Raw genomic sequence first — 72,089 nt, forward strand, 5'->3', positions numbered from 1 at the left:
TTCAATGGTAATTTTTCTTTGGGCTAAATCTAGTTCTAACTCGAAAATTTTAGCATTTAACTCAATTACATGTTTTTAATGATGTTCAGCTAATTTTTCAGCTATAAAAACTTTTTCACTAAGTTTAGCCATGTCATTACCATGAGTTTTAATCCTAGTAGCATATATCTTTTCAGCTTTCTTAAGTTCATCATTATGACATTTAATGCTATGGATTTGATCTAAAATTTTAGCATTATGATTTCTATAGTGCAAAACTTTATCAATGCAAGCTTGTGAGCAAAGTTTGTATACCTCGGGAATGAGAGAGGCAGGTGTAGGTATTCCATCAACAGTGCTTGATGAGGTGCTTGCTTGATCAGTGAAAGCCATCCCAGCAAAGGTCAGCGGATTCTTCAACTCCTCAAATTGTTTATCCTCCCAATCTGGTTGAGTTGACTCAGCAGTTCTTGTGATCATGGCCTTTGAGCTCGACTCGAAGTTTCCCTTGGATCCACTTCCTTGACCAATTCTTGGGACTCTTGACTTCAAGGAGTAATTAGGAACGTGCTTCTCGTCAGATCTTTTAGCACCTTTATTATCAGAAATCCCGGTGATCTTGATGTCATTCACATCCATCGGTCGATTTGTGCATTCTCGAGCAAAGTGACCTGGGTCGTTGCAGTTGTAACATCTTAGCTTGTCCTTCTCAAACCCAATGTTCTTCCCATCAGCATCCTTGAAAATTTTCTTCCCATACTTCTTCATAAAGTTTGTATCTCTGTGAACAGCCATGGCCATCTGGTACTTGATGTCCATTTTCTTGAGATCTTTCTTGTTGATCTTGTGAAGATCTCCTTGCTCAAAGGAAGGAGGAAGAAATTTTCCTTGCAATAACTCCTCGTGTCTTGCCATAAAGGATGAAACAGTGCCATGTTGGAGTCATCAGGTGAGATGGTCTGAGGGGCAGAGTAGGCTGGAGTGATGGTTGATGTCTTGATCCCATGAGTTCTTAAGGCTTGTTCAATGGCCTTGTCAACTGTACTTTGAAATTAACTTGAGCTTGATGATGCTTGAGGTACGGCAGTGGTCTTGAAATCAGAGTTAGTAGTGTGAGCAACATGATGAGCTTGACTTATGAATGTTGTGCTTACACCTGACCCAGTAGCCATGCCAGCTTGAGAAAGAGAACTGATGTGATTTCCCATCCTTAATTTTTCATCCATTTCAAATGACTTTATGATGGAGGATAGGTCAGCAAGGGTGGTAATTTGAAGATTTGTAGTTCTCTTGATTGTTATCACACTACTGCTCCAGGCATAAGGAATGGAATTGAGCAACTTGTCATTGATTTTAACTTGATCATATTCAATTCCGGCACTTTTGATTTTGGTAATCAATGTTTCAACACTACGTGAATATTGACCTTCGGCCACACATGTGGTCTGGGCGATTTGCCACACTTCAGCTTAAATGTGTGGCTATAAGGTCTTTGACCATGTTTGAAAACCTTCCAGAATGTTTTGGCCACACATATTATTCTTCATGTGACCATTCTATACCTACTCAGGTACTTTTCGCCACACTTTGAAAAAAACTGTGACAAAAACTAGCCACATTATAAAAACATGTGGCGAAATGTGACCTGCAGTCATAGTTTGTTTGATCTTTGATACATGTGACCAAAAACACATGCATTAGCCACAACTGTGACATTTAACTAGCCACATGTTTTAAGAGTGTGGCCAAATGTGACAAACGGCTACTGTATTAATAAGAGATGTGTCTAAAAGGTAAAAGATATAGCCACTTATATTACGTTGTGTGACCTAATGTCACATTTTCTAGCCACATTTTTAATAAAGTGGCGAAATATGACGAACAACCATTGTATTTATTAGTAATGTGGCTAAAACGCTTAAAATATATGGCCACTTATACGAGGTTGTGTGACCAAAGAGTAGTTTACTTTTATTTTTCCTAAGTTTTTTATTGTCACGGATACACTTATTATGTGTGGCTATAGGTGATAAATTGTCACACTTAAATATTTTTAAGTGTGTCCAAATGTAATTAATTGCCACTTATAGGAGGTTGTGTGACCAAAGAGTAGTTTACTTTTATTTTTCCTAAGTTTTTTATTGTCACGGCTACACTTACTATGTGTGGCTATAAGTGATAAGTTGTCACACTTAAATATTTTTAAGTGTGTCCAAATGTAATTAATGGCCACTTATAAGAGGTTGTGTGACCAAAGAGTATGTTAGTTTTATTTTTTCTAAGTTTTTTATTGTCATATATACACTTACTATGTGTGGCTATAATTGATAAATGGTCACACTAAAATATGTTTAAGCGTGTCAAAAACGTAATTAATGGCCACACGTTGATTTGAAGAGTGGCGACGTCATCATTGCCTTTACAGTTTCTTGTGCCGCCAAATTCAAATTGTTAGGGAGATGTACCGGCGGTTTCCGATGGTGTTTAAATACCAGTCACAATCACAATCCACAATCACAATCACAATCCATAATCAGAATCCACTATCACACTCACAATCCACCTTTCTTCCGATTATAATTTCTGATAATGGCTGCAGCTTGGCTCGAACGTGCACCGGGTGCTCAAGCCCTCATCTACTACAACCCCACATTTTTCACGATACGATTCCACTTTTTTTCTGGCGCCTTCCGGAGGAATCAAAGGGTGAGGTATATTGACTATGTCAACCCACAAACCTTCTCGTACCAACAACTTAACCGAATGGTTAGGTGGCTTGGGTACACGACTGTTGATTATTTCAGCACTGAAATGGTAGTGCCAGGAATTGAGGTGGCCTACATCGAGTTGAACGACTTGGAGCACTTCAAGGCGGTGTTCGTTTATAGGGCATTCCATTCTCAGGTGAACCTTCACCTCCGTAGGCTTAGGGACTCCACCTACACCTCCGATGGCATGTACGAGAGGATCATGCCCTCTCATACTCCAGAGGAGAATCCGGATGTAGATTCGGATACGGAATCTACAGGGAGGTCTACGATGGATGTCGATTCTGAGACGGAGTCGGATGCTAGGAGCTAGTTATAGTTTTATGTAATTTTTGGTTTTCTATATTAATTTAATTAAATGTTATTATTGTAATTTTTATATTTTGGTATTAATATGTTTATGTTATGTGAATTGATTAATCGTATTAATATTTTTTTTAATATGTACATTTTAATTTTAACATGAGAACGTAGGAAATAATACTAATTTATAAAAAACCGAGAACGTAAGAAATAATACCAACTACAATACCAATCTACATAAACAATAACTTATAATTACAAAGAAAAACCCTAAAAATTACAACAAAAGAATAAAAAATCAAGAACACAATAATAACAGCAAATACCAACAATACTTATAACAGCAAAAGAAAAAAATCTAATAATAACAACAAAATATAAATCAACAAATAGTTATAGCGTCTCATAATCGAAAATTAGCAAATACGAACAAAGAATAGCACAAACAACTATAAAACTAAACCTAATGATAATAGCAAGTTGGTTCTCACTGTTTTCATGTTAACAATAAAATGTATTTGATCTTGTTTTCTTAATACATAATCACTTATATTATGTGAATGTTATTATTGTAAATGTTATTATTAACTGTAAAGCGTGGAGCGTTTCCAAAGCGTGATATATATAACTGGTGGCTAAAATTTAGTGACTGTTTTTTTTAATACCTAATCACTTATATTATGTGAATGTTATTATTGTAAATGTTATTATTAACTGTAGAGCGTTGAGCGTTTCCAAAGCGTGATATTATTAACTAGGAGTTATTATTGTAAATGTTATTAATTATTAACTGTAAATGTTATTATTATATTTTGGTTTATGCGTATGTATAGCGTATTGGATGTAGTTTATTTAATTAACTTTAAAATAGATTTTAGTGTGATTGAATAACAAAATAGACCTAAAATTTAATTTTTTGTAGTTGAGACAGTAATTTATTGTAGTTTAGTTGATTTGTAGCGTATCTAGTAAGATATACTAGTTTTTTTATTTTAATTAACTTGAATGTAGGCTATTATTACATAAATATATTTCAAAGATTTTTGACAGGTATTAAAAGCGTACAAAGCGTGTGATTTACTAGTTTTTTTTATTTTAATTAATTTGAATGTAGGCTATCATTACATAAATATATTTCCAAGATTTTGGACAGGTAGTTGATATAAATGTAGTTAATTTCCAAAAACAATTAGCTTCTGTGCGTTTCCAAAGCGTGCGGAAACCATTTTGACAGATAGTATGCAGTTATAGTGTGTTATACACTCAACAACCAACTATATAACAACAGAGACTTTAATGACTGCAATAAAATTGGTGACTGAAATTTATTACACTTCTATATATGTTATGTGAATTCCAAACTTGGCCAAGCAGAAAAAATCTAAGGTTTCCACAGATCTTAAACTTCCCAAAGATCTTAGATTTTGATAAAATCCTTTCCAAAACTCAATGCCATCACCAAATCTTAAATCTAAGGTTACTGGTGATGGCATTGAGTTTGGAAGCGGTTTTTCAAAACTGAATTTTATTTGTTCAAAGGCTTCTTCAAAGTCTGGAGGGTACAATTTTGGAATGCAGGTTAGTGAAAAGAAGGGCATAATGGTCTTTTTTTTATAAAATGAGTTGATAATGTTTTGCAGGAAACCAACTGTTGAAAAGTATGTTGAAACATAACCAAATAGAGGTTGTGCAAGAAACAAAACCATCATACGAGAAATGATGACTGTCACCGAACACCCTAGACAACATGATGCATTTTTGGGCTTTCTTTGTATTAATGTAACTTTGATATCGCACGAGTTAGTTATGAGTGTAATGACTTTATTGATCTTACTATGGTACACTACAAGTCAATTGTGACTTTTATCGATGTAACATGATGTATGTTCGAACTTGACACCAATTGACCAAAATAGCCAGAAGATGAAATGAATTCAACAAACCGGCCTGTACGTATAAGTAGTAATAGTATTAAAAACAACCAATATTTCTTTAGTTTGAATTAATAAGTACAAAGTAAAGAATGGTGATATCATGTATCACAACTATATTTAAACATTATTTACATCTAAGTAGCCGAACGAACACAACTGCTGGGTCGAAAACCCCGACATCGGTGTCAATCTCCATTACGAATAGTTGTAGGCTTTTTCCCGGGCCTCCAGTAATCATCCGAGGACTCATTACGAAGCAGTTGATTTGGTTGTACAAGTGGCAATGTATTACCCTCATGAGGGAAAGTTACCGTACTAAATTCCTCATTGACCTCGTCATACGAATGCCTATAATTCTTGGGTGGAGTCATGAGGACAACATGCTTTTTTCTGTCCAGCTATCTTGAACATAAAACACCTGGCGTGCTTGCGAGGCCAATATGAACGGATCATCCTTGTGGCCAAATTTGTTTAGGTCAACCGACGTGTAACCAAGAATATCATGTTTGACATGTTTACGGTCAACCCATTGGCACATGAAGACCGGAATTCTCTTAGTATGATAATCTAGGACCCATATCTCTTGCAAAACCCCAAAATAAAAGTTTTGTCCATACGTCACCACGTCTTTTTTGATGTGCATGTCATACGCCTCTACACCAACCCCGCTGTTCTGGTAAACTCTACCATCATGAGATTTTGTACGAAATTCAAAACCGTTGATGTCGTACGAGTCGTATATGTAAACGTTGCGGTTTGCTCCGTGTGCAATCCACTTTACGGTTTCCGATACAGAACTCGGGGAGCCCGCTAGCTCTCTTTCAACCTGAATTTCAATACAAGGATTAGATTCTTCACCGACATTGCAGAAACTATAAAATAATTTTAAAAATTATAGAAGACTTAATAAATTGATCTACCTTGTCGTGTAACCAGTCACCAAACTTTAAAGTATGCTCCTTCTCCAGCAATGCTTGTCGGTTACCAGGCATTTGTTTTTTCAAAGAGGTCTTGTGTTGTCTGCAAGTAGGAGTATAATATATTATGAATTAATATATATATATATATATATATATATATATATATATATATATATATATATATATATATATATATATATATATATATATATATATATATGGGTGCAGTTACTGTACGCTAATGCCTTAACGTACAGTATATTCTGATTTAATACGTGGGTGCGTTTGCTGAGCGTTTAAGTTTTCTATATACAATAACTGCACCCTATATATATATATATAATTTAGAGTATATATGTTAGTAATACTTACTCGATATACGGCGCTATTTCAGGCGTATTCTGCAGCACATAGAAATGTGCTCTCTTGAAAAGATCAGTAGAAACTTCAACTGATTTAACGCCTGTGACAGGAATTGTCTCCCCATTATCATCATGCTTATCATGTGGAATACCAACAGTACTCATGATGTTTTTTGGTATTCGCTCAGAAACTCGATTGTTTCTTCCGCAATGTTCTCCTCAGCAATGCACCCTTCTGGATAAGTTTTGTTTCGCACATGCCCTTTGATAACCTTCATACACCTTTCAAAGGGATACATCCAACGAAAGCATGGTGGCCCACATAATTTTATCTCTCTTACAAGGTGCACGGTTAAGTGAACCATGACATCCAAAAATGATGGCGGAAAGTACTTTTCCAGCAGGCACAGTGTAACTATTTGCTCTTCCTACATCTTATCAAGCTCTTCTACAATGATTTCTTTGCTACATATTGACTTGAAAAAAAAACAAAGTCTGATTATAGCATTTCTCATTGGTTCTGGCATGATGGACCGTATTGCAAGGGGCAGAAACTGTTGCATAAGCATGTGATAATCATGTGATTTAAGGCCTTGTAGCTTCCTTTCTTTAAGATTCACCAAACTAGAGAAGTTAGAACAATACCCTAGTGGAGCCTTCAGTTTCTACAGTGTTTCAAGAAACATGTCCTTTTCTTGCGCTGATAATGTGAAGCATGCTGCAGGCAGTTCTGTATTGTTGCCTTTTGCTTTCGGTTGCAACTCCTTTTTAATCCCTAAAAACTCCAAATCCTTTCTAGCTGCAAATCCGTCTTTTGTCCTACCGGGAATGTTCAGCAACGTCCCGACAATACTTTCCGTCACATTCTTTTCAACATGCATCAAATCAATACAATGTTGGACAGGTAAATACTTCCAATAGCTGAGCCGTTGGTACAATATGTTGAACTTCTTCCAATATTGGTGCGGCGTTGTGTTATCCCTTTTCCTCTTACTCCCACTTAGGGATTCAGATCCCTTTCCCCATTCATTGTTAATGTTTTTTACCTCGTCGTATATCTCTTCCCCTGTCAAAGGCTCTTTAGCGGTTCTCATCTCCTCTTTTCCGTTGAACGTATTTGTTTGTTTTCTGAAAGGGTGGTCATGTGATAAATACCTTCTGTGGGCAGCATAACTCTGCTTCTTTGTGTGATAAAGTCGAACACACTAAGTGTCGCCCGACACACCACACAACCTTTGAATCCACTGTAAGGGCAACCACATAGTGTACCAAGAGCAGGGTAATCATTAATCGTCCATAACACAACTGCACGTAGTGTAAACATTTCTTGTTTATATGCATCATATGTTGGCTCCCCGACCTCAAATAAAGATGCTAGATCGTCAATTAAAGGCTGTAAAAACACATCAATATTGTTTCCTGGCACTCCGGATATTAATAAGGAAAGCATGATGAAATTTCTTTTCATACACATCCAAGGTAGAAGGTTGTAAATGACTGCTAAAACAGGCCAGACACTGTGGTTTCTGTTGCCTCTATGTATGTCGACCCCATCAGTGCAAATCCCTAGACGAAGATTTCTTGGATCGCTTCCGATGGTATCGGAGTACCTGTCATCTATGGCTTTCCATGCTGGTGAATCTGATGGGTGGCGTAAAACACCGGGTTTATTGGTACTCGTGGCGTGCCATGTTAAATTCTCTGCTGTGATCTTTGATTGAAAGAGGCGCTTGAATTGTGGAATAATGGGAAAGTACCACAGTACCTTAGCGGACGTGTTTATGTAAGTTTTGTTAGTCTTCTCATCCACCTTCCACCTTAAACTGGACATGCTTCCAAATCCTTGTAATCCTTATAGTAAATAATGCAGTCATTGATACACACATGTATCTTTTCGTATCCTGAGCCCATTGCCTTCATCATCCTTTTGCCCTCATACATATTATTTACCATTTCGTTATCTGCAGGTAGCATCTTTTTCAACAATTTCAGAAGTTCATCAACGAACTTATGAGATACCCCGTGCTTGCTCTTCAAGTTGAGTAGTTGTACTAATGCAGACAACTTGGTGAAGTCAAGACATCCTTTATATAGGGGCTTCTCAGCGTCAACAAGTAGTTGTAGAAACTGTTGATACTTCTTGTCGCCTTTGAAATTGTATTTTGTAGCATTTACCATTTCTATAGTTTCACAGGCATCTGTTTGAATGTTGGTGTCAACAAACCCAATATTATTATCATAATTAGTTGGAATGCAGGTGCAGGCAAACCCAGTATTATTATCATAATTAGTTGGAATGCAGGTGCAGGCAAACCCAGTATTATCAACATAATTAGTTGGAATGATGGTGTCGGCTTCTCCATGTTTTATCCAAGTAGTATAATTCTTATCAATTCCAAACCTGTACAAGTGATGTTCTACCTCGTCTACACTAAGAGATACGTGGTTCAAACACCGAACACATGGACATGAAACATAAATTGGTGGTGATGTCTCCTTGCAATTACGAACTGCAAAAATGTAGAAATGCCTTAACACCATCTTTATATGCTTTACTGCACCTGTCGCCTAATGACATCCAAAACTTATCCATCTTCCAAGAATTTTTTTATTAACTGTGTCATCAACGATATATATATATATATACTAATTAACGCCAATAAATGTAACTGACTAATTAAAAGCAAAAATATTTGGTACTCACCTGAGATTAATGAGAGTTCAATAAATACACTAGCAGATCATTTATTAGGGTTTGGTGAGATTTTATTTGGTTCAATAAATACTAATTGATTTGGGAGTCTTCCAGAAGATAACTCGATTAATTGGCGGGTAAAAATGAAAATTTTAAACTTCTAAATGTTGGTATATAAATATTAGAAGAGTTTCTATTACGTTCTCAGGGTGTTGCTCAAACGGTTGAGGCGCTTGTGATTAAATATAGATTGCAAATACCGCGGGTTCGAAGCTCCGGAGGGAACATATTTTTATTAATTTTTTATAATAACCTCTTTTTAATGAAATAAATACACTGTGATTTTGAAAACACTCAAACTAAACTACTCATTAAAAGCCTTTAAATCCGTTCAGAAACATAAAAATACATCATAATAGCTGGTCTAAAATCATAACAAAGTTTCTTAGCTTTTAATTACAAAACTAATTAAAAGCCCTAAAAATAACAAGAAGCAAATAAAATACAATATCTTCACTTTTTTTTTCTGATTCAATCAGTGAAGCTACGCTCCTTGCAAGTTGATCCTCTAATGACTTATTTGCCCTTATCAAGATAGGAATTATGTCTGTACATCTTCTGCACACATCAGATCTTGTGGACGAAACACAATCAGACCATGTGAAGAAATCACATTTTTTGCCCTAAGTTAAAAAATATAGAGTTTAGGGTCAACAATTGTAGATGAATTCCAACTTTATTTGCAATTTAACTAACCTGAGATGCACAATTTTAGAACCTCCAACCTGGATTTTTGGTGGTCCTTGATGTTCTTAGAATGGCTTCTTGATCACAAAAACAATAAACCTGAGATCGATTGTTACTGGATGTTGTGGTCCGCGATGAGGTTTCTTCCATGGTGAAAAAGGAGTTTTTATTGAAAACAAAACTAGATATATAAGTATATATATATATAGGAGGGTTTAGAAAGGAGTTGTTGTACACATGCGTGTTGCCAGCGTTTTAGGATATTAATTATATATGTCTTTGTACAGTAGCGTGTTGCAAGCGATAGACTCTTTTGAACAAATATATAACATATTTTAAGCTAATTGATTACACGCATTTTTAACAAAGAAAGATGAGAACCATTAATCCATATTTAGCATTCATCAAAAGATGCTTCACAAAAAGTACCATTAATTACAATACATAAAGCATCACAAAAAAACCAAAAAGAGAGAAGCTAACATCACCATCACTCCGCCTTGTCCACAGTCTCCACCCCCATATCCTTAAAACTCATGTTGGTTGACACCATAGTTATGGTGTCAACCAGGGTCTCACACACTGAGTCGTAGCATTCAGACTGTTGTTGCTGATAATCAGCAACCATTGCTCGAAACTCAATGTCGTCTTCCCACAATATGAGGTTACAGGATTGGAAGGTGTTTGTTTTTTCCTAAGCGAGTGTAGCCCTAATCGCTTCGACTTTCTTCAACAAAGAGTCGTCTTTCTCTTTCAGAAAATCCATCGTTTTTTTCACTATGGCCTTCACGGTTTTCTCAGAAGAATTCATTTTTATTATCTTTTTGAAACTGTTAGTGTGATTGAATAACCAAACTTAATGTAGTTAAGTTTGATTTGTAGTAAGATCTAGTAAGATATAACTTAAGTTTAATGTAGGCTATCATTACCCTAATATTTTTCCCGGCATTTTTGACAGGTGACGTATAATTGTGATCAATTAATTCAGACAGGTGATATAAATGCAAGTAATCTCTAGATTAAACAAAAACACATGAGACAAGTTGTTGCGTTTCCCAAGCGTGGGACACCCTTTTTTTTTTAATACAGTTACTATTCGTCCGGTGCGTTTCGCAAGCTTGGGACACCCTTTTGTTTTTTTATTATAGAGTTACTATTCATCCGTGTGCGTTTCCCATGCGTGGGACACCCTTTTGTTTTCTCTGTTAGCCTTTTGGTTATATATACCTACACCACATTTGTGAAACTCATATACCTACATAATTTTAAATTATTATTTTTAGTTAATAATGGATTGCTCGTCATCATCATCATCCAGATCCTACAAGGCTGCCCTTAGAAGGCATATTGAGGCTCAAATCGAGATAGATAAAGCTTGTCGGGAAACTCGAACTAAAGAATTTGTAAAGACTAGCAACAGCTTGGATGCCAGGGATGTCATTGCAAAAGTTCTTACTCGAATGCCCGCTAGTACTATCCGAGATCTTGCTGTTTTGTTTATGGTTGATGTAGGACAGAGAGAGCTTGACGAGTTAAAACTTTTGGGCAAGGCAATTCATGAACTGAATTGCTCAATGGAATTGAAGTTGAAGTTTCTTATGTCACTCAGAGATTAGTATGTGATGGTGTTTCATGGTGTGTTTTTATGTGTGTCACCCAGAGATTAGTAGTAATAAAATTTGTATGTTTGTGATGGTGTGTTTTGGTAATAATAAAATTTTTATGTTTGTGTTAAAACATTGATTCAACATGTAACTATTATCTTAAAGTGCATTACAAACTGTTAACAGAAGACTAGAAATCTCCATAACAAGTATTTTAAAGTACATAGCAGTCAGTTTTGAAATCATTCAAATTTTTTGTTGCCTTATCTTAAGTTCAGCAATCAACTCTTCTCCGGTTAAACGAGTGTCGTCATTTTTATGGAATAGCAGTGCATTCTGGATAAGAGTAATTCTGTGTTTGTTTGTATCCGAGAGGAGGATTTTGCACAAATACTTTAACCTCAACCCTTTTAGCTGTCTTTATTGTTCAGGGCCTTCCGTTTGGAGATTACACCCCCATTGTCCCTTCCCATCATATTTCTCCATGTGTCTCATAGAAAAAATACCACAATCTATTCCATTACGTTTTGTTCTCCATCTCATCTTCAATCTATTGATTGTTGCTACTTGGATTTGCTGAGTAATGGGGTGTTTGATTGTTTTAAGATACATGCAAAAAACGTTTCTCTACACAAAATAGAAAGCAATTTAAGTATTTTGACAATTTTTATAACAGGTATGTATGTTTTTCGGGTTAAAGGTATATATGTTTACCAGTATATCAGGAGTCTTTCCGTATCTTTCTTCAAAATTCTCTCTAATTGCTTTTGATTTGTCTTCTAAGCTTTTAAACTTTGTATTAGCTGGTATTTCTTGATTTGCACTGTTGTCAAGTAATTTTATCACTCCTGTTTGAAGATTGAAGGTAACCACAAAGAAATGATCGCGTTGTAGAATTGGCACGAGCACTATAGCAACCTCCTTGAGTGATATAATTCCACTCCTTGCCATTTCTCTTTCGATGTTGTCTTTCAACACATCCAGTCTTTCTTTGTCTGTGAAACCCTTTGACTCAGAATAATGGTCACTTGTCTGTATAATAATTAAAATGCAGATGATTAAAGCGTTTATTGTGCGTTTTCTAATAGTACAAACAAAATAAATTAATTTGTACCAGCACAGTGCTTGAAGCAAAGAATCTAAACGGTGATGCTGCAGATTTTTTCTTTTCTTCATAGTTCATTATATAGCTGAATGCATCCATTGCATTGGCGGCTATATAAATGCCAGGACAGAAGCTTTCACAGACCACCTTGAACGATTCTATGTGAGTGGACTTGTAGACCTCCTCCCACATGTCTCCAAGACAAAAAAATATACACTCTGAAATTATATCTTCATCTTGCGTGACACCAGCGGATTCGCCAACCTCTCTCAGAAGATATGGAGAGCTCAGTGCATCTGGGCTATCACTTGTTGACAATCCGGTGTCAACTGTTAAACATAAAACAACTCACATTAAATTTGACTGATAATAATTGTAACTATAATTAAATACCTTCAACCCCTTTTGGTTTTTATTTATAATTAAATACCCTCTTTTAATTTCTCAAGCACTGTATTAACAACTTCATCAACATCTGAATCAACTGCATCACACAAATGTAATAAGTTTAAAATAACAGCATAAGTGTTTTAAGAGCGTTTTAATTATACTAATAATTAGTTTAGCCCAAATACCTTTCTGAGCAGCCACTGGACCACCAACACCAACATCTGAATTAACTGCATCACACAGATGTAATAAGTTTAAAATAACAGCATAAGTGTTTTAAGAGCATTTTAATTATACTAATGATTAATTTTGCCCAAATACCTTTCTGAGCAGCCACTGGACCACCAACACCAACATCTGAATCAACTGCATCACATAAATGTAATAAGTTTAAAAATAACAGCATAAGTGTTTTAAGAGCGTTTTAATTATACTAATAATTAATTTAGCCCAAATACCTTTCTGAGCAGCCACTGGAACACCAACACCAACATCTGAATCAACAGCATCACACAGATGTAATAAGTTTAAAATAACAGCATAAGTGTTTTAAGAGCGTTTTAATTTATACTAATAATTAATTTAGCCCAAATACCTTTCTGAGCAGCCACTGGACCACCAACACCAACATCCGAATCTTGTGTTTTAGGGACCACATTATTAGTGAATCTGTTTTCCCATTCACAACATCTAGCAAAGATATTCTCATTTGATGGATGTCTATCCTTTCCTTGACGGACCAACTCGTTGATCTCGGAGCAAATTTTATCAAATTTCTTCAACTTGTTATCCATTGCCTTATTCCAAGACTGTAAAAAGAAAATATAGTTATTGTTAATTCAAAAACATTTTCAATTTATCCCAGCTAGTTGTAATGGAGTTAAAAAATAGTCAACAAGCACGATAGGCATTTGCAAACTTAAAGGTGAATAATCTCTTACATAATCATCCAAATCTTGTTCAGCTGTTTGATCGGCATTATCTGTTTCAGATGCACTTTGACCATCTATTTTTTAATTACATATAATGTTGTATTACATAAAATGCATGTAGAGATAAGAGATATGAGAGTTTTTTAGAAGAAAATAACAAGTTTAATACCATGTTCTTGTTTCTCCTCAGCTGCAGTGTTTTCTTCAACTCCAGGCTTACCGGCAGCAATAACCGTCACAGCAGCGGTAGCAGCAGCAGTCTCATCAAGTCTCTTCCCGGCAGCACTAACTGTCACAGCAGCAGTATCAGCAACAGCAGCATCAACAGTCTCATCAAGTCCCTTCCTGGCAGCACTAACGGTCACAGCAGCAGCAGCCGCATCAATCCCTTTCCCGTCAACACTAAACGTCACAGCAGCAGCAGCAGCAACCTCAGTAGCATCTTATTCTAAGGGAGGACCATTATTCTCCAAGTATTTTTCCATATTATTAAGAGTAGTTGTTGTTATGTAGTTGAATGCAGGCGTTGTGACGGGAGTCCCAAATGGACCATATTTTTTCTGGCATTCATGCGTGTAAAGCATCACAAGGAAGGTCATCGGACCATTGTATTGATCGTTAATACCTCTCCATTCTTCCTTTGTCATTTTCAAGTTTTCAATAAGATAGCTGCACCAGTCCATATTTGGAATATCCGAGGTTTTATCAATTGCGGAGATGAATCGTTGATTGATTGTTGTTGATTTTGTCACAAATCCTATAGAGGTGTTGAACAACACAAGGAAATTAATCTTAAACAGTTCACCAACTCCTTGATCCGCGGCCAGTTTGTCTTTCACATGCTTTACATATATTCTTGAATTTGTCGGGAATTGATTTTTGAACAAATCTGTAGTAACATCTGTCACACCCTCAAAATCCACTAACGGAGTTTTACCGTCAAAGGGTGTGAACTAACAGGATCAGATTCATTAGTTATAATCAAACCATAAAAACGTTTACGAGTAATTATATGCGGAAGCGTAAAACCATAGAAAACAATGTTACGTCACGCAGGACGACTTAAAACCCAATGATAACAGTTAAAAATAAGTTTGCATAATTAAAATGTTTCAAGCAATGCATGTTCCTAAACAGCGCGCCCGCCTCGGCTACCTGAGAATAACATACTAAAAGTGTCAACACAAGGTTGGTGAGTTCACAATTTATATAAAATAAAGCGTTTAGCGTTTGCGTTCAGCGTTTTGCGTTACAGCGTTTTGCGTTAAGCGTTTTGCGTTACAGCGTTTTGCGTTACCAGATAGTGTTATGTCAATTATATATCTATAGGTAGCTAGCCTATAAAACAAGTATCACTAAGTGTTCGACACCGAAGCTGACTGTTTATCATTTGCCTTGCCACCAGGTCATCCAGACCATGGTATGTGTTTAGCCAAGATTACACCCACTCGACCTCCAGTCGAGTTTAGCGTTGGGTGGGGTTTGTCAAACCCAGTAGTACTACTCAACAATGACTCGCTATTATCCAATATTAAACGGTTCGATGTGAATGAAGGACTTTAGTTAACGCGTTTGCCACTTAGTCTTTACAAGTGATATATAATCTATATTAACAAAATCTTAAATGCGTTTCAGAGTATGTTATCTCCCCCAAGTGAAAAGCGTTTAAAAAGTTTAAAAAGGGGAAAGTGAAACTCACTGTTTGCGAAGTATTCCCAAAATAATTCACCAAGATGCGCGTCACAGAAAAAACTCTCTCTAGCGTTCTAAAACAACAAAGAGATTTTTCTAAGTGTCGGAATATTATCGAGTCTCTAGACCCGGCACATAATACCTATGCACATAACATGTTTCGTGTTTCGTTTGTGAATCGTGTGTGACTTTAACAAAGGTATTTGTGATACGTTACATGTGTAAGCAATTATTTACGTGTCATGTATTCATAAAGTACATCACTAGCAATTACTCCCCGTAAGGCAATTTGGTCAACACATAACAATTAGCTAGAAATTATTCCCCATGAGGGCAATTTGGTCAAATCATAACAATCAATTAGCAATTATTCCCCGCAAGGGTAATTTGGTCAAAACATATCAATTATATATAGCAGGTATCATGTTTCATGCATTTTCACAAAATTCAGCAGCTAGTTTCACCGAGACAGAAATTCTACTTGAAAGACTAGTCTATTTCACCGATCATAGCATCACAATTAATTTACCAAAAATCATCACAAAAGCATATATGTTTTAGGTTTCCAGAACATATTTTATTATATTTTTATTCCACATAGGTTTCTCACAATCATCAAATCATTACAGCAAACTCATAACGGTCAAATTCATGCGCAACAGAATGTTATTTGCAATTCCCGTTAAACAAAAAATCCAATAAATGCAAGACCACTTGTGTTAGGTTCCTAACTCAATAGGTCAACTTACAGAAGTGGAACCAACCCAATTGGTCTCGTAGTTCATGAGATATAACATTTACAAAACAACCTAACAGCAGGTCTAACAACTCAGCTTTGCATAACGTTTTTGTAAAATCATAAAAGTTAACTTTTACACGTCCAAAAATTGCAAATTTACATTCTTCAGAAACTAGACTCAACCTAGTTTACTGTAGTATCAATAATCTCAACCAATTTTCACATTTACACTTCGTTACAGTCAATTAAACATCAATAACACAATCTGTCCAGAAACTGTTTGCATCCAAACTCAACATATTAACTATCTATGGACCATCATGCATTCATATAACACTCTAGACTCCATAAACACTATCCATGCACATCAATTACACATTACATACATGATTAGGGTTTTTGTTTGAACTCAAATCAAAGACACAAGCAATTAACATGTAACGATATCCAATCTAGTTATCAAATCATCATACAATTAACAACAATCATATTAACTACATATACACATGAAATCGGCCCCTAGGGTTTACAATTAACCCATTAAACATCAAAATTAAGTATAAAGAATGCATAGGATAGTCGTTTATACCTTCCTAGCACCTTAATCTTCGATCAAAGACTTGAGAACTTGATTGTATGTGTGTGTATAGGTGGCGGCAACCGTGAGGGTGGGGAGAAGGAGAGTTCCGATCGGGGTAGGGGAAAAGAAAAGAAAAAGTGATTTAGGGTTTATTATTATTATTATTATTATTATTATTATTATTATTATTATTATTATTATTATTTATAATAATCTATGTTACACTTTGGCCCCTCCACTTCTAAGTATTACTTATCTAGCCTAACTAACTTGTTTACATCTTAAGTTAGTGTTTATAACGATGTTATCACACAACACATAAGTCTAACACATAATTATCACATAATTACTGTTTTGACGTTTTTCGTTTATTCACCAATCGTTTGCGTCAACTCGTTTGCGTTTCGGTGCAATTCCCGAAAGACTACACATGTAGTAAGTGTTAAGCGTCATTTAAACCCTAGTTTAAATGTAATGAAGTGTGCGTTATAGATTCAATGATCTTAAGTTTGAATTGACGGAGTTGAGTTAACGGAGTTAACCTGAAATTGACGATTGTCACAACATCTTCCCCCAATCTTGGTCTACTCTTGTCAAAAACAGGAATCTTACCCATTGGTATCCCCAACACCTCATGTACTTTTTGTGGTGTTATCTTAATAACACCGCTCCCAATGTTCAATTCATTTAAATGGTTATTAATAGTTCATGAGCAAACAATATCCCAAAGTTGTTGGAGTTTGGGTTACTTGAAGTCTTAACATTGACCCGAAACCCATTTCATCCACACAAGTTTTTTGGGCAGTGGTCATTTCTTTCACTGCATCAACAATATTACAAGGTGCACACCTATTCTTCAATTTTTTGTCTACAAATTCAACAAAAGGTTTTCCCCTCTCGGCTGGCTTCTTTTCTTTAATGGCTTTCTTTTTCGGAGGCTGAAAGTCCGGGTCAGAGGTGCTGTGTTCCACATGTTTCCGCTTTGACAACAACCTGTCGATTTTTGTGTCAAGGTCTGAATCAGAGTCTGCTTCCACAACATGTTTTGTTTTCCCCACCGGAGCAACTTTTTTAGTCTTCCTTTTATCAGTCTTGTTTTTTCCGACAACTGAATCACATACATACAATAAAACACGGGGGTAGGGGATAACAACATGAATCACAAGGAAACAAAAAACTCTTATCAAACATCACAATGATAAATTCTCATACCAAAGCCATAACACGCTAATCATACGCATATAACATGCTTTAATATTATACATAGATTTAAAAAAACAAGGATATGTATTACAATAACAACACGCTTATCAAACGCATTAATACATAAGAAGATTCAAAAAAATGCTTACATTTTAAGATTAAGTAAACCTAAAACGCTAAAAAAATCATAAAGTAACACCTGTTACATCTTCATTCTAAGACCTATCGTGCTTTTGCTTCGTCCTTGGTTCCGTTCCAGAAGTAGATGAGTTAGGGTTCTTCATTTTGGTTCCGTTCCAGAATAATTAAACCACTCGAGCTTGTGCTTGTGCTTCACAGTAGAAACGAATCGTTGACGGTTTGTAGGAATTTTGACTTACTTATCCACGTTCCAGAAGTAGATGAGTGACTTACGAGGGTAGTTATTTGACCCTTTTAAAAGAAGGCGCGTGCTTTTAAATTTTAATCGTACGGTTAGTATTTTATAGTAGCAAAATATATATATATAATATAAGTGGGTGGTGGTGGGTTCAGGTGGTCATGATGGTGGTGGACAGTGGCGGAGGTGCGGTGGTTCGTGGTGGCGGATGTGTGGTGATGGGTGGTGGTGGTGGGCAGTGGGTGCTAGAGGTGCACAAACCGGTTTTTTTAAAAAAACCGGTTCGGTTATTAACCGGACCGGTTTTTTTGGCCCGGAAAAAACCGGTTCGGTTAATAACCGGACCGGTTAATAACCGGTTTTTTTCTGTCAAAACCCTAACCGGTCTAACCGGTTAGGACCGGTTTAGAAACCGGTTAGAACCGGTTAATAAGCCGGTTTTTTTATTAACCGGTTTTTTAATAACCGGTTTTTAGGTTAACCGGTTTTTTTTTTTTTTTTTTTTTTTTTTTTTTTTTTTTAATTTCGCGGTTTCAAATACGAATATTTGTTTTTTATATTTTGTACTTAATGAAGACCATTATTTTTTCACAGTATAAACAAACCGGTAACTACAAGGCAAACCGGTAACTACAAGGCAAAACGGACTGACCGAAGCCATTCTTTGCTTTCGTTGTTAGGGTTCTTTGCTTGGAAAATGAGTATGAGTGTGTGTTGGTGAATGTGTTTTCAACAAACCAAAGATTAAAAACACATAACTTTCATTTATAGTTTTTACATTAAAAATACAAACATTAAATCGTTATCGCATATTCGTAACTCAAAAATACAAACATTAAATCATTAACACTGAAGAAATCTCTGCCAAGAACTGTTGTTCATGATTTAACTCAAAAATACAAACATTAAATCGTGAACTAGCAGATGCTCCTGTTGTTCCCAATCGCAGTTTGTTCATGATTTGCCTCCATGTTTGCTGTTTCTTTAACTAAATTAGAAAAATCCAAATCAACAAGTAAATAAGAGCACATATTAGGAAAAAGAATGCTTAGACACGATTACATGAACAACTTGCTGTTTCTTACTCATGATTTGCCTCCATGTTTGCTGTTTCTTTAACTAATTTTCTTCGCTACCCGATCCCGAGCTATTTCTTAGGTAATCGTCGTACGCGGCTTCTTCATCGGTCATTGGTTGAGTGTGTCCTTCATTGACCTCGTCTTCATACAAGCCCGCTTCATACTCCATTTCCCCCTCGAGTGAGCGTTGATGTTGTGCCCTATCTAAAGAGTCCAAGTAATCCTTGTAGCAAATCGACATCTCTATAGCTGGTGCAGTGAGTCGAGTCCTCCTAATCGATATAACCCTGCCAGAAACAGAAAAAACAGACTCCGAAGCTACCGTGGAAGCTTGGACCGTTAGTAAATCTTTGGCCATGGCGGCGAGGATCGGAAACTCATCCTCCTTACCTCTCCACCAAGCCAGCAAATCAAGACTTCTAAATTCATCCGGAGTCATGTGTTTCACAAAGTTGGTACCACCATACCTTCCAAGTTCATTGCTTGGGGTGTTTACCCTTTGACGTTTACCGGCGTCTTCCCAAATCATGTAGTACATCCCCATTTCAAGGTCGGTTTGGGATTGGGATTGGGCAACAGCTCTTAACGAGTCATGAATTTAGGAAGACGACCCGTATTTTGTAAGGTAGACATCATACATGTTTGACAAGGTGGTGTTGAAAGCATTCTTTAAAGTTTGGCTATAATAGGGGTTTTGATCGTCGTTTAACCCAAGCTCATCACAAATTTTTTCTATTAAAGCTTCAACACCACCAACATTGATGCAAGGGTTTAACGCAGCAGCACATGTCAAAACAGCGGGTAGTTGTTGAAAATATTTTCTAAATTTTTCTTTCATTTTTACACCCATATCAAAATAAGGTGCACCCCTACAATCAAGTTCACTCAACTTTGTGCACATGACAGCAATTTTTGGTAAAGCAATGGGGCTTGTTGGATAGTAAACCCCGGATAAACTAGTTGTGCAAGATTTAAAAATTTGAAGAACCTCCGTAACGATCTCAATCAATAACCAGTTTCTAGGATCATATGGTGCACATTTACCCCTACTTGACAAAATTTGATGAAATGCAATTAATGATTCTTTTTGTTGGATGGCTTTCTCAAACATATTACAAGTCGAGTTCCATCTTGTTGGACAATCCCAATTTGGCCCCAACCATTGACAATTAGCTTCTACACAAAATTTTTTGTATCTTGAAAATGTTTTATTGTTGCTAAAAACATCTCGTAACATTCTTTTAAAACTGTTTCTTTGCGTTTCGATCACGTTTATCCCATCTTGCATGGCCAAGTTGATAATATGTGCAATGCATCGGCTATGAAAAAACGCTCCATCACAAATAGGTTTATACTTTAATTTTAAATGGCCAACCGCGGCCGTATTGTTGGACGCGTTATCAAACGAAATTGAAAAGATTTTATCTTCAATTTTGTATTGTCGAATGACTTTATCCAAGATTTGAAAAATATTTCTACCCGTGTGCGGGTAATCAAACAATTGAAACGCAACGGTTCGTTTCATCATTTGCCACGACTCGGGGTCAACCCAATGAGCCGTCACACAAATGTATGCGTCGGGCGAACCATGAGGTACCGACCAAACATCCGTTGTGAAGTTTACACCAGTTTGTAAGTTTGAAAAGTATGAAATTAGTTCAGATTTAGCATTTTTCCATGCTTTAAGACAATCTCTTCTAAGGGTCGAACGAATTACGTGTTGGTAGCGTGGTTGAACATAGTTTTGCATCATCTCCGTGAATTGAGGGTTGTCGAAGTGGTTGAAAGGAAGTGTTTGTTGAATCACAAAGTTTGAAAACTGTTGACGTACCGCTTCAACGTCGTACGTAAACACCCCTCCTTGATTCGTCATCTCTGGCTGCGAACTACTTCCCGCTTCGTCCCTCAAGGCCTTGCAAAAGCGCTGTTGTATATGCGCTTTTAAAGTTGTGACAATCGTCAATTTCAGGTTAACCTCGTTAACTCAACTCCGTCAATTCAAACTTTAAGATCGTTGAATCTTTAACGCACACTTCATTACATTTAAACTAGGGTTTAAATGACGCTTAACACTTACTACATGTGTAGTCTTTCGGGATTTGCACCGAAACGCAAACGAGTTAACGCAAACGATTGACAAATAAACGACAAACGTCAAGACACTAATTATATGATTAATATGTGTTAGGATTATGTGCTATGTGATAATGGTATGGTCATGTTAACTTATTGTTCAAGTATGATGGAATGTTCTAGAGAAAAACAACAATTGGAAGTTTAGGGACTAGAATGTAACTTGTTGGCTTATAAATATAACATAAACTCTAAACCCTAACTATTATTATTATTATTAATAACCTCCGATCGGAAATCCCTTCCTCCCTACTCACGGCTGCCGTCCACAATCTTCCACACACACACATCAAATCAAGAGTTTAATCCAAGAACTAGGTGCTAGGAAGGTATACTTGATCATCCCTTACCTCCTTGTTGTGTAATTTTGATGTTTAATGAGTTGTATGCAAACCCTAACTCAGCCGATTCTAGGTGTTATATGATTAATATGATTCTTGATAGTTGGATGATAGATTAATATGATTCTTGATGTTGTTACATGATTCATTGATTGTCTTTGATTTGAATTAGAACACAAACCCTAATCTTGTATGTATGGTATGATTGATATGCATGGATAGTAGTTATAGTATCTAGAAGGTTATATGGGTGCATGATAGTTCATAGGGTATGGTTAGGTTGAGTTTTGATGTGAACAGATTCTGGACAGAATGTATATACGATGTTTAACTGACTGTAACGAAGTGTAAACGTGAAAATTGATTGAGATTGTGGGTACTGCAGTAAACTAGGTTGAGTCTAGTTTCTATAAAGTATAAATTCGTAATTTTTGGATAAGTAGAAGTATACTTTTATGATTTTACAAAAACGTGATGCAAAGCTGAGCTGTTAGACCTGCTGTTAGGTTATATTGTAAATACTATATCTCATGAACTACGAGGCCAATTGGGTTGGTTCCACTTTTGGAAGTTGACTCATTGAGTCAGGAACCAAACCCAAGTGGTCTTGCATTTATTGGATTTTTCGTTTAACGGGAATTGCAAATAATATTCTGTTGTGCATGAATCTGACTGATATAAGTTAGCTGTAATGTTTTGATCATTATGAACAATCTATATGGAATAAAAATAAGATAAAAGATGTTCTGGAAACCTAAGATATGTATGCTTCTGTGGTAATTTTTGGTGAATTAATTGAGACGTTATAATCAGTGAACTAGTACAATCTTTCAAGTAGAAATTCTGTCATAACGAAACTAGCTGCTGAGTTGTATAGGAATGCATGAAATATGGTAGTTTCTATATAATTGTTGTAATTTTGACCAAAATACCCTTGCGGGGAAATAGTTGCTAGTTGATTGCCATGAATTGACCAAATTACCCTTGCGGGAAATATTGGTTAGTTAGTCTTTGTTTGTTGACCAAATTGCCCTTACGGGAATTATTGCTAGTAAGTAGGTTATTAACACATGACACGGAAGTAATTGCTCACTCATATGTCGTATCACGATTGTACTTGTAGAGTCACACACAATACACAAACGAAACACGAAACATGTTACTTGCATAGGTATTATGTGCCGAGTCTAGAGACTCGTTAAACGTTCCGACACTTAGAAAATCTCTTTGTTGTTTTAGAACGCTAGAGAGTTTTCTACGACGCGCATCACTCGGTGATCTAGATCGGATATTCTTCGCAAACAGTGAGTTCACTTTACCCCACTCTTAAACTGCTTTCAAACGTTTTTCACTTGGGGGAGATAACATACTCCGATAAACATATTTTCTGAGATAAACGCATATGAAAGATTTTGTTATAAATTATATATCACTTGTAAAGGCTAAGCGGCATTTGTAACAACTTGAAGTCCCACACATCGGACCGGTTAATATTTGGAATAGCGAGTCACTTTTGGGTAGTACTACTGGGTTTGACAAACCCCACCCGACGTTATAGCTCAACTGGAGGTTGAGTGGGTGTAAATTTGGGCTAACACATACCATGGTCTGGAGGACCTGGTGACGGGCACTTGATAAACAGTCAGCTTCGGTCGCGAACCACTTAGCAATACTTGTTGTATAGATTAGCTACCTATCGATATATAATTTAACATAACACTATCTGGTAATGCAACACTTAAACGTTGTAACATGGTTACACGCTCAAACATCGTAACGAGGTTACGCAATACTTAAACGTTGTAACGTGGTTACACGCTCAAACGTCGTAACGAGGTTACGCAACATTTAAACGTCGTAACGAGGTTACGCAAAACGCTAAACAATCTATCTTATTTTACTTGTGAACTCACCAACCTTGTGTTGACACTTTTAGTATGTTATTCTCAGGTAGCCGAGGCGGGCGCGCGGTTTAGGAGCATGCATTATTGAAAACATTTTTATTCCGCAAATTTAAACTTTAACAGTTGCTTTTGGTTTTTAAGTCGTCCTGCGTGACGCAACTTTTGAATTAAGGTTTTACGCTTCCGCATTTACTTTCTTTTAAACGTTTTTCTTTGGTTTGGTTATAACTAATGATTCCGATCCTGCCAGTTCACACCCTCTGACGGTAAAACTCCGTTAGTGGATTTTGAGGGTGTGACAGATTGGTATCAGAGCCATTGGTTATAGCGAACTAGAAGCCGCATGCATACTAGACTATAACCGCGACGACCCATTAGTTATAATAATACGCACTGCATAGGTTTGTGTAGTCTTGAAATCTTATCTCTTTACCTCTTTCGCTCATACGCGCGCGCATACACGGCTTACCTGTAGGAATGTCGACGCCACCCTCATCATCATCCGATTCGATGACGCATGCTCACGGGAAGGAACCGCAGTTACCTACTGCCTCGCCACCCCGTGTAGTCCCGGAACTCGAAGCTCCCGCACCAAAGAGGTACCGCCCATCCGGAGGCCTGTATGATAACGACGTTAGCTGGGAATGGTATCCCAACATGATCAGACGTATGGTCTACCGTGAACAAGTTCCCCCATTGCCTCACCCGAACCACCCTGGTTACCCTAACACTTTACCACCCATAACCGAACCTGTGGAACGAGTCCTCGCAGCTGTCGTTTCTTGTTTGGAGCGTGATGTGGGTTACATGCGCTACACTAGAGAAAATGTTGCTAGACTGTTTAAAGATGGAACCGAGACTCAAGAGGAGATTGCCCGCATGACAACGGCAATGAAAGAAATGCAAGAGACTAGTGAACAACGAACCAAGGTTATGATGAAGATGCAAGCCGAGATGATAGACTTGCAAGAACAACTCCAAGAAGCAAGGACCCGAACGGAAATAGCGTTAGAACGTTGCGATATCCTACAAACGCAACTCGATCAGAACGCAGCAGAACCTGAGGCCGAGCCCGAGGCAGAGCCTGAAGTAGAACCTGAAGTAGAACCCGAAGTAGAACCTGAAGAAGATCCCGAAGAGGAGCCTGAGGAAGATCCCGAGGAAGATCCCGAGGAGGAGCCCGAAGAAGAACCGGAGGAGGAACCGGCTGAGGAGGAGGCACATTCAGAGGTGTCCTCAGATGACGACATCTAGTGATGATGACACTTAGATGGAGGGGTTGTCTCCATCCAAACTATTATTTTTCTACGATTTTAAGGATTGATTGGAAATACTTTGTAGCGAATACAATGGTTTTAATCAAAAATTTTTATTTAGACTAATATGTGGCAGTGATGTGTCCGCGGATGGTGGATCCGCCGAGCAAAAGAATAGAGATGTACATTGATGGGTTGGCACCACAGATTCAGGGTATGGTGACGTCTTCCAGACCAGCCACGATCCAACAAGCGATCCGTTTGGCTCACAAACTAACGGATCAGGCTGTGACCCAGGGTGCGTTACCACCAAGGGGTTCGACTGTAAAAGCCCGTGACAACCCGAATAATGACCATGCCAGCAACAGCAACAACAGCAACCCGAACAGCGGGAAAAGAAAGTTTGACAACACCAGATCTTCATCCTCAAACCTCCCACCGCAACACTACCGGAAGCCCGAATTTACTCGGAGTTTCAACACTCAGAATCACAACAACAACAACAACAACAACAACAACAACAACGGTAACGGGCAGGTTTCGAGCGGGTATGCTGGGAAACATCCAAAGTGCAATAGGTGCAACTTTCACCATGTTGGGCAGTGTGACCGTGTCAAGTGTCAAAGATGCGGAAAGATAGGTCACCAAGCGAAGGATTGTAGAGTTGACCTTGTGGCGAAGGGTGCTCCTAAGCCACCGATGATGACTAAGGGATGTTATGAATGTGGACAGGAAGGTCATTTCCGGAAGGACTGCCCCAAGCTGAAACAGAACGACAATAACGGGGGTAATGGGAGTGGCAGTAACGGTGGAGGAAATGGCAAAGGAAGAGCGTTTGTGATTGGATCAGGTCAAGCCCGCAGAGATCCGCATGTGGTGTCTGGTAAGTTCCCTGTAAACGATTGTTTTGCTTCTGTTTTGTTTGACACTGGAGCTGATAGGAGTTTTGTGTCAAAGGCCTTTAGCCAACTTTTAAACCTTACTCCAACCCCGTTAGACGCTAAGTTTCCTGTTGAATTAGCTAACGGTAAGACTGTAATAACAACTCATATACTTGCGGGATGTAAGTTGAAATTGTCAGGTCATGTCTTTGACATCGACCTTATTCCTTTTACGCTTAGTAGTTTCGATGTCGTTGTCGGCATGGACTGGTTATCTGAGAACCGAGCGGAGATTATATGTCATGATAAGATCGTCCATATTACCACCCCTTCAGGCGAGATCATTTCGGTCCGAGGCGAGAGAAGCGGCATGACCACCAGCATCATTACCATTATGAAGGCACAGAAGTATTTAAGAAAGGGTCATCCGGCAATTCTGGCGCAGATTGTTGAGAAACCTGTGGAGGAGAAACGAATTGAAGACATTCCGGTTGTGCGAGATTTTCCAGAAGTCTTCCCGGAGGATTTGCCCGGACTCCCTCCTATTCGTCAAGTCGAATTTCAAATCGAGTTGACACCCGGTGCAGCACCCATAGCACGAGCCCCGTATCGGCTCGCACCGGCGGAACTTCAGGAGTTGTCCACTCAGTTGCAAGATTTGTTGGATAAGGGTTTTATCCGACCTAGCTCATCGCCATGGGGAGCCCCTGTCTTGTTTGTCCGAAAGAAAGACGGGACTTTCCGGATGTGCATCGACTACCGGGAATTGAACAAGGTGACGGTCAAGAACCGTTATCCTTTACCCCGAATTGATGATTTGTTCGACCAGCTTCAGGGATCGAGTTACTACTCGAAGATCGATTTACGATCCGGTTATCACCAGCTGAGAGTGCGCGAAGAAGATATTTCAAAGACGGCTTTCAGAACACGGTATGGTCACTACGAGTTTTCGGTTATGCCTTTTGGCCTAACCAACGCACCAGCCGTATTTATGGATCTCATGAATCGAGTATGCAAGGCGTACCTCGACAAGTTCGTGATTGTTTTCATCGATGATATTCTCGTCTACTCCAAGAACGAGACTGACCACGACGAACACTTAAGGATAATTCTGGAACTGCTGAAGAAGGAACAACTGTATGCTAAACTCTCGAAATGTGAATTTTGGCTTCGAGAGGTTCACTTTTTAGGACATGTGATAAACGAGAATGGTATCCATGTCGATCCCGGTAAGGTAGAGGCCATCAAAAACTGGGAAGCACCTAAGACTCCGACTGAGGTGCGACAATTCCTAGGACTGGCCGGCTACTACCGGCGTTTCATCGAGGGATTTTCAAAGATTGCTCAACCCCTAACCGCTTTGACTCACAAGGGCACTAAGTACAACTGGGGTGACGCGCAAGAATCCGCTTTTCAACTGTTGAAAACCAAGCTTTGTAGCGCCCCTATTTTAGCCCTCCCCGAGGGAACGGAAAATTTTGAGGTACACTGTGACGCATCTATACAAGGTCTCGGTTGTGTGCTGATGCAACTTGAGAAAGTTATAGCCTACGCCTCTAGACAACTACGGGTTCACGAGAAGAACTACACGACCCATGATTTGGAACTCGGAGCTGTAGTGTTTGCTCTTAAGATATGGAGGCATTACTTGTACGGTACCAAGTTTACCATTTACACCGACCACAAGAGTCTCCAACATATCTACGATCAGAAAGAGCTGAACATGCGACAGCGTCGTTGGGTCGAGCTGCTTAAAGACTATGATTGTGCCATCAAGTACCACCCTGGCAAGGCCAATGTGGTGGCCGACGCCCTTAGCAGAAAAGAAACAGATAAACCCAGACGGGTGAGAGCATTGCAACTCACGATTCATGCCAGCTTACCCGATCAGATTCGCGATGCGCAACTGGAAGCTTTGAAAGATGATAATCTCCCATCGGAACTCATGCGGGGCATGAGCAAGCAACTTGAAACCAGGTCGGACGGGGTCCGATATTTTGAGAACCGGATTTGGGTTCCACGATACGGAGAGTTGAGAACTCTAGTGATGGACGAAGCTCACAAGTCCCGATATTCTATCCACCCCGGCTCAGATAAAATGTATCATGATTTAAAGGAACTTTACTGGTGGCCGAACATGAAAGCCGACATTGCAACCTACGTGAGCAAATGTTTGACTTGTGCCAGAGTCAAGATAGAATACCAGAAACCATCTGGTCTACTGCAACAGCCGGAACTCCCAATGTGGAAATGGGAACAAATCTCAATGGACTTTATTACGGGTTTGCCTAAGACACCGACGGGATGCGATACCATCTGGGTGATCGTTGACCGGTTGACTAAATCGGCACATTTTCTAGCGATTAAGGAAACAGACAAAATGGAAAGACTGACTCGTGTCTACATGAAGGAAGTAGTGTCAAGACACGGAGTGCCTGTCTCCATCATTTCCGACCGAGATTCTCGTTTTACCTCACACTTTTGGAAGTCGCTGCAAAGCGCACTGGGCACACGTCTCGATATGAGTACCGCATACCATCCTCAGACAGATGGGCAGAGTGAACGGACTATCCAGACCCTGGAGGATATGTTGCGTGCATGCGTCTTAGATTTCGGAAAAAGTTGGGAACCCCATTTACCCTTGGTAGAGTTTTCGTATAATAACAGCTACCACGCAAGCATTAAGGCAGCGCCGTTTGAAGCGCTGTACGGACGGAAGTGTCGATCACCACTCTGCTGGGCAGAGGTGGGTGATAGCCAAATCACTGGTCCGGAACTGGTACTCGAAACTTCGGAAAAGATTGTTCAAATCCGAAATCGCATGGCAGCAGCACGAGATCGACAAAAGAGTTACGCCGACAAGCGCCGAAAACCTCTCGAATTTCAAGTAAACGATCGAGTGTTACTCAAAGTCTCACCTTGGAAAGGTGTGGTTCGCTTTGGTAAGCGAAACAAACTTAACCCGCGATATGTTGGTCCGTACCGGATAACTGAGCGCATTGGTCCGGTGGCGTACCGACTGGATCTACCAACAGAACTCGGTGGCGTACACGATGTATTCCACGTATCAAATTTGAAGAAATGCCTATCTGATGAAACCCAAGTAGTCCCTTTGGAGGAACTACAAGTTGATGAACAGTTACGGTTCATTGAGGAACCAGTCGAGGTTTTGGATTGGGAAACCAAAACGCTCAAACACAGCAAAATTCCAATCGTTAAGGTTCGTTGGAACTCGAGACGTGGACCGGAGTTCACGTGGGAACGCGAGGATCAAATGATGAAAAAGTATCCTCACCTTTTTGAAGGGCTAACCAAACACCGGAAACCGCGAAACCCGGCAAACCGTCAAACATCACCGGAGGTATGAACTAAATTTCGGGACGAAATTTCTTTCTACTAGGGGATGATATGACAAACTGAAAATTTTTTCTTACTTTTTCAGGCTCTCATCACGACTTGACTCAATTTTCGGGACGAAAATTCTTTAACATGGGAATGATGTGACAATCGTCAATTTCAGGTTAACCTCGTTAACTCAACTCCGTCAATTCAAACTTTAAGATCGTTGAATCTTTAACGCACACTTCATTACATTTAAACTAGGGTTTAAATGACGCTTAACACTTACTACATGTGTAGTCTTTCGGGATTTGCACCGAAACGCAAACGAGTTAACGCAAACGATTGACAAATAAACGACAAACGTCAAGACACTAATTATATGATTAATATATGTTAGGATTATGTGCTATGTGATAATGGTATGGTCATGTTAACTTATTGTTCAAGTATGATGGAATGTTCTAGAGAAAAACAACAATTGGAAGTTTAGGGACTAGAATGTAACTTGTTGGCTTATAAATATAACATAAACTCTAAACCCTAACTATTATTATTATTATTAATAACCTCCGATCGGAAATCCCTTCCTCCCTACTCACGGCTGCCGTCCACAATCTTCCACACACACACATCAAATCAAGAGTTTAATCCAAGAACTAGGTGCTAGGAAGGTATACTTGATCATCCCTTACCTCCTTGTTGTGTAATTTTGATGTTTAATGAGTTGTATGCAAACCCTAACTCAGCCGATTCTAGGTGTTATATGATTAATATGATTCTTGATAGTTGGATGATAGATTAATATGATTCTTGATGTTGTTACATGATTCATTGATTGTCTTTGATTTGAATTAGAACACAAACCCTAATCTTGTATGTATGGTATGATTGATATGCATGGATAGTAGTTATAGTATCTAGAAGGTTATATGGATGCATGATAGTTCATAGGGTATGGTTAGGTTGAGTTTTGATGTGAACAGATTCTGGACAGAATGTATATACGATGTTTAACTGACTGTAACGAAGTGTAAACGTGAAAATTGATTGAGATTGTGGGTACTGCAGTAAACTAGGTTGAGTCTAGTTTCTATAAAGTATAAATTCGTAATTTTTGGATAAGTAGAAGTATACTTTTATGATTTTACAAAAACGTGATGCAAAGCTGAGCTGTTAGACCTGCTGTTAGGTTATATTGTAAATACTATATCTCATGAACTACGAGGCCAATTGGGTTGGTTCCACTTTTGGAAGTTGACTCATTGAGTCAGGAACCAAACCCAAGTGGTCTTGCATTTATTGGATTTTTCGTTTAACGGGAATTGCAAATAATATTCTGTTGTGCATGAATCTGACTGATATAAGTTAGCTGTAATGTTTTGATCATTATGAACAATCTATATGGAATAAAAATAAGATAAAAGATGTTCTGGAAACCTAAGATATGTATGCTTCTGTGGTAATTTTTGGTGAATTAATTGAGACGTTATAATCAGTGAACTAGTACAATCTTTCAAGTAGAAATTCTGTCATAACGAAACTAGCTGCTGAGTTGTATAGGAATGCATGAAATATGGTAGTTTCTATATAATTGTTGTAATTTTGACCAAAATACCCTTGCGGGGAAATAGTTGCTAGTTGATTGCCATGAATTGACCAAATTACCCTTGCGGGAAATATTGGTTAGTTAGTCTTTGTTTGTTGACCAAATTGCCCTTACGGGAATTATTGCTAGTAAGTAGGTTATTAACACATGACACGGAAGTAATTGCTCACTCATATGTCGTATCACGATTGTACTTGTAGAGTCACACACAATACACAAACGAAACACGAAACATGTTACTTGCATAGGTATTATGTGCCGAGTCTAGAGACTCGTTAAACGTTCCGACACTTAGAAAATCTCTTTGTTGTTTTAGAACGCTAGAGAGTTTTCTACGACGCGCATCACTCGGTGATCTAGATCGGATATTCTTCGCAAACAGTGAGTTCACTTTACCCCACTCTTAAACTGCTTTCAAACGTTTTTCACTTGGGGGAGATAACATACTCCGATAAACATATTTTCTGAGATAAACGCATATGAAAGATTTTGTTATAAATTATATATCACTTGTAAAGGCTAAGCGGCATTTGTAACAACTTGAAGTCCCACACATCGGACCGGTTAATATTTGGAATAGCGAGTCACTTTTGGGTAGTACTACTGGGTTTGACAAACCCCACCCGACGTTATAGCTCAACTGGAGGTTGAGTGGGTGTAAATTTGGGCTAACACATACCATGGTCTGGAGGACCTGGTGACGGGCACTTGATAAACAGTCAGCTTCGGTCGCGAACCACTTAGCAATACTTGTTGTATAGATTAGCTACCTATCGATATATAATTTAACATAACACTATCTGGTAATGCAACACTTAAACGTTGTAACATGGTTACACGCTCAAACATCGTAACGAGGTTACGCAATACTTAAACGTTGTAACGTGGTTACACGCTCAAACGTCGTAACGAGGTTACGCAACATTTAAACGTCGTAACGAGGTTACGCAAAACGCTAAACAATCTATCTTATTTTACTTGTGAACTCACCAACCTTGTGTTGACACTTTTAGTATGTTATTCTCAGGTAGCCGAGGCGGGCGCGCGGTTTAGGAGCATGCATTATTGAAAACATTTTTATTCCGCAAATTTAAACTTTAACAGTTGCTTTTGGTTTTTAAGTCGTCCTGCGTGACGCAACTTTTGAATTAAGGTTTTACGCTTCCGCATTTACTTTCTTTTAAACGTTTTTCTTTGGTTTGGTTATAACTAATGATTCCGATCCTGCCAGTTCACACCCTCTGACGGTAAAACTCCGTTAGTGGATTTTGAGGGTGTGACAAAAGTGGAGTTGCATCTTTGGCATAGAACTTCAAACAGTGCTTGCATCGAGCTTTTTGACGACCGTTAGACAGTTCGCATAGGTCGAAATATTGCCACACATCTTGGTTTCGTTTCGTGGGGATGATCCGAACGACCGTTATGTCTGTGTTCGAGGCACCCATGTTGACGGATGAAGCAGCACTTTGGGAGGCCATGATAATAAGAGCGTATAATCGAGTATGAAATAAACGAGTACGAGTATGAAATAAACGACTACGAAATAAGAGCGTATGGAGTGGTAATGTGGTATAATTGAGTGTGAGATAACAAAATAATCGCGTATGAAATAAACGTTTAGAGCTAGTAGAGTTGTATAATCGAGTGTGAGCTAACCTACCCAACCTAAACTATATATAGTTGTTTGTGGGGGTAAAATGTTAAAAAAAACGGCTAGAAATCAAGAAAAAACGGGCAAAAAAGGACCCAAACGGTCATATGGCCGTTTTATAACGGTCAAAAACCGGTTAACCTAAAAACCGGTTAACCGGTTTTTAGGTTAACCGGTTTTTGACCGTTAACCGGTTAACCGGTTTTTAGGTTAACCGGTTTTTTAATAACCGGTTTTTAAATTTAACCGGTTTTTTTACTAACCGGTTCAATAACCGGTTTTTGTCCACGAATGAGTAACCGAAGTACTAACCGGCGGTTCAATAACCGGTCTAACCGGTTTTTAAAAAGCCGGTTTTCGTAAAAACCGGTTTCCGGTTTAAACCGGTAAACCGGTTCCCCAACCGGTTTTTTTGAACACCTCTAGTGGGTGCGGATGTCGGTGGTGGTGGGTAGTGGGTGGTGGTGGTGGATGGGTATAATTAAATGTATATATATTTATATATAATATTAGTGGGTGGTGGTGGTGTGGTGGTAGAGTGTGGTTAGTGGTTGGTGCTGGGGGTCGTTGTGGCGAATGTGGGCGGTGGTGTGTAGTATGATTGCGGATATGTAATACATGAGACAATGACGGTGCTATCCCGTATGATAACCATGATGATTGGCCCAATTATGACGAGACGATGCTAATATAACTACCTGGGTTGGTGGTGGTTATCATATTGATGCTGCTAACCTATATATACGGTTTGCTTACGCCAACCCATACGATGGCGACTGTAGCTCGTACAACGAACATGACGTCTATGATGATGATCACACATATATATGATGAGGACCAATTATGACAATACGCCACACAGGCGTGCGCACACACACACACACACACACACACACATATATATATATATATATATATGTTGATGATGATGGTGACACCGATGTTTAATGACATGTAACCCGTATGATCGACGACGACCATGATAACGTATACGATGTTCATACTGATGGTAGCATGTACGACTGATGATGTCGTTTGATGACGACAACAATTCATAAGATGGTGCCGACAGTGATCGCTAATATTGGGCGTTTGTTTACGATAACCCATACGATGCTGACTACATCCCGTACATGGAAATCGGATGATGATGATGATGCTGATGATGATGATGGAGATGTGTGACGATGATGAAGACACTGATAGCGAGATATATGTTACCCGTATGATCAACACCGACTACGATAGCCTATACAATGACCACGTTGATTACCCGCACGTCTGATGATGATGCCGTTTCATGGTGATGGTGATCGATGATTATGATGATGATAACCACTATAATACATGATAACGATGATAACTTTATGATGTTGATCATCATCATAACACATATGGTGATGATGATAGCCTAGAAGATGATAATGATACAAAACTACATATGATAATGATAACAATAGAATGTTATGAGCCTCTCTATTACGAGGTTGTAAATCTTATCCAGAAAATCTTACTAACGGTTAAGATAATACTTCAATAATGGATAAAATTTCAAATTTACTTAAAAAATACGATTTATTAAACGAACTCAACTTTTAACGAAATTTAATACTGGAATGTTAGTAAAAAAAACTAAAAGTAAGACTATGTTTTTATACTATTTTTTTAAAAAGTTATAAAACAAAAAACCAAAATATATAAATAATTAAATGTGTAGAAATAAATAAAACCAAAATTCAAAACCCTTTTAACTTCAAAACCCCTTTAACTTCAAAACCCTAAATCGACTTCTACTTCCCTGGTAAGAACATAAAAATGCCACGTCTCAATAATGGAGTTAAGTTCCTGGTAGATATCGACAGCGATTCCATGAGTAGGATGGTATGTTAATGTTATCTGGTTAATTTTTTTTATGAAACATTTTACAGTTTTGCAACATATACATTCTAAGAATATTTTTTGTGTTACTTATAGCTCATTCCTAAAGCTGTTCAACCAATGTTTGCTGACATGAAATCGAATACCGGCTGTTGTTTGATTTATGATCAAAGTGGTAGAACGTTTTCTACAGTTATAATCAAAGTACTTGATGACTTTTATTTTGGAACTGGTTGGACTGAATTAATCAGAGAATGTTGTATACAAGCTGGAACATATGTTGTTTTTGAGCTTAAATCAAGATCTATGTTGAATATGTTTACTTTCAAAAGAAACGTAAATGATCAATCCGGTACTATGATATGTATTCCAGTCAGAAACCGACATGTCCATTACTTGGTAAGTTTTAATTTCTGTTTTTAATGATTGTTTCTAAATTCAAATGTCTTTTAATTAACATGTTTAATAGGATTTCCCTGAGTGGTATGTGATTCAAGAATTTGGTGACAATTACATGAATTCGCTTTTCGAGCTTATTGCTCCAGATAGATTTATGTTTAAAGTTTCATGTCTTTGGGATGGAATGGGTTATAGGCTAGAGGATGGATGGATTGAGGTTTTTAAACAAACCAACTTGAAAGGTGGTTCGTTTTTTGTGTTTGAAATCATATCAGATAAGACATTTCATATTAATGTCTTTCATGAAGATGGCATAGAATTTATCCTTACTGGTCCAAATCAGCTGTTTCTCAACTATCAATTAAGAAATCAAGGTAGTTCCTCCCAAACCCAATTCATATCTTGATGAGCAAGATGATGACTCTAAAATCGTCTTCCACATGAACGTCACCAAAAATTGGTAAATTGAATTTTTAAATTTCTTTTTTATTTACAAGTATATTTGAAATTTGCTTTTCACAGCGTCTTCCGAGTCACATTGCCACCAAGATTGATGCCTATGATGGAATGCCAATCAGTTTGGTCAATCCCGAAGGTCGTAAAAAAATGAGACTTCATGGTGAACTGTCGGACCTGAAATTCAGATATCGGTTACCAAGATGGAAAAAATTCAAGGTGGAAAATGAAATACAGATTGGTGATAAGTGCAGATTTGAATATGACTTCAATGAAGCTACGTTGTTAGTTTCAAAAGTTGATTAGTGATTTGGTGATGTTTGGAACATTTGGGAAATATTTGGTGACGTGTTTGGTGAATTTTGGAACATTTGTGATTTGGTTGGTTATTTGTATATGTATGGTTGTATTGATACACTTTTTAGTTTATTGTGTTGAATGTTGGTTGGTTAGCTTTTAAATGCTTTAATTTTATAGTTTCTTGTATCATCTATTTTGTTATTCACTATTATTTTGTTTCATGGAATGTATTGTAATGGTGCCTTTTGTATGAAAACTTTTAATGAATGGTAATTATGGTTAAATCTAAAAATAAAACAAAAAACACTTTGTTAATACGCTTGTAACACGCTATATACATAAACATATATAAATATCCTAATACGCAATACACGCTTATCCAACCATCTTCTGTCAAAGTGCCTATTTTCAGCCACAGGTTCTCTGCCACAAAAACTACGCCAATAATCTATTGGTTCTTAATTAAAAGGGAGGCAAAACTCAAAAAGCTCCAAAATATTGGCTCCAAATATTCAAAAACTCCAAATTACATTTAACACTCCAAAAATCAAATTACACTCCAAATTATTAAAAATTTTCCACTCCACAAATTAGCCGATAGTGATTTATACTCCAAATTACACTCCAAATTATTAAAAAACAATCGAAGATGAAGCTTATAGATGAAAAAATCGAAGAAGAACATGTTTTATACTCCGACGAGGAAGCCAACTATGACGACGACGCTCAATCAGATGAAACTGAAGGCTACTCCAGCGAGGAAGCCAACGACGACGACGGTCAAGCAGACGAGGTTATAGGGACGATGGTTATCGAACCCCTCAACAGTTTGGAGGCTATCAAACCCCTCAAGAGTTTTGCTACTACGAAAAAACCTACAAGGGGGTTGACGAGGTTACCTAAGCTGCGTACCCAATATGCAAACTCTGGTGGTGTCAAACTGGCAGTGGAGTTTGATAATCTGGGTAGGTTCACTGGCCAAAACAGATCAAAGTTTGCAAGTTTTTTAGGGGATGTTGTAAGGGAAATAGTTGGCTTGAGACATTTAAGTTGGAGGGAGGTCACAAAGGAGCTTAGAGATAAACCGTGGGAACAAATAACGGTTATTCTTAATTTTTATTTATGCATTTTATATTTTGAGAAGTAATTTACCTTTATTGTATTATATTATGCAGAAATATTTTGAGATTGAGGCGTCTCACAGGCCTTCTGTGATGAATCGGCTCGGACACCTTCTTCGGGATTTCAGAAGAAAAATGTATGCCAAATACATTATGCCGAACATCTGTAAACCTCTGAAGCTGAAGGCGATACCCAAGGGACACAGGACGATGATCAGGCAACAAGACTGGGATCGCTTCGTTGAGTACACACAATCAGAGCAGTTTCTGGTAAAAATCATCTACTCTGCAAACGTAGATTGATCGACTATATATGGTTTATGTTTTTTGTTTAAATATAATGAAATGATTATAATGTGTGGTTGAAGAGAAAATTGGCTTCATCAAAGGGAGCTCAAGCAAAGAATGTTTTTGATCATCACATGGGACGAGGGGGTTATACCTACCTTCGAGAGAAACTGGTAATCACCGTCAACTGCTTTCTCTCTAGTTCAATGATTTGTTGGTTATGTGTCTAACGCATGACCGTTAGCTGCTTTCTCTTGAATATTTTACAAGGTCAAAAAGAAGAAAATTGGACCGGATGAGATCCCCGACCGTGCATTAATGTGGATGAAAGGAAGGGACGACAAAGATGGTGCATACAAGAATGCTGTTGTCGAAGGCGTGGCAACCAAATTAGTATGTTTTAGTATTAAACTTTTTAAATCATGTTAAAGTCAATTCATTGCCACACACACAGCCTTATATTGGCGTCAAACAAACTTGAGTCTGTCTAACTTGCCTCAACACTTGATGTGGATACATAAGCGTCTTACAAGAGTAATAGACTTTGATTCTTATACATAAGCGTGTTACTAGCGTATTAGAATATTTATATGTGTTTTTGTACATAAGCGTGTTACAAGCGTAATAGACTCGTTTACAAAAAAAACTTGAGTCTGTATAACTTGTCTCAACACTTTATGTGGATACATAAGCGTGTTACAAGTGTATTATAATATTTGTTTTCTTGCAGGCTCAGCATGAGGAGCAGATCGCCTCCGGAGCCCTGGCACTTGAACCGTGCACAGATGTCGTCACCTTAGTGCTTGGCAAAGAGAAAGGAGGGTTTTTAAAAGGGATTGGGTACGGATTAACAACAGGTAAATATGGGGGTGTGAGTCGGGTAAAAGGCTCGTTTAAGCAACGAATTGCCCAACTTGAGTATGAGGCGGTGCAGAGAGATGAAGTGGTGAACAGGTTGACGACTCTACTTGAATCCACGAGTGCTATGCTAGCAAGCCGTGAGAAGGAACAGTTAGAATTTGAGGCCAGGTTCAGACATCTCGAAGGATTGTTGCCGCAAATGTCGGTAAGTCAAGTAAGTGACGTATGCTACATATTATTAATGCATTCGACATACATAATTGGCACTGTTTTTGTCACAGTTCGTAGGTAAATCCTGTTCCCAACCAGGTTGGTTCTAACCAAAGTACTAGTGCTGTGGCGCAAAATAAAATGCCAGCACCAGTAAGTATCTGACAGTTTCTTTGTTTATTACAACGTTCCATGTGATTTTTAATTTTCCATAACCTAATAAATTGATTTGTAGGCCAATTCTGTGGGAAACATCTTAACCTCAGGTGAGGCTGTGCAACAAGAATCCGCTTCTCAGGTAACCATTTGACAGTTTGATTGATTTGTTTTAATAATTAACTTTCCACGTGAGTGTGCTGAATTTGTATAAGTTAATTGTAGCCCAAGTCTGCGGATAAAATAGCTGTCGAAACGGTACCCGCTCCCCATATCGCGACATCAGTACGTATTTGACAATTTCAGTACTTTTTAAAATTCGTTTCCAATGTGAGTGTGCTCATTTTCTATTACCGAATTGCAGGCCAAGTCTGTGGAAAAAAGTGTTGACCAAACGGTACCCGCTCCCCATATCGCGACATCAGTAAGTATTTGACAATTTCAGTACTTTTCATAATTCGTTTCCAATGTGAGTGTGCTCGTTTTCTATTTACCGAATTGCAGGCCAAGTCTGTGGATAAAAGTGTTGACCAAACGGTAGTCGATCCCCATAGCGCGACATCAGTAAGATATTGGCAGTTTCAGTTTTTATATTTTATAACCTAATAAGTCCTAACAATTCCAATTTCTGTTATATTACCAATGAAGCCCGTAGAGAACAATGTTGACCAAGCATCAACACAACTACACCACACTCGGGATAATAACGGCTCGAAAAAACCATCAGTAAGTATTTGGCAATTTCAGTTTTTCCTTCAATTGTTGATTGATTCATTGAATGGTTTTTAGGTAAAACGGAGAAGGCATAAAAGAAAAGTTGGTGTATCTTCGGATGAAGCTTCCCAACCTGCTGTCATAAAGGTATGTACTGCGCAAAACATTGTTAATTTCCCACCAACATGGGTATGTACTTATATATTGACTTCAACTAAGCCATCTTAATTTCACATGCTAGTTTATAGGTGTATGAGTGTCGTTTGTGTGTGCATGACAAACGTAACAAGGTGGCAAATGGTAAAGTTTATTGGTCACCGGTTCCACAACAGTTGCATGAAAAAGCAATCCCGGAGGGTTGCTATAAAGTTAGTATTGATGAAGTCATAAAGGAACAAGCAATTATTCCTTGTGAGGCAGGTGAAATTGTGACTATTGGCAACGCACGTGGTTCTTTTGTTGCTTGGCCAGAACACCTAATCGTATGTGACCAGGAGGTTTATTCCCTTTTAACTTAACCGAACAAATATCTATGTTCATTTTCATTTAGTTTAAAAAATGAACACTTGTGTTCGTTTATGTTCGTTTGTTTATAATCTAAACTAACGTAATTGAACAAACATAAACGAACTTCCAGCCGAAAGGTTCACGAACAGTTAAACGAACGATCGGTTCGTCTGCAGGCCTACTATTTTGTTCTATTCAATTACAAAATATGACATTAATTATACATATTTGTTTTTCATATTCTGCTGTTCTAGCTACCACCACTCCCATCCTCAAAAGAACCAGACAGAGCTGGCAAGAAGCCAAAGACAAAGTACACAATGATAGACCGGGTGACCAAACAGAAGACAAAGAGCAGTGCCAAAAAACCGACGCCTTATGTAGTCGTTATTTTTGTATTTTGTAAGATATTTTGCATATACATTTTCTTAAGTGAATATTATTTTTAATATAATTTGTTTCTAATTTTGTTTTGTCATGCTTGCTTATAGCTGTTTTATATTACTGCACCAAAATAAAAATAATTATATATTGCCTAATTACACACAATTTGGCCACATAGAACACATTAAATAGGTGTGGCCAAAAGTACCTGAAATTACAAAAAATTAGAGTCTATAAATGACCATTAGCCACAACATAAACATTTTTGTGTGACGAAAAGTATGATAATAGCCACACTTTAAATTAGGAAAAGCATTATGTGTGACAAACGGTAAGACAATGGCCATACCACAAAAGAGTGTTTGAGTGGCAACTTCACATTTTTAGCCACATTGACAACAACCTCCAGTGTCTATATGATATTATTAGCCACACAGTACCTCACTATGTGTGACGAAAAGTTTGACAATAGCCACACTTTAAATTAGGAAAAGCATTATGTGTGACAAACGGTAAGACTGGCCACACCACAAACTACAAAAGAGTTTTCGACTAGCAACTTCACATTTTTAGCCACATTTACAATAACCTCCAGTGTCTATAAGTTATGATTAGCCACACAGTACTTCACTATGTGTGACGAAAAGTTTTACAATAGCCACACTTTATATTAGGAAAAACATTTTGTGTGACAAACGGTAAGACAATGGCCACACTATAATCTACAAAAGAGTTTTTGAGTGGCAAGTAAATATATTTAGCCACTTTTAATGTAATATCCAGTGTCTATATAATATAATTAGCCACACTATTATTAAATTTAAGTGGCCATTGCTTTGCTATATCCTCACGGTATAGGTCACAATGCACGCTTAACACAACCCTATTGGCCACATTATTATAAAATTCATGTGGCTGAAACATTAATTCATGTGGCTATATACGTGCAATACTCATGTGGCCATTTTCTACCGTTTAGCCACACTTATTGGAGAGGCTTCTTGATGGCCCGCAACTAATGCCTGTACCCTTTAGCCACACTTATTACCACATAAGGCCACCAAAAACTGTGTGTGGCCATATCATACCCACGGTGTCGCGACCTTTGGCCACATATGACCTGAACCAAATGTGTGTGGCTAAAGGCCTACGGCCACACTTTTTTCGTGTGGCTGAAGGTCAATATTCACGTAGTGCAAATCTCTGAATGAGGCTAGCAATTGATTCTCCTTGCACATAGTTGAACATATTAAATTCTCCCCTCAACATTCCTTTCTTGTTGTTTCTCATTTCCAAGTTTCCTTCAAACTTGTTTACCAATGCATCCCAAAGACCCTTAGCTGTGATGTAATCTCTCAATGTTAGTGCAATTTCTTGTGAGAGGCACACAGTAAGTACTCCAAAAGCCATGTTGTCTTCATTGAGCATTCTTCTGTCATCATCATTACAATCAACTACACGTTTTGGAACATCAGCGTCATTAGTGGTGGTTGTGGGATGATGCGTATCTTGCTCAAATGGTCTAAGAAGGTTATAATTAATGATCTTGAGGTAGTTTTGAAATCTTTACTTGAATTCTTCAAAGTCACTTTCCCAAGTCATTATCTTTGAAGGCTTCGTTGTAGTCCCAACTTCGTTTTCAAACATCCCACAACTCCTTACGGCTTCATTACTGACTTCTAAACTTGGATTGACCATTGCTCAAACAATATTAAGATCAAACACAAACACACTGAATTTGCTCAAAACACAAGTACAAACTGTTCGAATGAGTATTCGAATGTAAAGTAATCGAATTCAAGGTATACGAATGAACCAATTATGAAAAATGATTAAGTATGAAACAATTGAATGATTTGATATTCGAATCAACCGAAATAATCAAATCAGATGAATCTAATCGAATGAGATTATAATATAATCGAATGACTATTCGAATCGAATGTGTATTCGATTCGAATAGGATTGTATTCGATTAGAATGCTCAGGAGGTAGGATTAGATTATAAATTGTATTCGAATCAAATGTTGATTCGATTTGAATGGACACTTGATTCGAATGCTGACTTGATTCAATTTGATTAATCTTGAGTTCGATTAAATTACAAGCTATATTCGAATCGAATGGTGGTTCGATTCGAATAGGAATTCGATTCGAATGAAGGCTATACTTTGGGAAGGTACAGTATGTACTTTCCTATTCACCTTTTTTAGAATATCCCTTTTGATGTATGTCACTTCTTTCAACCTTTGACCCTTTATGGATCTACACAAACCTCAATATTTCCATACTTTCAAACACCATTTTATGAAGATTTGCAACCTCTTTATCCCAAAACACTTGTACTTTTAACACAAACTTTTGAATATTTGAAGCTTGAACACACTTTTTATGAAATTTTGAACACTTTTCTTGAATTTTTGAGAACCCGTAACCCACAAACTTCTTGAAAATCCGTCTTTGAACACAAACAAGACCAAAATCTAAGGTTGTGACCCAAGATCTACAACTAGTAGAGCCCGAAAGCTCTGATACCAATTGTAAGTCCCTTGAACGGATCTAACAACACACAACTATTACTAGTTATCTTAGATCAACCTCTACACTAGTTGGCGGGAAACAACTAGTTAGGACCAAGATCTCGGATCGTGTTTGGTATGTTTATTGCCGTGAGGTTAAAGAGAAAGAGAGAGTTTGAGAGTTAAGGATAAGGTTTTGCAAACGGGTTATGTTGTATATGAGATACACACACAATATATAGTGTGTATTCTCATGCACAAGTCTTTCATTACCAAATAGCCCACTAGGCTTAAGTACACAATGGCATTGGACCAAACATTACAAAGATAAGTTAAACATAACATACAAAAAATACATGCTACAAATACGAAAGACTAACACTAGAAATGGGCCTTGCAAATAATACGAGCACTTATGTGATTACAATATGAATATGGTGTAAAATAGAAAGTCCATTATGAAAACGAAGAAACATAACAGTAAAACCTAAATCAGTTCACCCAAATCGATTAACACCGCATATGTGTAACAACGAATAATACCTATAATATTCTTTGAAATTGATGTAGTTATAGAACAATGAACAAACGAACGATTGGAGTCTTCAAAGGATTGGAAGAAAACATTGAGGAGATTTCCGTTTGGAATCATTGAACCATTAAACCAAAACATAGCGTTGATGAGATCGTCGTCCACGAAGGTGAAGACGCCGGGAGAAGAAAGTTGTTTGCGGCCGTAATGTTTCGTACATTGGAAATTTTTTTATTTATTTTTGAATTATTATAATACAGAGAATTCTAGAAATTGGTGTTACATATGAAAAAAAGCCTACTTTGACATGCAAGAAAGGGAACAAGTGTCCCTAGAAAAACTTCTTTTATAATAGTGTTGTAGATAATGCATATAATGTATTTATTTTGGTAATTTAGCACATGTAAATTCTCTCTCCTTCATACTTCGTTAAATTATATGGTCTTGACGATGTGAGAACTCTCCCATCTCTAGCGTATCTATTACCTTGCCCATTATTCCCTCGGTGTATTGAATGCCCATTATTCCCTCAGTGATTATTTGGTGATTCCTTACATGGAATTCATGTATATTAATCCAATTTCATTACTAATTCGATTACGATGGTGGCGGGTCCATTCTATGCGTTTTACTCAAATAAAAGGTAAAAGATATTTTGGGTTCTTTGGTTTGATTTGGTTTAATGCTTTCTTTATTGTTATTTGGGATCGTTTCATTTTATTAATATGTTAATTCAATTTAAAACTTGAATTTAACATGTTCTTGATGCAACTAATTAAGTCACGGTTGATTTTGATATTCCTATGGAAATGGACATAGAATTAGGAAAATGCGTTGTGCTGGTGATTTATATGGGATTGCTTATTACTCATAAGTCATAAAGAGGCTCGCTTTATTATCATCAGGTTAATAGTTTGATTGAAGCTGGTCAAAATGTGTCACTGATCTTGCTATGAAGATAACACTTTTATCTACGTAGTACATAAAATAATGTTTTATCTTGTTCTTAGTGTTTTCTCATAATATAAATCACAGTGAGTGATGTTTATTCTTGAAATGGTTAGCACGCGAGATGTAGATCTAAACTAGAAGCGAGAAAAGGAGGTATGTTTGTTTTTCTTGACATCCCTTTACATGTGTGCAAAGTCTTCAAAATTGTTCCAAGTGAAGTTCTTACTTTAGAAAGTCATTAGCGTCATTTTGATATGGTTTTACAAGTGGCTAATTGGCCAAAGGACGGGAGGCGGTAACATTTCGTATAGTTCAAATACTTTATCTATTTAAAGTTTTTTTTTGTTTGAATGTAGATTGTTGTTTACTTGTTTGTTTATAGTGGCTACAAATATCTGCATAAACTCAAATGTTAATGTTATATGAACAAAAGATTGAGGCACCATCTGGTGAGAAACCATAGCTTTTGAAGACTCACTTAAGGAACATGATTATTGTCCTAGAAATGATCGGAAGTGTTCTTGATGTATACAATACGAAGACAGCCACAACTAGGTAATGTCAACTAGTTTCCTTCGTCCCTAGCACATCATCAGTTCAACCTATAAGACGTTTAAAATAATATATTTGTGTCAACGCATATGTTGGTGACATTTCATAAGTTGATATACATATAATATAAAAATGTTTGTCGATTCGCATGTCACGAATGAATATATTCAATCATAAGTAAAAGGAATGCAACCAACAGTAGCGCCCCAACCTAGGGGAATGATAATGATACCACCATAATTTACAACCGATTTTGAAGGATAGGTAGCGCAGTTACGTCCCGTCGGACCATCCCACTTCGATGTTTGATGTACCAACCATAAAGCAATAAACACATTGCACGTTATTCACTATAGTCATCATAAACAATTTGAAAGAAATATTATTAACATGCATTATTGCGAATCTGTTTGTAAACAAAAGCACCATGAAACCATGGCTTCTTCAGGGTTACATTTCTAGCAAGCCAATCCAAAATAACCATGAAACCCTAGGCAATAATAACTGAAATAAGGGAGATGTTGGTGATAAAAGGAATGAAGTAAAACAGATTACATACCGAACGACGATGATTTTGTATGCCAGAGAACGAATCTTCGATAGTATTTTGAGCCTCATTGAAGATAATTAGGGTTAATGATGATAATGATTTTTGACGCCGATTGATGAATTGCCAATATGATTTTGCAATCCTTGAGTATAAATTTGGGTTATAATTATTTTTCATCTTTTGATTCGCCTAAAATGAAAAAAAAATGATTATGAGAAAATGGATAAAATTAAACCTTTGAAGGCCACGTGGCAAAAATAAAGGATTATGGTGCATTATAAATGAGTAGGTTGTTGAAAATTCTACTCATTTATTAGACAGGTAAATATGTATTATAGTATTAAACTAGGTTATTTGGAGGCCCATGTTCGTACTTTCAAAGGTGGCCCACGAAAATGGGCATAACTTGGCTCACGCAGCTCCGTTTCGAGCCCATTACCAGTCAAATCGAAGCTTGTAACGAGGAGCACATTGTGGCAAATTACCAAGATGGTTTGGTCCAAGTCCGAAGCCCAAAAACGCCTCCTAAATAAAGTTATGGGCCTTTTTATGTTTTTTTGTCGGTTTTTGCATTTTTCTTTTTCGGTTTGTGTTTGGCCCATGGCCTTTTTTTGGGCTCATTTCATATTAGAAACTCTATTTATATTCAGTACATGTAATGTGAAAGATCAGACTTCAATTTTGATAATAAAGATTTTTCATTTCATTTTCCCATTGACCTTTGGGTGGGATTTGGGAGTTTTGGGAAGTTCTTCACTGGTATTATTAGAATCAACGTGAATCGATCTTCGTTATCGTTCACCACTGCATCAGTGATACACATGTAGAAATTAGGAAATTTGTTAGGTAAAAAAATCTGATTATATATTTGAATATTAGATTATTTATTTGGATAATTCTTATAAAAAGTTTTTTGATAGCTTCATATAAGATTCTTTTTTTATCTACTTAGATAAAGTTTTACATGCAGTTGAGTACCATTAAAATTTTTTTAGTTAAACCAATGACGAATTAATGATTCATAATGGCAAGTTTATGATGCTATGTATGGGAGGTAAAGATACAATCTCAAAAACAATACTCATTATTTTCTTGCAAATTCAGTTGAAATCATGCTAATAGCAGGTAAATATTTGTTTATATTTTCGCTCATATATATTTTTTCATTTAATTACTAAACTAACAATGGTTGTTTGGATCCTGTGGAGCAAACAATGAATAATGTTACTGACCTGTGTACCACATGAGTGAAAATTAGAAAAATCGTCAAGTAAACATATATATTTATATATATAAAGAATTTGAAAAATCTATATTGATATGACCGGATTATTTTAAATATCCATACACGAAGAATACAACACCTTTTTGAGTTCGACTCTTTTGATTAATCCATTATACATATCACGTTTTCACCTCTATGCTACATGTCTTTCAACCCCAATGTGATATGTCTGTAAAGATAAGTAGTATATCTTAGCGGTACACACTTGATAGTGCAGAAAATGATAACTGATTTAACCTGTAATAATTTAAAAATAAATATTGCGGTTATCTTTTGAGATTATTTTAATCAAAACAAATTTGTTGAATACTAATAACGGTGAACCTTCTTAATTTAGATAATGCAATGAATTCATTCTTGTTAAGGAAATCATATTGGACAAAGAAAATGAGAGAGGCTTAGAGAATCACTCGGGACCTGAAAATATTGGAGAACATGATAATGATGAAGTTCGTGCACCTTTACCAGTGAAAAGGGATGTTCTTTATGATACTCCATCGCTCTATGGGTATGCTAAGTTTCTCATGTTTATGATACTCCGTTATCTCTTTTCAAAAATATGGGTTCTTTTTGGTTTTTCCAAAAGTTGCAAATTTAGGGGTTATCGTTTCGATTTTGTAACATGCTTGGGCTCTAAGACTAACTTCTGTTAACTTTTTTCGTAAGCTATACTAAACTGGCCACATTCCTTAATGTTAACACTAAGGGTATTTTGGTCATTTCAAAGCAAGTTAATAGGAGTTTTAACGGCAGTTTGTGTTAAACCCCAAACTTGTTACGAAACTGAAACCACAAACCCCAAATTTGCAACTTATAAAACTTAGACCCCGAAGGTTTGGCTTGGATCAAACCACAGGGGACATTAGTGTAATTAACTTTTAACTTATATTATGATCAAAGAGGGGCAAGACGAGGGTACAATCCACGTGAAGGACATACGGTGGTTCCCTTCCGGAACTTTGATGAGGAATCAAAGCGTCCCGGAGTATGGGGAGCAGATCAAGGTGCCACATCAACACCTGATACTTCACGAGATAATCTTGCTACATTATACCGCCCTCCTTTTTCTTTGATGTTTCAAGGCCCGTTTGAGAAGGTAAAATTTTCATGTTTGTTAGTTTGATTGACATAGGTGTAAATATGTGTGTGGTTGGAGAAAGTTTTTGTTTTATAACATAATAATGTATTATTTTTTTCGCGTAATATACTGCGCATATGCATCTAATGTAACTGTCATAATATTTCAAAAGTTAACTTTGAATAGATTTCGGAGTATGCGTGGGACAGAATGCGTTATCTTAACAAATTGCATATCATGATCAACTGGATCATATTCAATTTAGTTTGGCACAAAAATTGATATAACTGTATAACTATAATTGTTGAAGTTTCACACACAAATGGCCTATTATTATTATTATTATTATTATTTTTTCATTCATGGTTTCTTTATATTATTTTGTAAAAATCCCAGGCAAAAGAAGCTGCTAAATCTCAAAATCAATGGCTTATAGTGAACTTGCAATCTACAAGGGAATTTAGCTCACACATGGTATATCTCTCTAAATTATGACTCCCACAAAAACATACAGTTGGTGCAGTTGAATGTTGTAAACTTATGTTTATGTGTCGTTTGTCAATGCCTTTTATATAGCTTAACCGAGATACCTGGGCCAATGAAGCTGTCGCTCAAACAATCACCTCCAATTTCATATTTTGGCAGGTTAGTTTTTTCTTACTTATATTTTGTATTATATTTTAGTTGATATTTGTGCCCATTTCATTTTTTTTCTTTTATGTTTAAACCTATTTCATTTTTATACTTCTTATATATTTAATCCCTTTGATCTGTTTTATTTTTATACTTCTTTTAGGAGAGATTAGATGGGGTTCTGGATGTGAATATTTTGATTGAATTTTACTCGTTGACGAAAAATGCTGAATTTTATGTTTAGTTGAATCTTGTGTCAGCAACTTTTCGTCTAATTCTTTTTTGTGCCTTTTTATGTTTAGTTTTTGTTTCAGTATAACATAATAATGGTTTTGTACAAATGGGGTTTTATGGAGAATTAAAAAGGACCTATCTCCAGTGGTATAGACTGGGTCCCACTTAACTAGATATTTTTGTTAAATTTTGAAATGACCAAAAAGCCCCTGTGTTTAGCCGTTTAGCTGACGAAATTTACACCGTTAGACCATCTTTGAAAACAAAGAGTGCCATCAGGGACCAAAAGTCTAAAACCGTGAAATTGAAGTTGGGACCAAATCTGTAATTTGCCACAAACATGGGACCACCCATGTAATTTACTCATAGTTGGGAGTTTTTGGTAACCGTGAGAACCTAATAGGGAAAACTTGTAGGACCCATCGACACCTTGCTAACTAGTGGGCCCTGGTATAGCTTACAATGGATTAAGGTTAGGAGCATAAACGATTCGAGCCCGGTCCCAACTATTTCGAAAGCGTAACACCAATGCTCCTTAGTATTGGTGGACGTTGGTTTTCTAGTAAAGTGCATGTGAAATGACTAAACTACCCTTACCATTAAAAAATATATATAAATAATAGTCTCGTTTATCAAACAAGCTTAACATGTACGACCTGTTGATTTCTTTAGGTATGTGATGATACAGAGGAAGGAAGCAAGATAAAAACATACTACAAACTGGACTCAGTTCCTGTAACTCTTGTCATTGACCCCGTCACGGGTCAAAAGATGCGCTTGTGGCGTGGTATGATTCAACCAGAAGATTTTTTGGAGGTACATTGTTGGTGTAATTTGAATTGTTGTCAAATTAATTATGATTTATTTAACTTTTGAAAAAGTTAAAAGGTGTTTGGTGTTGTCTGTTATTGTGAGGGGATAAGTTAATAATTACAAAGTTGTAACTTATTAACTTATGGAAAAAGTTATAAGGAGGTAAGAATAAGGAATCCAAAACACCCCCTTAAGATGTGAATATTGAACTTTAAATTGAAATATTATATATTTACAACAGGATTTGCTTCAATTTATGGATGGTAGCCCTGCGGATCATCATTTTTCTTTGTCTCACAAACGTCCGAGAGAAAATCTCGAGGCACCGCCTCCCAAAATCGAAGCTTTGCCAGGTTTTTAGCCAGTTCTGTACGATATTTTTAATTTTCGTTACGGCGACGATACAATTTTCTTTATTGGTGTATGAAATTTTGGTCTAAAATGGATTTTTATTTATTTACTTTTCCTTTTTTTAATATTTATTTAGTACATCTGCACGTGTTTCACTTCAAAGCACAACAAACTTTTCCTTTCTTTTTAATATTTATTTAGTACATCTGCACGTGTTTCACTTCAAAGCACAACTAACTTTAGTGGTGGCAATTTCAAATGGCCCTTATAAATTTGGCAATTCCTGTAAACGAACCGAACGCTCAGCAGGAAGTTCGTTTATTAACACATGCCTAGTTCGTGTATATATGCACGTGAACGTTGGTTTACGTGTATCGATTTATGCTTGTTTGTATATTCAATTAAATTTTTAGGCGCATTACAAATTTACAATTTTATTAAATTTTTAAGACATCACCCATTATAATCTAGTCAAGTTTTATTAATTTTTTAAACTAAATAGATTGACGTTTAATTTACTTTTAATTAATGTTCGCTTAGTTACGTTCGTTCATCTGTGTTCAGTTTTGTTCGTGAATTGTTGTTTATACTAGTAATGAACATGTTCATTTTCATAACGAACGAACACAAACAAGAAAACCACGTTCGTTTAATTGTTCGTGTCGGATCGTTTTTCGGTTTAAGTTAAATGAGCGAACACGAACATGCTTCATTCGCATCTGTTCGGTTTGTTTACAAGCCTAGTGGCTCGGGTTCATTTTTCTCTCTAAGGGGTTAAAATGTGTAAAATAAAATAGCTATATGGAAATGGCCGGTCAATGGTATAAAATCTTGTTTTCAATGTTTTGGGGCAACCCGACTCAAAACGGGCCGTTTCCAGAACGAGCCCGTTTTGCCATCATTACTGCCTTATGAGTATACACTTGTTGCAGATGGAACAAGTGAAGAAGATGAAGACACGCTGTTGGCAAAGGCATTATCCATAGAAACAACGAAAGATAGCATCACAGAAGCCTTAAAAGATGCTACAAATACCGAAAAAGAAATCCAAAAATCTGAAAATCATAATTATCCACCTTTACCTGAAGAACCGAAAGGTGATAGGAGTTTGCTTTGCAGGGTCGGAGTCCGTCTTCCAGACGGACGCAAACTTTAAAGGAACTTTCTAGTCTCGGATCCCATACAAGTAACACTCGTTGACCTTTGACTTTGAACTTTATTTCGGATTTCGAAGATGATTCTCATTTTGCTATTGGTTGTGTTCTTTAGTTGTTGTGGTCATTCTGCTACGCGAATATCGAGGGTAGTGATGGAAAGCGGTTTCGTTTGACTCATGCAATCCCTGGTGCGGTCAAAGATTTGGACTATGACAGCGAGTCAACGTTTGACCGGTCGGGGCTGGCCAATTCCATGATTTCGGTTACTTGGGAATGAAAATGGATTGGTTTTTGGATTGCATAGTTTTGGATTCAACTTCCAGATCCTCCTTTGACCTTTTTAGTCAACTCAATGGAGTCTTGTCTTTATCTATGCTTTATGTATAATATGCTGTTGTATTTGTATTGTATATAATAATTATGACAAATTCAGTTTTTTTTTAATTTGTTATAGCTATAATAAATTGATATAGATATGGTTGTCACCTTTGGACTCTTTTTATCAAATATAGTAGAATTAGTTACACGGATGGTCCCTGTGGTATGACCTTATTATGTCTTTGGTTGTAACTTGCATTAATTACACCTTTAAACAGATAATGAGCTCATATGTAGTACATGTAGTCTCTAGAATGGACGCCGATTAAATACCATGTCAAGATTTAAGAAATGATGAAAATGCCGAATGGACGACTTTGTTTTACGGACAACCCACTCTAAGTACAGTAACTCCCCCCCCCCCCCCCCCCCCGCCACCTGGTTAATTCAGTATGAATATAAACATTCTACATAAAATCACAGGCTATACTCATTTGTAAGATAATTATTCACTTACAAGAAATCATTACATTTGAATGATATCTTAAATTCATAAACTTCAAGCATTACATTGCGTTTATAGAAACAATATATAAAAGAGTAAAGTGTCATTTTTGTTCTTATTTCTTATTAATGAAAATAGTCGCATAAACATTTTATGCAAAATCGTGTTTGATGTTCTTGATCACTTGTCTAAGGTTTAACAAGTGGTATCAGAGCCTAACGATCCAGGTTCATAGTTCTGATTTGTGGCAACTCTTGATTGCGGTAGTAGTTTTAATCAAAGGCATAAGAGGCTAAAAACCGTTCATAGGCAAGATACGGTTCAAGATCGTTATGAAGTGAAGACAAGAGTCTAGTTGTAGATCGATATTGCCTCTACAATATATTTCAATTGTGTGTTTTTTTTAGAATAAAACAACTGCTGCCTTCATCGCAAATTCACCAAGGATGCATATCATTTTATATTATATATTGTTTGAATATATATATATATATAGAGAGAGAGAACATGGAATACGCTAATGCCTTATCGTACAAAACGTACGCAACATATGGGAGCGTTCGATTCAGTTGATCAGTTGAGAAGATTTCGTATATTTTAAGCGAGAAGGGTACGACTGTCTTTTTGATTCGTAATCTAAATTTGGTAATTTTCATATAAACGGTTACGATCCTGCTTAAAGCGAGTCGTATTTCATTCTATGTATGCATGCCTAGATGAATAAGATTAGTATCTAGCATGTATCAATTTACTTCCATATTATCGATAAGTACATCTCGGTTCCCAATGTTAAAACTTACATAAACTACCAATGTTTACCATATATACTTTACATTGTAAAAAAGAATACAATGGGAGCTTTTAAAATTTAATATTTCAAACTTGCAGTGATTAAAAGTAGCAGCTCATCAAAAAAAAATTGTCTTTATATGTGGCATTTATTAGAAAAAATAATAAAAATTAGTACTTTTTAAAATAATTCTTATATGTATTTTATTGGACTTTACTGGTTATTGTAATTTTATTTTAATTGTGGTGCATAATTTTGAAAATGTACATTCAGTGAACATTGCATCGATCAAAGTAACACATATGTCAATCGGAGCACCTATTAGGGGTGTTCTTCGGGTTCGTTTTTCTGGTTTCGGGTTATTCAGGTCGGGTTATTCGGGTTTCAAAGTTTTAAATCTTAACCCAAAACCCAACCCAAATCTCTCATGGGTTTTTCGGGTTCGGGTAATTCGGGTTCGGGTTTTTTCGGGTTGGTTTAATCGGGTTTTGAGTATCCTATAAAACTTAACAAAAAACAAAAAAAAAGTAAATAACTTCAATGCTAAAATATTAACAACATATTTTTCTTTGCTCGTAACGCAAATTATCAAATAATAAACCAAGATAACTTGATAAAACAATTCAAAATAAGAATAAAATTAAGTAACTAACTTGAACCACATTCTTCTTCAATCAAACGTGATTTGGTTGTTCGATTACGGGTGTTATTAATAATAAACGGGTACATAAAATAATAATAAACAATCGATCCATAATACTTGGAATGACAACTATCTATTTGTAACATCCCGTTTTCTGATTTCGGTTAATAAATGAAAGTATGAGTTATTATGAGTCGGGCTAGTGTTGGGTTAAATGGATATGGGTTATGGACATGAGTTATGAAGGAAAGAGGAAAAGACCATGGGCTTAAGCCCATGATCCATAATTATATAAACCATTAATCACCCATTTAATTCATTTCACACACATTCCATACACCTCCCAAAACACACACTTAAGCTCTCTCTCTCTCTAGCCGACATCACCAAGGAAAAACTGATCCCGATCCAAGGTAATGATAGTATGATATTGTATGAGCTTAAACCCGTTAGATATAATCACGAAACGACGAGCCGACATCGTTAAACCGTTTAAGTCACGAGATCCGGGTGGAATCGGGTATAAACCGAACCTATGATGAGCTTAGGGGTCACCCTAGCTCAGATCTGGATCGAACGGGACGAAAAACGGTGAAAAACGAGTTAAAACTCGTTTTTTCCGGCGAATCCGTGGTTTTCCGGCGGCTTTCTGGCGGCGGCGCCGGAAAAGTTAATACGAGGTAAAAGATGTCAGGGAATGTTCTGACATTCCCTGACCTAACCCTAATTCGTTAACGGAAAGTTAACGAATTAGAGGTAATTCATTAATGAGGAGTTAACGAATTGGAAGCAATTCGTTAAACGAAAACCTAACGAACTAGATTTAATTCGTGTTCAAATTCGTTAAAGCTAAGTTAACGAACTAGCTCCCAATTCGCGTTGCTTATTCATTAAAAGAAATAACGAATTAGAAGGTCCAGTTCACTACTTGGATTGGTTCGCTATATGGACTAATTCGCTAAGGGTCCAGTTCGTTAAAGGGTTCAATTCGTTACAAGAACTAGATCGCTAAGATAAGCCAATTCGTTAATAGCAATGTAACGAACTAGAAGTTTGATAAAATGACAGAACAGTCATTGGACTTAGAAAAAGAATGATTTAATTACAAAGAAGCCCTTGAACTTTTAAGTAGCAAAATTAATTGACGATTCAAAATGCTAATGGAAAATACTAACGGAAAATGTGATAACACAGTTAATAGAAATAAAATTTTTCCAAGCTCGACCCCAGCCAGGGGCTCTGCCCCTTGGACCCTGCTAGGGTCTGCCGCCCCTAGACCCCGCTGCCAGGGGCGCTGCCCCCCCCGACCCCTGTTCGTTGAGGGTTATCATTGAACTAGAAAAACGATATGGATAGTGATAGTAATGAATACGCGTAATTATTATACAGTTAGTCGTGCACAGCTAAAGAGGGGAATAACTGTACACGGTGAACGCAACCGCATTGAGGTGAGTTTCTAGCCCCACTTCCTTGTTATGTTTTCGAGGTTGTGTGTATACTCGATGTGATAGTTAATACACTTACCTTAAGTGGTAAGTGTATGCCTTGTATGTTTTATGTATGATGATTACTTGAAGGTGCGTGAACGATCTTCGGATATTGCATGTACCGTCAGGTGGTAGTTAAAGATATGATTGATATGTATGATGTAAGATATGATGTATGTATGAATATATATGATGTATGCATAATGTATGTATGATATGTTGATGGTTCGTGAACGCTCTCCGGAGATTGCACGTATTGTCAAGGAAAGTATGTAAGAACAGGTATGGTACAGTTGTATGAAACGAAGGGACCAGACCCTAATTATATCTGTGATGTTTGGGACCAAACCCTAATAATATCTGTGATGGTAGGGACAAGACCCTAATAATATCTGTGATGTTGGGGACCAGACCCTTTATAATATCTGTGATGTTAGGGACCAGACCCTTATAATATCCGTGAGGTTATAGGACGGAATGCTCTTTAAATAGGATTGATAGTTATATATGAAGAGTAAGTATGATTAATGTACACCCCTTCGGGCATATGTGCAAGTATGAGAACAGATTGTATGTTTTATGATTAACTAGAACTCACTTGTGACATTCATGACAAAACGAAGTACACTATATTCATTATGTAACAAGTAAACGATAAATCGGTTAATTCGTAGTGCTTAAACGAGTAACCGACCGATACTAATTATGACCCGTATACATACTGAGGGGTCATATACGAGTTATATATATGTTATAGAGGCTAACATATTGATATTTAGGCCTCGGTACGTTTAAAACTCTTTAAACGAAAAAGGTTTCGTTTATCGATACGCTATAAGCTTAAACGCAATCGTTAATATCAAAACAAGCATTGTAGCATCCGTTAAGCCGAAAAAGATTTATAAAACACTTATATGACATGTTCTAAGCAATCCGTGAAAATATTTTGGAATTTTACAACGAGTCAGTACGTTTTTCTTATTTTACAAAAATAAGCTGAAAAACACTCGTTTTTACGCTATTTCTTACACCCGAATTAATTTTCTTGCGAAAAACCGGACCCGAACTAAATTTAAAGTGGGCTTTTCATGTTTGGGCTTGTATGTATAGTTTAATGGGCCAAAACAGCCCATTAAGGCCCCATCAAAAGTTCCGATCGGACAGCACCTTATCCCACATGTTTTCTTTTATAAAGCTTATTCAACAAGCTTTGTTATTCATTTTAACATACAACAAACTTTCAAGTCCAGCAGCTCTAAACCCCTGTGCTCTCAACTTCCTTTCAAACCCTAAGGTGAGATCAAATTCCATAAAGTTTTAACAAAGTTTGATGTATATGATTAATATATAAACATGTTTTAATTAGTTTTAAACATGTTTAACCATCCAAAAACCCTAAAAATCAAGTAAAATTATGTGTTGATGTTAAACATGTTTACAAACCTGGAACATATACTTTTTTGGTCAAAAACGCGGATTAGAACATGAATACAACGTTTTTACGGATAGAAAGTTCGGTTTGAACCCAAAACCGAAACCCTAATTATCAAGGCTGTTACATGGATGATTTATGCTTGGTTTGATGTTACATGATATGTAGATATACTGAGTTTGCAACCCGAGACCCGGAAAGTCGTTTAAGCTAGCAAAATTCATCGAAAACCGACAAGGTAAACCCGTAATACTCGTTTAGGGGCTGTTTAGTATTAGGTTGTGACGTGCTTGTTGTTAGCTTGTGAAAATTTGCAGGGACATTAGGGATCATATAAATGAGTCCCTGTTCAAATTTGGTAATTTTTCGATAAACGGAGAATATTTGGTGAATTTATTCCCGTTTATGAGCGTTTATTTGGGAAAAATAGCTAAACATATTGAAAAATTATGAAACTTGGTTTTGGAGTTTGATATGGGATGGTAAGATCACTGGTAAAGTTTTGGAATCATTGGAAATGCCTAAGTATGGTTTGTGCAATCATGGTTTAACCGAGTTTTAACAGCCGAAAAACGCACAAAAAGGCATTTTGTCAAAAGAGTTAGGTTCTGGAAATTTTGCAGGGGCTATGTAATCACATTAAGGCCATTTGTAAAAATTATCGGATTTTTCGGAAGTCGTTTGATATAAACGGGTCATTTATTACACGATTATAACCTATAAAATGAATTTTTATAAATAAATAAATAATCATAAAATTTCTGAAAATATTTTTATAAAATTCTCCATGTCTTAATGTATTTTTACAAAAATTTACATAATTTATATATAAGTACATATTTAGTTATGATTTATCAAAGATTTAAATTATAATTGTTTTAACGAAACCGGCAGTTTTGTGTTTAACGGACTGACTGGTATGTCATTATGTCAAAAGTGGTCAAATATCATATTTTTGAATGATATTGATAAAAACGAACTTTTTACGAGAATTCCGGACAAATCGGGTGGATTGTGCGCGTTTTGTATAATCAAACCCGTATGAAAACGGAAACGAGCCCTGCAATCAAACCAGATACCGAAACTTTAAAACTCTTTCATAAATCAACTTATTTTATCAATCAATATATTTACTTAAGTTTTATGTGATCTTACCTAATCCCGAAACGTATAAACGATCAACTGAGCTAGGCTCGGAAAAAGGTGAAACTGAGCCAAATCCAGTTTTAAACATTTCATAGTATACAACGTCACAATCTAAGACTATGGTCATGTTCTGGACCTAACAGCTATACCCAGATTATCTATACAGCCCGACTTAGCTTGAACACTGTACTAGTATTAACGATACGATACCGTTTATAGGAATCAGGCTATAAACGAGACATCTGACTATTTGATACGTGATTTCTGTGCGAACTATGATAAGGTGAGTTTCACGACCCCCGCTTTCTAAACTGTTTTACGAACTTTTGGGGTGAAAAGCATGTTTACATAAACTGTTATACTTGAAAACGTGTGATGATGTGGATTATCTAAGTACTAACACTTGACAAGTCCCCACAAACACAAGTGATTAACTTCGTGCCGGTGGCGTGTGGATAGTACTATCGGTTTGACAAACCCAACTGTGACAGAGCCGGTGGGGTAAGCCGGAACATATGTAAAACCAGTTGCACATTGTCATTATATATTTACATACTGCTATGTGGTGTTAGACATAGTACATACATGGGGCAAAATTGGCTGTTAAATGCCAACAGGAGTGCATGGGCAGGAGAGGCCATGCAGTATAGCTCGTTTCGGTTTCACTTGTGGCTTAGTATAATGCATCATACACAGACATATATACATACACACTGTAAACTTTACGAACTCGTGTACTGATTTCATTGAAACTCGTGAAACTTGAAACTCACCAACTAGACGTAGTTGACCCGTTTTAACATGCTTTTCAGGTAAAGCAAAAGTGGAATGATTTGCTTACATGCTTGGTGTTAGAAAGACAAGTTGAATAGCTGTGAATAGACGCTGATATAATACTGTTTTAGAAGCTCGTAAACCGGTTATGTGTTTTTCACCTAGTTTGTAAACATAGTACCTACCCATGTAATATGATGTAAATTAGCTGTTGAATTTTCTTTATAAACAATGTTGTTGATACCAGTGTTATCTGTTACATTCCCGTATTACGCTTCCGCAACTACCTAGTCGGGGTGTGACAGAAGTTGGTATCAGAGCCATTGGTTATAAAGAATTAGGATGTCCCTTAGGATACCCTAAGATAACCGTAGGCTCGATTAACTCTGGGAATAAAATAATATTAAATTATATACACGAATGATTCTCGTGATGAACGCGAATGGACAAGTGGGTTATTATGGTCCGGAACGTAATAACAGACTTGTTTGTACGAGGAAATTCGAGAAGAAGTCGATAAACAATCGAATAGGTAAAAACAGCAACATATGTGTATAAAATATAATAATAGATAAATATTTGTGTATATAAACGATTATTTGTGCTTATGTGTATAAATACCTGCACGTATCTTACTATGATTAATATAGACGGATACTATTCTTATTACTAACCATTGTGCAGGAATATGTCAAGATCTACTGATCGTTTACCTACTACCCTACCAACAAGGCCTGAGGAGGAGGAGGAGGATCCGGAAGAAGAAACGGAGGAGGACCCAGAGGAAATAGAAGAAGATGCAGATGCGGTAATTCCTTACGAGGTACCCGCAGATCAACCCGACTTATCGGGTTATCGTTGTGACACTTATCCCCCTAGGGAATCCCCTAGGAATGCTGCAGGACAGGGAGCTACTAGTGCTTATCGTTCACCTGTTAGAGCACCCAGATCCCCTACTCCACCTGTACAGCATGCACCAGTACCCCCACCTACCATTAGAAACCGTCAGACTGCTCGCATTTCAGTGCGTCCACCTGAGCACACCTTTTCCCCACCTCGATCTACGTACCATAGGGGAGAAACATCGCGTGTCCGGGTAACAGAGATACCTATTCCTACTTGGGGTTTACCCGCCCCGGTACCCGAGTCACCTCGTCATTCTGATTCAGCATGGTTTGGTTTAGCAACTGATCAGCTCTTATAACACTCACATACGATAAATAGCCTAAACCAGCATAGACACGATATGTATGATCACATGAGGAATATGCAGCAGGAAATCAGAATTGTACAAAGATCCAGTGCTGACAGCCACGGGCGTCAAGATCGAGCGATGATACTACTGGGGGCGTGTTTAGCGGTTAATGCGGCCCTAGTGGCTGCTGTGATTTGGTTGTGGTTCCATGTTGCAAAGAATGGATAGGACCTAGTAGTCTGGTCTTATGTATATAGTCTTTTGATATCCCAAGCAGCATTTTGTTACAGCATGTTGGGCTGACTTGGGAGTTGTTTGTGGTTTAGTACTATTTCAAGCACTGGCCCTTATCGGGTTAAGTCTACATGTCACTTGGTGACAAATTTTGATACGCATATACAAGCGCTGGCCTATACCAGGTTAAGCCTATGCGCTAATTTTGGATGCATATGTACAGTAATGATTATAATTAATACAAACGTGTTTTCTTTGGCATAGTTATGTGTTGTGAAGGTGTAATATTGTAAAGTTGTGTTGATCATAGTGAAACGATATTGATTATTATATAATTGATTATTCAATAGAATGGCCCCGAAGAAAACAAACACTTTGTCTGAGGCGGAAGTGGCCGCAATGATTGCTCGTCAACTACAAGCAGTGATACCAACAATTGTAGCCCAAGTCACTGCAGGCATACGTGCTAACAATACTGTTAATCAACCTACGAGCACCACCACGGCCACTGTTAATACACCTCCGCCGGACACTAATGTAGCCCCGGGTGTTACTACCCCGGTGAATACTGATAATGTCATAAACAATAATAACACTCTCCCAACTATGAATGTCACTGGGAACCCAGAACCTGTTGTGCACCCTGATAATATCCCGAACCCTGTACCGGTTGCTAACACAACTAATAATGATAATACTCAGACCAATACCGATAATAATAATAATAATAACCGAGAACCCCCGCGTCAGGAGTACTCATACAAACAATTTCCATCATGTAAATCGATTGAGTTTAAGGGTATTGAAGGACCTGGTGGACTGGTCGAATGGATAGAAGACACCGAATTAGAAATTAATATCAGTAAGTGTCCACCGAACCGCGTGGTCAAATTTGTTACCAGTATGTTTCTAGACCAAGCGCTGATGTGGTGGAACACGGTAGTCCAAATAAGGGGACAAGATGCCATTAATCGTATGTCATGGGCTGAATTAAAAACCCATATGTTAGAACAATTTAGCCCAAGAGATGAGATCCTGAAATTAGAACACGAACTTTGGAATTTGGAAATGAGAGGCACTGATCATCGAAGTTACATAAATCGTTTCATTGAATTGACTCGTTTGGTACCATGGTCAATTATTCCGGAATCCAAGCGCATTGAGCGTTATATTTGGGGACTAACCCCAGCTGTGAGAAGTATAGTCTATTCCGCAGCCCACCCAACTTTAGAGAGTGCCGTGTTACAAGCCAGCATCGCTACTTTTGACCTTACAAGAAATGGTGTATTAAGAGTTCCAGGAGAATCATCCAGTTTGAAACGAACTAGTTATACCTCTAGAACACAAGTGAAATCTCAGAATAAACGATTATGCCCTACAACTCAGGACTATGCTATGACCAGTTTCGACATGAAACATGATACATACAAGGGGTCATTTCCGAAGTGTGGAAAGTGTAATTTTCATCATACTGGAAATTGTCAAACGATCATATGTCAGAGAAGCGGAAATATTGGGCATAATACCCCAAGTGGTAGAACAATAATGAATACTTCAAACCGACAGTTTCAAACAACCCAACCCCGTCGTTCACAAACACCTAGTCACCAACCAATCCGACAACAATCTAATCAGCAAACTCCATCTACAATGAACCCTCATACATGTTATAAATGTGGCAGTACGGGACATTTTCGGAGATACTGCCCCAATTTGAGCTCGGGTGCAGTGAGAAGGCAGAACCAAGCACAAACATCAACCTCCAATGCAGCTAAGGGACGCGCGTTTGTATTAGGACCGGGTGAAGCGCGTCATGATCCTAATGTGGTGACAGGTACATTCTTAGTTTCGGGTCAGTATGCTTCAGTTTTGTTTGATACGGGCGCCGATAGAAGTTTCGTATCTGTTAATTTCTTACCTTTAGAAAATATGCCGGTTAGTGAACTAACAAAACCATATACTATAGAACTCGCTAACGGTAAGTCTATACTTGTTAACCGAATAGCCCGAGACTGTTCCCTTATCCTAAACGACCACCCATTCCTTATTGATTTACTTCCAGTAGAATTGGGAAGTTTCGATGTTATAGTCGGTATGGACTGGCTATCTAAGTATAAAGCTGAAATTGTCTGTAAGGATAAGACCGTTAGAATACCTCTTCCGAATGATGAGGCTATAATTGTTCAAGGTGAGAAATCTGGTACGGTACTGCCTCTCATATCTCAACTTAAGGCATTGAGATATTTACGCCAAGGTTGTACTTTATACTTGGCGAGCGTAACAGATAAGAAACCCGAGGAAAAACGAATGGAAGACATCCCAGTGGTACACGAGTATTCAGACGTATTCCCCGATGAGTTGCCTGGTTTACCACCAACCCGACAAGTTGAATTCCGTATTGACTTGATACCGGGAGCAACACCCATTGCTAAGGCACCTTATCGACTTGCACCTTCTGAAATGCAAGAACTGTCCAACCAGTTACAAGAGTTACTGGACAGGGGTTTTATTCGCCCTAGTTACTCACCGTGGGGAGCACCAGTGTTGTTTGTAAAGAAGAAGGATGGGAGTTTTCGAATGTGTATTGATTACCGGGAATTGAATAAAGTGACTGTAAAGAATAGATACCCCTTACCTCGAATTGATGACTTGTTTGATCAGCTCCAAGGTGCGAAGTATTTTTCAAAAATTGATCTTAGATCTGGTTATCATCAAGTGAGAATTCAGGAAGAAGACGTACCAAAAACAGCCTTCCGAACTCGGTATGGTCACTATGAATTTTTGGTTATGCCGTTTGGGTTGACAAATGCACCTGCAGTGTTTATGGACCTCATGAACCGAGTTTGCAAACCTTACCTTGACAAGTTTGTGATAGTGTTTATCGATGATATTTTGATATATTCGAGAAGTAAGGAGGAACATGAACAACATTTACGGGAAATCTTAAAATTATTGAGGCAAGAGAAGTTATACGCAAAGTTGTCCAAATGTGAGTTTTGGCTACAAGAAGTACAGTTTTTGGGACACATTGTGAACCATCAAGGGATCCAAGTAGACCCAAGTAAAATTGAGGCAATTAAGAATTGGCAAGTACCTAAGTCACCAAGAGAAATTCGTCAATTCTTAGGACTAGCCGGGTATTATAGAAGATTTATTGAAAACTTTTCAAGTATTGCACAACCTCTAACCCTCCTAACTCAAAAAGATCGAGTATATGAATGGGGAGAAGAACAAGAAATGGCCTTCCAAACGTTAAAACAGAAGTTATGTGAGGCTCCAATATTAAGCCTTCCAGATGGAACTGATGAATTGGTGGTATATTGTGACGCATCTCGTAAAGGTTTAGGATGCGTACTGATGCAAAGAAAGAAAGTAATAGCATATGCTTCCCGACAATTAAAAGTACATGAAAAGAATTATACGACCCATGATTTGGAATTGGGAGCAGTTATCTTTGCAATGAAAATTTGGAGACATTACTTGTATGGCACTAAATGTACCATCTATACTGATCACAAAAGCTTACAACACATATTCGATCAGAAAGAGCTAAACATGAGACAAAGGAGATGGGTAGAACTGTTAAATGATTATGATTGTGAGATTAAATACCATCCAGGTAAGGCTAACGTAGTAGCTGATGCTTTAAGCCGAAAAGACAGGATCAGACCATTAAGGGTACGAGCACTCGGAATGATTGTTCAAAGTAGCCTAACCGAACAAGTTCGCATTGCACAAGATGAGGCCTTGAAGGCAGATCAGCTAGAAAAAGAAGAACTACATGGAAATGAAAAGAATTTTGAGAAGAAAATCGATGAAGTATATTATTACAAAAACCGGGCCTGGATTCCAACACTTCATAAACTCCGAAAGCTGATACTTGATGAAGCACACAAATCCAAATATTCTATTCATCCAGGTACTGATAAGATGTATAAGGATGTCAAAGAATTTTACTGGTGGCCTGGTATGAAAAAGGATATAGCCGTGTATGTAAGTAAATGTGCAACATGTGCAAGGGTAAAGGTGGAATACCAAAAACCTTCGGGAATGTTACAACAACCCGAAATCCCACCATGGAAATGGGAACAAATTACCATGGACTTTGTGACACACCTTCCTAAAACCTCTAGAGGACACAACGCAATTTGGGTAATTGTGGACCGATTAACCAAATCCGCACACTTTATTCCCATCCGTAACAACTACACCACCGAAAAACTCGCTCAAATTTACATCGATGAAATAGTATCTCGACATGGAGTACCTCTTTCCATTATTTCCGATCGAGACAGTCACTTTACTTCACATTTCTGGCAAGCAGTACAAGAAGCCTTAGGAACCCGAATCGACCTAAGTACGGCTTACCATCCCCAAACCGATGGTCAATCTGAACGAACCATCCAAACCTTAGAAGATTTACTTCGTGCTTGTGTACTGGACTTCAAAGGGAATTGGGATCAACACCTCCCGCTCATTGAATTCTCTTACAATAACAGTTATCACAGTAGTATACAAGCAGCACCTTATGAAGCTCTATACGGGCGAAAATGTAGATCACCACTATGTTGGACAGAAGTGGGTGATACTCAAATTTCAAGATCCGATTTAATTCAGGAAACCACCGATAAGATTCACCAAGTTAAACAAAAATTGAAAGCAGCCCGTGACCGACAAATGAGTTATGCCAATGTTCGCAGAAAACCGTTATCTTTTGAAATAAGTGATAAGGTATTCTTAAAAGTATCGCCATGGAAAGGTGTTATAAGATTTGGAAAGACTGGTAAACTAGCCCCGAGATACATCGGACCTTTTGAGATTGTCGCAAAAAATTGGTCCCATAGCTTACCGATTAAAACTACCCTTAGAACTGAGCACTATTCATGACGTGTTTCATGTATCGAATCTGAAAAAGTGTTTGACTGATGAAACGAACATAGTACCACTGGAAGATGTTCAGATCAACGAAAAGCTCAACTTCGTAGAGGAGCCGGTAGAAATTGTAGACGGGAAAACCAAACAGTTACGACACAACAAAATTTCATTAGTAAAAGTTCGGTGGAATTTAAAACAAGGACCCAGATATACTTGGGAACGAAAGGACGAATTCCGAAAGAAATACCCACACCTGTTCCCTAGAAAACCGATGACACATTAAATTTCGGGGACGAAATTTCTTAACGGGGGGAGAATGTGACATTCATGACAAAACGAAGTACACTATATTCATTATGTAACAAGTAAACGATAAATCGGTTAATTCGTAGTGCTTAAACGAGTAACCGACCGATACTAATTATGACCCGTATACATACTGAGGGGTCATATACGAGTTATATATATGTTATAGAGGCTAACATATTGATATTTAGGCCTCGGTACGTTTAAAACTCTTTAAACGAAAAAGGTTTCGTTTATCGATACGCTATAAGCTTAAACGCAATCGTTAATATCAAAACAAGCATTGTAGCATCCGTTAAGCCGAAAAAGATTTATAAAACACTTATATGGCATGTTCTAAGCAATCCGTGAAAATATTTTGGAATTTTACAACGAGTCAGTACGTTTTTCTTATTTTACAAAAATAAGCTGAAAAACACTCGTTTTTACGCTATTTCTTACACCCGAATTAATTTTCTTGCGAAAAACCGGACCCGAACTAAATTTAAAGTGGGCTTTTCATGTTTGGGCTTGTATGTATAGTTTAATGGGCCAAAACAGCCCATTAAGGCCCCATCAAAAGTTCCGATCGGACAGCACCTTATCCCACATGTTTTCTTTTATAAAGCTTATTCAACAAGCTTTGTTATTCATTTTAACATACAACAAACTTTCAAGTCCAGCAGCTCTAAACCCCTGTGCTCTCAACTTCCTTTCAAACCCTAAGGTGAGATCAAATTCCATAAAGTTTTAACAAAGTTTGATGTATATGATTAATATATAAACATGTTTTAATTAGTTTTAAACATGTTTAACCATCCAAAAACCCTAAAAATCAAGTAAAATTATGTGTTGATGTTAAACATGTTTACAAACCTGGAACATATACTTTTTTGGTCAAAAACGCGGATTAGAACATGAATACAACGTTTTTACGGATAGAAAGTTCGGTTTGAACCCAAAACCGAAACCCTAATTATCAAGGCTGTTACATGGATGATTTATGCTTGGTTTGATGTTACATGATATGTAGATATACTGAGTTTGCAACCCGAGACCCGGAAAGTCGTTTAAGCTAGCAAAATTCATCGAAAACCGACAAGGTAAACCCGTAATACTCGTTTAGGGGCTGTTTAGTATTAGGTTGTGACGTGCTTGTTGTTAGCTTGTGAAAATTTGCAGGGACATTAGGGATCATATAAATGAGTCCCTGTTCAAATTTGGTAATTTTTCGATAAACGGAGAATATTTGGTGAATTTATTCCCGTTTATGAGCGTTTATTTGGGAAAAATAGCTAAACATATTGAAAAATTATGAAACTTGGTTTTGGAGTTTGATATGGGATGGTAAGATCACTGGTAAAGTTTTGGAATCATTGGAAATGCCTAAGTATGGTTTGTGCAATCATGGTTTAACCGAGTTTTAACAGCCGAAAAACGCACAAAAAGGCATTTTGTCAAAAGAGTTAGGTTCTGGAAATTTTGCAGGGGCTATGTAATCACATTAAGGCCATTGGTAAAAATTATCGGATTTTTCGGAAGTCGTTTGATATAAACGGGTCATTTATTACACGATTATAACCTATAAAATGAATTTTTATAAATAAATAAATAATCATAAAATTTCTGAAAATATTTTTATAAAATTCTCCATGTCTTAATGTATTTTTACAAAAATTTACATAATTTATATATAAGTACATATTTAGTTATGATTTATCAAAGATTTAAATTATAATTGTTTTAACGAAACCGGTAGTTTTGTGTTTAACGGACTGACTGGTATGTCATTATGTCAAAAGTGGTCAAATATCATATTTTTGAATAATATTGATAAAAACGAACTTTTTACGAGAATTCCGGACAAATCGGGTGGATTGTGCGCGTTTTGTATAATCAAACCCGTATGAAAACGGAAACGAGCCCTGCAATCAAACCAGATACCGAAACTTTAAAATTCTTTCATAAATCAACTTATTTTATCAATCAATATATTTACTTAAGTTTTATGTGATCTTACCTAATCCCGAAACGTATAAACGATCAACTGAGCTAGGCTCGGAAAACGGTGAAACTGAGCCAAATCCAGTTTTAAACATTTCATAGTATACAACGTCACAATCTAAGACTATGGTCATGTTCTGGACCTAACAGCTATACCCAGATTATCTATACAGCCCGACTTAGCTTGAACACTGTACTAGTATTAACGATACGATACCGTTTATAGGAATCAGGCTATAAACGAGACATCTGACTATTTGATACGTGATTTCTGTGCGAACTACGATAAGGTGAGTTTCACGACCCCCGCTTTCTAAACTGTTTTACGAACTTTTGGGGTGAAAAGCATGTTTACATAAACTGTTATACTTGAAAACGTGTGATGATGTGGATTATCTAAGTACTAACACTTGACAAGTCCCCACAAACACAAGTGATTAACTTCGTGCCGGTGGCGTGTGGATAGTACTATCGGTTTGACAAACCCAACTGTGACAGAGCCGGTGGGGTAAGCCGGAACATATGTAAAACCAGTTGCACATTGTCATTATATATTTACATACTGCTATGTGGTGTTAGACATAGTACATACATGGGGCAAAATTGGCTGTTAAATGCCAACAGGAGTGCATGGGCAGGAGAGGCCATGCAGTATAGCTCGTTTCGGTTTCACTTGTGGCTTAGTATAATGCATCATACACAGACATATATACATACACACTGTAAACTTTACGAACTCGTGTACTGATTTCATTGAAACTCGTGAAACTTGAAACTCACCAACTAGACGTAGTTGACCCGTTTTAACATGCTTTTCAGGTAAAGCAAAAGTGGAATGATTTGCTTACATGCTTGGTGTTAGAAAGACAAGTTGAATAGCTGTGAATAGACGCTGATATAATACTGTTTTAGAAGCTCGTAAACCGGTTATGTGTTTTTCACCTAGTTTGTAAACATAGTACCTACCCATGTAATATGATGTAAATTAGCTGTTGAATTTTCTTTATAAACAATGTTGTTGATACCAGTGTTATCTGTTACATTCCCGTATTACGCTTCCGCAACTACCTAGTCGGGGTGTGACATCACTCAACGTAGCTAACTTTTAGTATGCACGCAGGTGATTAGATTGAGGCAGCTTACATAAGAGGAAGCACATGAAATGAACTTGATGAAACTAGCATCTCAAGAAATGTTATGTTATTTTAAAGACAATATTTCTTGTTTAAATGTTTTGAATGCCCGTTGAGACAAGAATGGATAATTATGTAATGTTATGGTTTGAATGTTTTAATATTCCGCGAATGTTTTTATTAACTTTGATATTATGAACTGTGTTTATGAGTAAATCCAACGTCCAATGTAGGGCACCTGTAGGGCCTTAATCCCATTAGGGGTGTTCTATGGGTTCGTTTTTTGGGTTTTTCGGGTCGGGTTTATTCGGGTTTCAAAGTTTTAAATCATAACCCAAAACTCAACCCAAATCTCTCATGGGTTTTTCGGGTTCAGGTAATTCAGGTTCGGGTTTTTTCGGGTTGGTTTAATCGGGTTTTGAGTATCTGTAACATCCTGTTTTCTAGTTTCGGTTAATAAATGAAAATACAAGTTATTATGAGTCGGACTAGTGTTGGGTTAGATGGATATAGGTTATGGACTTGGGCTATGAAAGAAAGAGGAAAGGACCATGGGCTTAAGCCCATGATCCATAATTATATAAGTCATAAATGCCCATTAATCATTCATTTTCACACATTCCATACACCTCCCAAAACACACACTTAAGCTCTCTCTAGTTTCTCTCTCACTCTAGTCGAAATCATCAAGGAGGAAACGATCCCGATCCAAGGTAATGATACTATGATCTTGTATGAGCTTTAACCGATGGATATAGTCACGAAACGACGAGCCGAAACCGTTAAACCGTTTAAGTCACAAGATCCGAGTGGAATCGGGTATAACTATGATGAGCTTAGGGGTTACCCTAGCTCAGATCTGGATCGAACGGGACGAAAAACTATGAAAAACGAGTTAAAACTTGTTTTTCCGGCAACCTTCCGGCGGCGCCGGAAAAGTTAATACGAGGTTAAGGATGTCAGGGAATGTCAGAACATTCCCTAACCTAACCCTAGTTCGCTATGGGTACTTAACGAATTGAAGGTGATTCGTTAGTTGATTCGCATAAGGGAGCACAGCGAACTAGCTCTAGTTCGTCTATGATTCGTCTCTGATTCGTTAAGGGAAAAGGGTAACGAATTACCCTTGATTCGTTATGATTAGTTCTTTAAAAGAAATAACGAATTAGAAGGTCCAATTCGCTACTTGGACTGGTTTGCTATAGCTATATGGACTGATTCGTTAAGGAGTCCAGTTCGTTAAGGGTTCAATTCGTTATAGGAACCAGTTCGCTAGGATAATCCAATTCGCTATGAACCAGTAACGAATTAGAAGTTTAACAGAATGACAGAATGGTCCCTAGACTTAGAAAAAGAATGATTTAATTACAAATAAGCCCTTGAACTTTTGAGTTAGCTAATTAAATAATGATTCAAAATTCTAATGGAAAATGTGTTAAGACAGTTAATAGAAATGAAATTTTTCCAAGCTGACCTGGCAGCTCGACCCCAGCCAGGGGCTCTTCCCATTGGACCCTGCTAGGGGCTGCCGCCCCTAGAACCCCGCTGCCAGGGGCGCTGCCCTCGGACCCCCGTTCGTTGAGGGTAATAATTAAACTAGAAAGACGATATGTGTAGTGATAGTTATTGATACATATAATTATTATACAGTTAGTCGTGCACAGCTAAAGAAGGGGATAACCGTAAACGGTGAACGCAACCGCCTTGAGGTGAGTTTCTAGCCCCACTTCCTTGTTATGTTTTCGGGGCTGTGTGCATACTCGATGTGATAGTTAATACACTTACCTTAAGTGGTAAGTGTATGCCTTTTATGATTTATGTATGATGATTGCTTGACGGTGCGTGAACGATCTTCAGATATTGCATGTACCGTTAGGTGGTAATTAAAGATATGATTGATATGTATGATGTAAGATATGATGTATGTATGAATATATGATGTATGCATAATGTATGTATGTTATGTTGATGGTACGTGAACGCTCTTCGGAGATTGCACATATTGTCAAGGAAAGTATGTAAGAACAGGTACGGTACAGTTGCATGAAACATAGGGACCAGACCCTAATAATATCTGTGATGGCAGGGACCAGACCCTAATAATATCTGTGATGGTAGGGACCAGAGCCTAATAATATCTGTGATGTTGGGGACTAGACCCTTATAATATCTGTGAGGTTATAGGGCGGAAGGCTCTTTAAATAGGATGGATAGTTATATACGAAAAGTAAGTATGATTAATGTACACCCCTTCGGGCACATGTGCAAGTATGAGAACAGATTCTATGTTGTATGAGCACATGGCATTAACTTGAAGAAGCTGGCATCTCAAGAAATGTTATTTTATTCTAAAGACAATGTTTTATGTTTTAAATAATTTGAATGCCGGTTAAGACAACAAAGTATGGTTTTGTAATATGATGGTTTGAATGTTTTAATATTCCGCGAATGTTTCTATTAACTCTGATATTATGAGCTGTGTTTATGAGTAAATCCAACGTCTAAAGTAGCACACCGGTAACGGGGCTTTACAGTATCCTATAAAACAAAAAAAAAGGTAAATAACTTCAATGCTAAAATATTAACAACATATTTTTCTATGGTCGTAAAGCAAATAATCAAATAATAATCCAACATAACTTGATAAAACAATTCAGAAAAAGAATAAAAGTAACTAACTCGAACCACAATCTTCTTCAATCAGACGTGATTTGGTTGTTCGATTACAGGTGTTATTAGTAATAAACGGGTACATAAATTAACAATAAACAATAGATCCATAATAGTTGGATGGCAATTATCTATTAGGGTCAACAACTAATAACTTTAGTGGCTAAGACTAAGCCTGTTATAACTAAAAATATATTTAATTTTAAAACTAAACTAAAAGTTTATTCGGGTTAACCCGAAACCTATAAATCAAACCCGAAAACCAACCCGAATTACTTCAGTTCGGGTTCGGGTTAGTCTTTTCTCGGGTTCGGGATAGTTCGGGTTTGAGTACGAGTTTTTACGGGTTGGGTTTCGGGTTTTGCATAAAAGTAACAGCCCTAGAACCTTTGAAGTAGACTGTTTAAATATGAATTTAAAAAACATTTATATGATTTCTCTTTGAATATAAATGTTTGTGAAGTTTGTGATAAAGGGTTTCCTAGAAATCAGAACATCTTGCTTCACAAACTAGCCCATAATCAGAATCTTGTACCTAGAAAGGTGGATCTCTGTTCGGAGCCCACTTGCGTCCACCTCAACCCTTCTCATGCCGTTGGGTACTTTGGTGGTCTTAAGAAACACTATCTACAAAAAAATGACACAGAGAACAAACATAAGGGTGACACATGCTCTAAGGCATAAAGTGTGGAGCCAACCTCAAAGCACATACAAGAGCATGTGCTTCTTATGAAATGTTATCCAAACTCCTATCAGAGTCTACTCAGGATGCATACACATGTGAAGCTCCTTATGAAATGTTAACGTTTCCATGTATGTATATAAGATATTGTTTGTATATTCAAGCAATTTAATATGTGGTATTTGTCTATGTATATCATCTATGCTTATATAAGAACACCGAGTCAAGGGTGAATTGTGGCATAAGCTATTATTTAAATGAAGCATGTAAGAGTTACGGGATAGATAGGCCACACTATTGCTACTAACTCGATAACTTTAATTGAAGATAATAAACTAATAACAAAACTAACATAACTAGTATACAACATACCGTGAAATGATTGAAAACTTAACACAAGTTGATTTACATTGACTTTAAAAACTCCTCACTCCCTTTGTCTCATCATTACCCTTGTTTTTACTTACCATCTACTAACATATATCCCTTGCATTAACCTATAACGAATTACAGTAAAACTACGAACTGTGAATTCCCATTATGTCACATCTGCAAACCAAACTCATACGGATCGAATCCCTGTTCCATCCATGCCAAAATGTGCGGGGTTACCTACTAGCGTGTGTATATATATATATATATATTTATATATGGAAAGTCTAGAATAAAACCCCACACCAGTTGTGAAAACCCTGAAAACTCAAAATGAGTGGTTAAAATTAAGCCACATATCCACTTTGCGTAATTTTAATTCAATAATAATAAAGGGGCATGTTGGTTTTTTCTTTAGTTTATCTATCTCTTTCTTCCTGTACAACAAATTACATCTTCTAAACTTTCCTTCTTAACTTCAAAATACATAGTTTCTCTCTCTCTCTCTGTATATTACAAAACTTCAATGAAGGTCGGTTTGAGGAATCAGCGGTTGGTGGTTCGAGTTGATGATGACGGGCAAAGATCTTATCTTATTTCAACATCACCATTGTTTCCCGGTAACCATCGACTTGCTGCACCCTCACCATTTTTTTAAGATATAATCTTATTTTGAATCTTATTCTTTAATCTATGACTTTTTAGCCCCTCACCTACAATTCTTTTTCCAGATCTGATGTTGTTCTATCGTTTTTTTTTCTGATCTGATATTGTTTCATACGCTGACGGTGGCACCGTGATGGTGGAATGCATTTAGTGACGGTGGCACCTTTCAGGCCTTGAAAGTTGTATTTATCAAGGATACGAGTATCTAGAAGACATCAAAGAACTTCTAAGTACACTGAAAGGTAATGGCTATGAGATGCATGCTTTTACAAATTACCCAATATGGTATATGGTATGGCTGAACATCAAGGTTTGTCAAATATTGTCAAAATATGTAATTCATTTTATTATTATTTTAAAAAAGATAATTTGGTCCAATGATCCTGAATTGACCAGGAGTTAGTTTCATTGAGTTTTCACATGA

At 37.2% G+C, this 72,089-nt stretch overlaps 1 pseudogene across 1 annotated transcript; it reads left to right on the forward strand.

Annotated features, from left to right (window-relative positions):
• Window positions 1-2,568: 2,568 nt before the first annotated feature.
• LOC143575509 (plant UBX domain-containing protein 7-like) lies at window positions 2,569-50,887 on the forward strand (annotated as a pseudogene). Its single transcript, XR_013142773.1, has 10 exons — window positions 2,569-2,690; window positions 2,784-2,883; window positions 46,554-46,696; window positions 47,089-47,284; window positions 47,663-47,740; window positions 47,843-47,911; window positions 48,806-48,949; window positions 49,188-49,299; window positions 50,230-50,483; window positions 50,567-50,887. The product of XR_013142773.1 is annotated as a plant UBX domain-containing protein 7-like (transcript).
• The last annotated feature ends 21,202 nt before the right edge of the window (window positions 50,888-72,089 follow it).

The sequence above is a fragment of the Bidens hawaiensis genome, unplaced genomic scaffold (assembly GCF_021521415.1).
Source record: "Bidens hawaiensis isolate Kalapana, Puna unplaced genomic scaffold, B.hawaiensis_p1.1 tig00027528_1, whole genome shotgun sequence".
Taxonomy (NCBI): Eukaryota; Viridiplantae; Streptophyta; class Magnoliopsida; order Asterales; family Asteraceae; genus Bidens; species Bidens hawaiensis.